The sequence below is a fragment of the Arachis ipaensis genome, chromosome B7 (assembly GCF_059453495.1).
Source record: "Arachis ipaensis isolate K30076 ecotype BB chromosome B7, ASM5945349v1, whole genome shotgun sequence".
NCBI lineage: Eukaryota > Viridiplantae > Streptophyta > Magnoliopsida > Fabales > Fabaceae > Arachis > Arachis ipaensis.
In genome coordinates, this window is record NC_142442.1 from 40,735,769 (window position 1) to 40,807,857 (window position 72,089).

The window sequence follows — 72,089 nt, forward strand, 5'->3', positions numbered from 1 at the left end:
CCAAAGATGGTTTTTGAGTTTTTAAAGCCAAATCCCATACTTCTAAGCCTCCAATCTCATCCCTTAGATATTAAATCATTATGATATGCCTAGCAATGAGGAAGGAACTAGGGGATGTGGTAACTTGCGAGTGAAGCAAGGGAAAAGGTTATGATCAATGATGATTAGATATGATTATACGAGATATGGAGGGTGACGGTGGAAGTACCGTGTAAGCCATGAGCCGAAAGGCTATAATTATTGATAAATGGCCGGTTCTTGATTGAACCATGGGCCGGATGGCTGAGTTATTGCCGGGTTACGGCAAGGCCATTATTGTTTATGGCTGAGTATAAATGCCTATATGATTAATAAATGAATGTGTTACATGGATAACAATGAAAAAGGTTGAAATGTGATGTGTGACCCCGGGTAGTAGGCAGTGGCGTTGTCCACTTGCTCCGGGTATGAGACGGGAAAGGATGTTTATGATAAATGAGTTTAATTATGGAGTTTTTAACACATGTGTATTTGTGATACCTGGGTAGTAGTAAGGTGGTGGTTCGTCCCGCTTGCTCCAGGTTAATGTTTGAGATTTGATAACAGTGATGATTGCTTCTAAACTAAACGAATGTATGTTTTGAGATCCTGGGTAGTAGCAAGGGTTGTGGTTCGTCCCACTTGCTCCAGGTCAGAGATTGTGACGCCTGGGTAGTAGCGGCAGTAGTGGTGAATCCACTCGCTCCAGGTTGAGCTTGTAAACACCCGCCTGGGTAGTAGCCGCAGTAATGGTTATTCCACTGGCTCTGGGTTGAGCGGGTAGTAGCAAGGGGGTTGTAGCTCAAACCTATTTGCTCCGCAATGGGTGTTTCTGTCCAATGGTTAGCTACCAGGACATGTCGGGTTGGCTATATAACCGACAGATGATATCATCAGCCATAGGGCAGGCATTCATCATTTGCATATGTTTGAATTGTTTGGGTTTGCCATTTGTTTTGGATTTCTACATCATATATGCCATGTTACCTGACTATATGCTACTTGTTCTACTTGTACCATATTTGTGTATTACTTGCCTGTATTGCTTGTGTTTGTACAACTGAGAGGCCCCTCATGCTGGTGTCGGTGGGTGTGAGGGCTGTTCTTGATGGGATGAATTGATGATGTGATTGCATGATGATGATTATTATTGAATGAGATAACTGGAGCTCCCTGGGTAGACGCAGTGATGTGGTTTCACTAGCTCCAGGCGAGTGTATGATGTATTGATATAGAATTGCTGAGGCAGAACAACTGGTGATGGTTTTGCTTATAATTCTGAGTCTGATTCGTGGAAGAGTCAGCGAGTTGGGAAACATGTGAAACATGAATTGAATTTAGCACTCCCTTATGACAGTTGCCTATTCATGGATTAGCGAGAACCTAGGATGAATAATTGGTGAAGAAGTTTAGGATGCTTAGTGAGTTTTTATTGCAGTACATTGAATTTATTTGACACTTTTACCATACTGGGAACCCATGGGCCCGGGGTTCTCATTCCGTATATATCTCTTGTTTTTCAGATACAGGTCCAGGTGCTCAGAAGTGAGCTGTGGTTCGTCTGAGAGACGGCGAAGATATTTATTTTCTCTACTTTGTGTTTTGCTTAGAATCTCTCCACCTTTGTTTTGAAAAGATTATATTATGTATTGAACTCTTTTGGAACTTGCCTATAGAGGCTCTTATGTTTCCTTTGGGAGAGATTAGGATATACTGTTGTCATCTACTTTCATACTGTACCCTAGCCGGCCTAAACTTCGTGGGTTGCGACTAGTGGCTATTTACTTATGTTATAAATATCTATCTGTTATCTATCTCTTAATCTCCTTTATGCCTTGTCCATATATCGCGTTCGGCTTAGCAGTTTAACTTTTCGTTGTCGAAACGCTCTGATACGTCTTCGCGATTTTATTTCTACTCTTTTCAGGCTTCTTGATTAATACTCCTTTCGAAAATTACCTATATTTATATATTAAAAATCCACCTGAGAGTCGTACCACCGTAATATCATTGACTTATGACTCGAGCATAAGGATTTGAATATTAGGGTGTTACACATTGCTCAACTTAAGGGTGGATACATCAAAGGTGATAGAACAAAGCATATTTCTCCCAAATTCTTCTTCACTCATGATCTTCAAAATCAAAGAACAATTGATGTCCAACATATCCACTCAAGTGACAATCTGGCAGATTTGTTTACAAAGTCACTACCAAAATCCTCCTTTGAAAGATTGGTACATCAGATTGGGATGTACCGATTTCGAAACATTAAATAATATCGATAAGAGGGGGAGACTATACTCTTTTTTCCTTGGTCAAGTTTTTTCCCATTGGATTTTTCTTGACAAGATTTTTAATGAGGCAGTCCCCATCACAAATGATATTGTACTCTTTTTCCTTCACTAAAATTTTTTTCTGTTGGATTTTTCTTTAGTAAGGTTTTAACGAGGCATAATCCTAAATGGTCATCCAAAAGGGAGTGTTGTGATAAGTGTGAAGTGGATCTGAGGTGGATGACCATTTCTCTATGTTATTGAGAATATCAAGAGAGATTGTATAATTAATTAAATTTGAAAATGTGACCCTTATATGTATATAAATAGGAGTTTTGCTCTGAAGGAATATACACACATGAATAATAAACATCTCTCTCTTTTTACAAAAATTTTCCTACTGTCTCTTTTATACGTTTCTAATATATATAATAATAGTAAATATATAAGTTACTTCTATTATTACAGTGAGATAATTATATTAGTAAATATCAAAATTAGAGTTTTCTATTTATACCTTTATTTTATATTTTTTCGTATTTATTTATTCTACAACAGATTCAATTGGTATTAAGGTAGATAGAAGAAGAAAAAGTTGTCATCTTTCAAAAATTATGACTTTCAAGTTTCAACCAATATTTGTAAATTGTTTGGTATCTCAAAAGAAGGTAAATTTAGTTAACTATTAGTTTCTTAAAATGAAGGTACAAATTTTTCATTAAAATCTGTTGAAATTATTGTAAGAGATCAAGCAGACAGCTTTTAAATTATTTTGTCAGGTCCTCAAACTAATGAAAGTGAGAAATAAAAAAGAAATAAAAAGAAGCAAAGGTTGTGACTTAAAGTTTTCTTGCTTGATTTGTGTGTGATTCATAGTATTGAGTTTTTACTGAATTTTTCTACCTTTCATGTTATATTTAAAGCCTAATATTATTAGTGTTTTAAATTATTGTAGTTCAAACTAAGAATTAGTAATGTATTTTAATTTTTAAATACTTTTCAATTATATAATTTCAGATTTGTTCAGAGTTGAAATCAAGGCTCCGAGTTAAAACTAAATTATATTCATTATGAGGGCATTCATTATATTCATTATGAGGGCATTGTGTCTATATTAACGTAGCTGCCTTTTTATATCACAATTTGTGCATTATTCATTTAAAAAAAATTAAAATAATAATTCATCATCTTAATTATTCTCCTAAATTTTTATTCTTTTAAGTGGTAAGAAGATAATTAAGACTTTAAATCATTACCTATTATGTGTTCTATGATGCATGCTATTAATCGTACTTTTTTTATTAGTCGTTAGACATGACGATAACCTACATTATATGTTTCATGGTTGCAATAATATTTTCATGTCTAATAATTCTTTAGTTATTCATTCTATTTTTACAATTTAGTTTTATATTAGTAATTAATATGTAAGAAATGACTTCAGTTTATCACTCATGGGAGAATATTCTTATTATTATCGTTCATTAATCTTATTTTCATGGCCATATTCTTAATAATAGTAGGATTATTTCAACTATCTGTATATGTTAATTTACGTGCATATTATGTTACATTATACATACATAATATAATTTTTAATTCCCGTGCTTAGCACGAGTTTATTTACTAGCAGTGGCAGAATCACATAGTAAGAAAGGGACAATAGTCTCTTTTAGTTTTAATTTTTTACATGTAAACTATATGTAAATTTTAGTTTAGTCTCCTCTAAAATTTTATTTTAATTTTAATTTATTATGTAAATATTTTTTATCTTCTTTTAATATTTCATCTAACTCCGCTCTTATTTACTAATTTATGAAAAAAAGAGGGTGTAGTAATAATAACTAATTAAAAAAGGGTTGGAATTTTTTTTTTCTAAAAATTAGGTAATTTTTTTTTTTTAGTAAACTGCAGTTACAGTAGTATCTTCTGACTTAATCAAGTGAAATTTTAAATTTAAAATTAGAATAAAATTTTAAGTACGTATTTATAAAGGAAATATAAGGAGTTTGGTGTCTAAATTATTCTTTCTATTTTAATTTTATCAATAAACAGTCATTAACACAACTATTATTTTAAACACTAATAAAAAAATATAATTATAAGTTAATTTTTTTATTTATATTGAGATTACTTTTTTATTTATATCTAATTTTCACGTACATTATCTTTTTTTTAATGCACATTTTCTTTTTTAAGATCTTCATCTATTTTTATTATATTCTTTTTTTTAATATTTTATCAATTATAACAGACCACAAATACAAATAGTACTTTCTTTATTTTTCTCACTTATTAAATTAATTATATATTAAAATATATATTTAGTTTTAGGACAAATCATTCAAATAAACTAATGACACTCAAAAATTACGTAGATCACCAAAAAAAAAAAAACGTTACGTGCATATCCCGAATCGACATCTCTATATAAATCGACACAGGTATACTCGATTTAGCTCTGCACATACTAAATCAAATCAGCATTAATCGAATTAGTATAAACATATATAAATCGAAGGAGGCTGATTTGATTTATCTTGAATGCTAAAAATCCTTGTAAAACGATGGAGGTAATTTCGATTTACTCGTTCCTACAATAATAATGTAAATGGACTAAGGGTTTCGATTTACATGGAGGGAAGCCGGTGAATAAATCTACACAATCCAATTCAATTTACTATGGTGCTTCATATATAAACGTATATAAATAGTTGTCGAATGTGAATGCTTCATCATAGTGAACCTCACAATGGCTAGTGATGAGAGTTTCTTAATTTTGGTGCACTATAGAGCGTCGATTAAGAAAAAAACGTGTTCCGGAATTAAGTTTATTAATAAGGAACCGCTTAGTATTTTTCTCAAACCTTCAATAATTTCACTGAGTTTCAGAATACTATAATCCGAAGACTGGGGCTGCAAGGCATGAAACGGGTGGAGAAGTTATTCTACAGAATTTTGATTTTCGTGTTGCGAGATGATGTGAAGTACGATTCCTTCATTATAGGCAGCGACGAAGATTTGCAAGTTTTGTTCCATTGTCGTCGGTAATTTTCCGAGGTGAGGACCCCTGAATTATTGGCCAAGTTTGTGGATGTGGTCTTTAGTTCAGGAGGTTCTAACTGGAATAATCAGCCTTCAGCCATGGCAACCTAATCTAGTTCGAGGCTTGTTGGAGCCTCTTTATCTCTGTCCGTGATTGAGCCTGAGGCAGTTTTAGTTGCCTCGCCGTCCTTCGCTGCTGATCTAAACTGCACTCGTGACAGAAAAGTGGGTGACATTGGACCCTTCGGTGATGTTGCGATTGCGATGGCCGACATTCCTGATGTGGTATCGAAATCCTGACAAGGTGGAGCACAGATGATGTAGAAGATGTATTTCAGGATGAAGATGATGGTGATGTGGAGCCTGCCATGATTGCCGATGATAGTGATAATGAGGATGCGAGGAGTACTCCAGCTGGGGGTGGGGGAGCGGCTAGTTCAGGAACTCCACAATACCCCCATATTTTTCAACTTTAGACTTGGATGCCATGAGACAGCAAGAGGAACCTACCATGCCTCAAGGCTTTGGGGCCAGAGACACACATGATACAGGAGAACTAGTTGAGTTCCAAGTTGGTCAGCAGTTTCAGGATAAAGAGAAAGCCGAGCTAAGCGTAAAGACTTACAGCATCCGACGTGGGGTTAAGTATAAAGTGTTGGAATCCGATTATTGCAACTACCATGGGAAGTGTAACGAATTCGGTAACGGGTGCACATGGTTGATTCGTATTAGTCTCTGCTAGCGCAGGGGTATTTGGGAGGTAAAACGGTATAATGGACTGCATACTTGTCTGTCCACTTCGATTTTCAGTGATCACAAAAAGCTTAATTACCATGTGATCTCGGCTTTCATACTGCCTATGATCAGAGTCAATGCTGTTGTGTCGATCAAGGTACTGCAGAATGTGATAGAGGCCCATTTTGGTTTTAGACTGACTTACAGGATAATTTTAATCGAAAAATACTTTAACCAGAATCCTTATCCGACATGCATTTGTGATTTGAATACTCTAATACACTACTATCCTTATATCAATACTCTAACCACTATTCGAGATTTACAGATTCTAACAATTATAATATTCAAGTTCTAAACGATTTAATATCATTAAACAGCTTCTAATACACTACTACCCCTAAATTAAAACTATAACTACTATTTGAAATTTAGACATTCTAATTATTCTAATAATCAAGTTCTAAGCGATTTAATATCACTAAATCATAGTTTATTTCTTACAGAAAATAAAAAAAAATAAATTTTATTTACTAACCTCTTCATGCACGCTACCAGCAATATGCGTGACTTCATCCAACCGATAGATTCGATTATTGGGTCGTCTTCCATTTTTGCGGTATCAAACTTGTAGCACAGCCTTTTTTTTTTTTTAATTTTCGAATGTGGTGGGGTAGGAAAGTGAAATGTAATTCGAATGAACTAAATTCGAATTCTATATATTGTGGGAATAAGAGTAAATCGAATTAGGAGACATAGATTTACATTGAAACCACCTTATATGTAAATCGAAAATCATTACCTAAATCGACACCACCTGTATCGATTTACTATGGATGAGCTCAAAACCATTTGCTCTCCTAGTAAATTGAAGCTCCCTGTTTTGAATTACACTCTTACATGCCAATTTAACATGTACTTATTCGATTTACTATTGTTACTTATAATTCGGCAAAGTCTCATTCAATTTACATAGTTACATACATTAGTGACATGTATGTAATGTATTTTAATTTGGGTAATTGCTGTAATTTTCTCATGCCTTTGGTTTATATATATAGGTGATTTGCCTTTAATTTCACGGCTTTACTCCATATATCATATATGTAAAGTTCTAAACTTCAAATTTAATTATGTATATTTGCTTTTTTTTTTTTTTCCTTTTTGCAATGACATATGATTAGACATGCAAAAGGATCGCAAATTATCATCAACAACTCTATTTTTATGTCAAAATATTACCCAGTACTAATAAAATTCTTCATCATCATATGACAGAAAAAAAAACACAAATAAAAAATCTATTATATACATATTTATATTTTTTTAAAAAAACATATTATGAGAGGATAAATTAAATTATCTTTTATAATATTATTTATTTGATATATATCATTAAGAATTTGTTTGGCAATTATTTCTCATAAAAAAGTTTAATTAGCTTTTTACAATCTTTTATTGTTTTCTTTATAAAGAAAAGAGATATATTAAAAAAAGAACTAAAATTTTGATTGCAATTACAACATTTATCCTTTACACTTGATTTTTTTTTTACTTTAACTCGTTTTCTATCTCTTCTCGCTACAATTTTATTTTTAAATATTAGTGTCATAATCTTATGATGAAAAACAATTGCATTTAAGAATTTAACAAAATGTATAACAATTTTAAAATTAACAGAACAAATCAAATTCAATTACAGAAAAAAATTAATTAAAAAAATACAAAGTAAAAATTACATTATCACCTTTTATTTTTATTTTATTTTTATTCTTTGAGAACCACTTTATCATACCACATGAGCAGTGCTAGAGATTTTGACTTTTAATAAATTCATTATGAGAATTTCATAAACTATGGTGCTTCTTAAGTGGTTACAATAAGAAGAAAATAATCGTACGTTGATTATAAACAGTAACAAAACTGTTTTTGTAATTGGTGGGTTACCGATTATTTTTTAAAAAATATTATTATCATTTTGTTCATATTTGTGAAGGTAAATATATTTAAAAAATGACATTACACACTAAAATCATGATTAGTTTTGATATTAATTTTTTATATTGTGTTACGGCCCAATCCAGCTGGCACCCTACCTAATCCGACCTGGTGTATAGGACTATCCAACCCGAGCGGCCGGTTTAATGGGTGTCGCGTGCCCGGACCACGACCCAGACACCTATCTTCCAGCAGCCAGCTACCTGACAGTTGGGAAAGGAAACTTCCAGGAAAGGCACCAATCCTGTGGGACCTGCCCTACTGACAGGGTTTATAGGGGAGGGCCCTACCCCTCCCCCACGGTACGTCATTATTTTACTACCCTCATAGCCATTTGTACCATCTCTGACTTGGGCGTCAGAGTGTCATTGCAGGTGGCGCCCCCCTCACGCCGCAGCAGCTCGGGAGGTCGCGAAGCCTCCGCTCTCATCCTGTAGAGCCAGACCAAGGCTGGTTCTTACCATCGTAACTTTAGAGCTCCACCGACCCGTCCGGAACCCGACGAATCGAACATTAGCGCTGTCTGTGGGGACTGGCTAGAATTGACATTTTGCTGGGTCCTGTGGAGGCAGACGACGGAGGCGAACCACGTGGGGAGGAAATGATCCCCCGAATCGGCAGGGTGGCCTCTGTGGCTTCCTCTCGCGAACGCACAAGGTCCCCCCTGCGCCAACCTGAGCTACCCTCGCGCCCAGGAGAGGTGTCCCTTTGGAGGGACAGGAAGCGACAGCGCCAGAATAATACAAGAGCTACGCCACAAGGTGCAGAACCTGGAGCGGGAAGTAGCGAGCAGAGAACGCCACCGACAAGATCTGGGGCAAGATTGTTCCCGGTCTCCCCGAGGGACGGAAGCCAGAGGGAGACGCCCTCGAAGGGACCACTCCAGACGCACCCCAACCCCCCGATCAGAATCAGGAAGCCAAGGAGAGAGCAGGGAGTTGCTGAGAAGAAGGCGAGATCCCATTATTTACACCCGACCTCCAACAAGGCATACCGTGGAGGAAAACCGAAAAGACAACAGAGAAAGACCAAGGAAAAGGTGACACCCCATAATCATGGGGGCAACCCCCTTCCATCACTCCATCCTCGAAGTACGGCTACCGAAGCACTTCGACAAGCCAACGGATATGAGGTATGATGGGACCCAAGACCCCCAAGAACATCTAACAGCCTTCGAGGCCAGGATGAACCTGGAAGGGGGTGGGTGATGAAGAAGGGTGTCGCGCCTTCCCCGTGACCTTAGCGGGACCGGCAATTTGCTGGTTTAATGCTCTCCCCCAGGACTCCGTAACAACCTTTGCGGACATAACCCACACTTTCCTGGCACAGTTCACCACGCGCATCGCCAAAGCGAAGCACCCGATCAACTTGCTAGGGGTGATGCAGAGAAGCGGGGAACCGACCAGAAGGTATCTGGATAGGTTCAATGATGAGTACTTGGAGATTGACGGCCTGCCCGACTCGGTGGCCAGTTTATGCTTGACGAACGAGTTGCTAAACGAGGACCTCAAGAAGTACCTCACCACCAAGCCCGTGTGGATGATGCAAGAAATCCAAAATGTGGCTAGGGAGTATATCAATGACGAAGAGGTTAGCCAAGTCGTGGCAGCCAACAAGCAGCAGCCCGCCTATAACCCTGCTCGTCATCCCGGTAACGGGGAAAAGGCTAAGGAGCACTCTAAGGACGGAGGGCCAGCTAAAGCTTTCAAGCCGTTCCCCCGGGTAGGGAAGTTTACAAACTACACTCCCTTGACAGCCCCGATCGTCGAGGTCTACCAGCAAATAGCCGACAAAGGCATCCTATCGAAGCCCTGACAACTCAAGGATAGAACTGGAGGGAACAAAAACCTCTATTGATACTACCACAAGGGCTTTGGCCACAAGACCCAAGATTGTTTCAATTTGAAGGATGCTCTGGAGCAGGCGATTCGGGAAGGTAAGCTAGCAGAGTTCTCTCACCTTATAAGAGAACCCAGGAGGCGGGATCATGACCGATCTGGCGATGACAGGAGCCCCGTAGCGAAACCAAGGCAAGACCCCGAGGAGGACAATGAGCACGGCCTCACCATTGTGAACGTTGTGGTCGGAAGAGACGTTGCCCCGAGGTCAAAGTCGGCATGTAGGAAGGATGCCAAAGTCTTGGCCGTGTCATCGTCTGGTCTTGCGCCCTACTCCAAGAGAGCCCCGTCAATATCATTTGGACCAGAGGACCAATGGTTTGACGACTTTCCGGAAAGCCCTCCTATGGTGATTACAGCAAGGGTGGGAACTGGCCTGGTCAGGCGAATCCTCGTAGACATCGGAGCCGACTCGAACATCATGTTCTGTAACGTGTTCGATGCTCTAGGCCTTCGAGATGTCGACTTGAGAACCCACCAACACGGTGTGGTCAGCTTAGGCGATAACTTCATCAAGCCTGATGGAATAGTCTCCCTCCCAGTCTCCATAGGAGGAGGTCGAGGGAAGAGGTTGGTCATGGCGGAGTTCGTTGTTCTGAGGGACTCCACGGCCTATAACCTCATCTTGGGAAGAAAAACCATAAATGTGTTTGGAGCAGTGATTTTTACCAAGCTACTGTTGATGAAGTTCGTTGCAGATGATAGGTCGGTTGGATCCATCAGGGGAGATTTGGAAATGGCAGTCGCATGTGACAACGCCAGTCTCTCCCTAAGAAAGAAGTCGAAAGAGGCATCCAGGGTCTTCCTAGCTGATCTAGATGTCAGGGTCGACGACAGGCCCAAGCCAGAACTTGAAGGAGACCTCGAGAAGTTCAGGGTCGGCGACTCAGAAGAAAAGTTCACCTTTGTGAACAGAAACCTCCCTCATGACCTGAAAAAACCATTGGTGGAAATGATTCGAGCAAACGGCGATCTGTTTGCCTCGACACCAGCCGATATGCCAGGAATTGACCTCCAGTTCATGTCGCACCACCTTGCCGTGAAGGCGAAAGCTAAGCCAGTGGCATAGAGGAGGAGGAAAATGTCCCAGGAAAGGGCCGATGAGGTGGCCAGGCAAACGGCCAGCTTGCTAGAAGTGGGGTTCATCCGAGAACTGGACTACCCAACTTGGCTATCAAACGTAGTCTTGGTCAAGAAAGCCAATGGAAAATAGAGAATGTGCATGGACTACTCCGATCTCAATAAGGCATGCCCCAAGGATTCCTTCCCCCTCCCTAATATTGATGCTCTTGTAGATGCGGCCGCAGGGTATCGGTTTCTCAGTTTGATGAACGCATACTCTGGCTACAACCAGATACCGATGCACCGGCCAGACGAGAAAAAAACGGCGTTCATAACACCTGGGGATACATACTGCTATAAGGTGATGCCTTTCGGACTCAAGAACGCAGGAGTTACGTATCAAAGGCTGATGAACAAGGTTTTAAGCAGTCTTATCGGCAAGACGGTAGAAGTATACGTAGACGACACCTTGGTGAAGACCAGCCAAGCTGACGACCTCATCAGCGATTTAGAGACCGTGTTTGCATCTCTTCGGCAGCACAACATGAGGCTTAACGCTCTAAAGTGCGCCTTCGCCATGGAAGCCGGGAAGTTCTTGGGTTTCATGATAACCCAAAGTGGAGTAGAAGCCAACCCAGAGAAATGTGAAGAAATCTTGAGGATGACGATTCCAGGATGTGTTAAGGACGTGCAGAGACTGGCGGGAAGACTCACGGCGCTATCCCGGTTCCTAGGCGCGTCGGCTACCAAAGCCCTTCCGTTCTTCAACCTGATGAAAAAAGGGATAGTGTTCGAATGGACCCCGCCATGCGAGGAAGCCTTCAATCACTTCAAGGCCATAATCTCAGCACCCCCTATCCTCGGTAAACCCAGGAATGGAGAAATGCTATACTTGTACTTGGCAGTGACTGATGAAGCTTTGGCAACTGTCCTGGTACGGGAAGAAGGGAAGATGCAGCAACCAGTCTACTTTGTGAGCAAGGCGTTGCAGGGTGCTGAGCTGAGGTACAGTAAGCTGGAAAAATTGGCGTACGCGCTCCTGACCTCCTCCCGTAGGTTGCGGCAGTATTTCCAGGGACATCAGATAGTCATCAGAACGGACCAAGCGATCCGCCAAGTGCTGCAAAAACCTGACTTGGCAGGCAGAATGATGACCTGGACAATCGAACTGTCTCAATATGACCTGCAGTACAAACCCAGGCATGCAATCAAGGCCCAAGAAATGGCCGATTTCCTGGTCGAAATAACGGGAAACTCCCCCTTGACACCAAGCACACGGTGGAAGCTCCATGTGGACGGAGCCTCCAACCAAACGTTCGGAGGAGTAGGGATCATCCTGGAAATCCCAACTGGAGTTGTGTGTGAGCAATCAATCAAATTTGAGTTCCCGGTGTCCAACAATCAGGCAGAGTACGAGGCCCTGCTTGGCGGTCTACATTTGGCAAAGGAGGTAGGGGCCACCAGAGTTGATGTATGCAGTGACTCGCAGGTCGTCACATCACAAATTAATGGGATGTATCAAGCTAGGGAATCTTTATTGCAAAATACTTGGAGAGGGTAAAAAAACCGAGTGAGGAATTCGACGAGGTCACGGTACAGCATGTCCCGAGAGAAAGGAACACACGAGCTGACCTCCTATCAAAACTAGCGAGCACAAAGCCAGGGACGGGGAACCGATCTCTCATTCAAGGTTTGGTAAAAGAACCAACAGTGACCTTGCATATAACCCGGGCAGACCCCTCGTGGATGGACCCGATCACCAATTTCCTGGAAAGCGGTAAACTCCCCGATGATGAAAAGAAGGCAAAAGCGCTGAGGAGAGAAGCGGCCAAGTATACAATAATACAAAGCCCACGAGGGGTGCTGCAGCCACCACATCAGAGGAAAGGCCTTAGCCCGAAAACTCGTTAAGGCCGGCTACTATTGGCCCTCAATGATGGCAGATTCCAAAGAATTCGTAAAGAAATGCAAGAGGTGCCAGGAAAATGCCAACTTTCACAAAGTGCTGGCAACTGAGCTGAGCCTACTAATGGCCTCCTGACCATTCTCCCAATGGAGTGTCGACCTGTTAGGACCTTTTCCGGTCGGCCCTGGGCAGGTCAAGTACCTGATTGTCGCCATCGACTACTACACTAAGTGGGTAGAGGCTGAACCATTGGCCAGCATTTCCTCGGCAAATTGCCGAAAGTTCATGTGGAGACAAGTAATAGCCAGATTTGGAATCCCAGAGGTCGTTATCTCAGACAACGGGACACAGTTTGCCGATAAGAAATTCGAGGAATTTATCGCCAGCTTAGGGATAAAACAGAAGTTCTCATCCGTTGAGCACCCCCAACCAACGGCCAAGTCGAGGCAGCGTACAAGGTCATCTTGCAAGGTCTTAAAAAGCGACTTGACCAGAAGAAGGGTGCCTGGGCAGACGAGTTAGCATCGGTCCTATGGTCTTATCACACAACGCAACAATCCTCCACCGGGGAGACCCCCTTCCGGCTCACCTATGGGGTTGACGCGATAATACTCGTAGAGATCGGGGAGCCGAGTCCACGACTACTTTTGGGGGGAGTTGAAGAGGCTATAGAAAAGGACTTACTGAACGAGACTAGAGAGATAGCCCACTTGTCGGAGACGGCATTGAAACAAAGGATGGTCCTGCGTTACAACGCCAAAGTACTAAAAGGAGATTTTGAGCCAAGCGACCTGGTCTTACAATGCAACGACGTCAGACTCCCGGCACCAGGAGAAGGAAAGTTGGCGGCCAATTGGGAAGTCTCATACAGGGTAAAAGAAGTAGTCGGTAACGGGGCCTATAAGCTGGAACGACTAGACGGTTGGGAAGTCCTGAGAACATGGAATGCAAGGAACCTAAGAAGGTTCTACTCCTAGAAGCCCGAGCACACCCGACGGGCATGCAATGTACCGGTTTAGTAAGACGTTTCATTTCATATTACATTACAAGATACCCTAATCGTCTCTTTTCTTGTTTCATTTCATGTTCACATTTGCATTTCATCATGATATAGTTGTGTACAGGCTGCTCTAATCATCTCTTTTCTCATTTCGTATTTCAATATTATTCAAATTATTCAAATCACTTTGCCAAGTAAAGCTAACCAATTCCATAACGGCAAGGCATCGCGGGACTGATCACCCTGGGAACCACTGAAGTCCTAAACGCTACAGCAAGCGGCTATTAAATAAGGCCAAGTATCAGGCACTCAAACGAAAAAGCCACGACCGGGCTCCGTTAATTACCAACGAAACGGCAAACAAGCACAAGCAAATAGCTAATTACCAATAAAACGGTAAGCAAACACGGTAATCAAGTTGTTAACTACCAATCAAAACGGTGAACAAGCAATTTGTTATCTACTGACCAAACGGTAAACGAGTTCGCTAAAACTACTCAAGTCTTCAAAGATCTACACCAATTACAAAAATCCAAACAAGGTACAACAAGTGAGATTACATCACTTCTTCGGTGTATCAACAATCTTGCCATCCTTGATGGTCTTGAAGACGTTGACGACTAAGGTGTCAAAGTTGGGAGCCAGCAACTTCACTTGAGCCTTGATAGCCTCCTCAGTCGCCAAGATGGCATTCTTACCATGCTTCATGGTCTCTTTATACTTTTTTCTTTAGCTCAGAAGTTTCAGCCTTGGCCACGGTCGCCGACGAGAGGGCCTCATCACGCTCCTTCTCCAGTTCTTTCAACCGACCTTGAGCGGCATTGAGTTGGCTCTCCAAAGTGAGCTCTCGCTTGGAAAGTCGCGCGACCGTCGCGTCGAAAGTCTTAACTTTCTCTTTGGAGGAAGCTAGCTGTGTCTGAAGCGACTTCACCTCAACCTTATACTTCTCATTAGCCTTGACTAAAGATTGAAGCTTGTTCTCCGACGCCCGCGCCCCAGCCCAGACGGGTTCCGCTTTCCTCGTTATGGTGGCTGCCCGGAGCAAGGTGCGATACACCCATTTGGCTTGAGAAGCAAGATCCCCACCATGGAAGAAGTCCTCCGTGTCGGACAGGAGTTGGGAATCAATAAAAGTCCCGGCATCGAAATTCTTTTCCATCACCGTGAGGACCCCCTTAGGGTGGGAGGACGGTTTCCTTTTCCTCGGGTTATCGACAACGATAACCTCAGGACCTTCACCCTGCACTTCTGCGGCCGGTTGGGGACTTGGGCCGGCGCTGGTCCCGGCCACCTCCCCTTGGGTAGGCTAGGACTGGGCCTCGGCCTCGGCAGCAGAAGAATGAGGCACCTCATTAGCATGGGTGGTAGAGTCATCATCGCTATTTTCAAGAAGAAATGTGTTGAACAAAGCATCAAGTCCAACTTGATCGCAGGCCATTGATACTACAACAACAGACGAAAGCTCGTTAGTTGGTAAAACGGTTAATCAAGTAAACAAGTAATACGAGCAAAAGACCAAGCAACCACACACCTATATAACCCCTAGCCACATCTTGATCACCCACAAGGAGGTGGAGGTTAACATGGTTCTTCCCGAAGATAGCCAACAGAACGTTGACAACCTTCTTATTCTCGAGAGATAACCCCTTGTATGTCACCTTTGTAAAGGCATTAGCCCCCGCCCCGAAACTCCAGTAGGTCGGGATGCGACGTTCCCCCTCCAACGTCAACCAAAAGGGATGCCGACCTTCGGTGGGGCGAACCTTAAAGTATTTATCTTTAAACCCGTGATAGGAATCTTCAAACAGGCTAAAGATCCTGCGACCTTGGGCCAATCGGAAAGACATGAAGCCTTTTTTGGCCCTCCCCTCTTTAGAAGGGTTTGTCAAGGTAAAAAGAAATAAGAACACCTCAACGGAGGCCTGCAGCTCTAAGTATTCACAAACCATCTCGAAACAGCGGATAGAAGCCCAACTGTTCTGGTGCAATTGAGACGACGCCACGTCACATCGGTTAAGCAGCACCATTTGAAAGGGGGAGAAGGGGATGCGGACCCCCAAGTGGGTGAACATTGCCTTGTACATCCAGATCCAATCAGGGACCCGGGGAGAGTGTAGGTTTAGTTGGAATATCCGTTCTTGGCTGGCAGGAACAAAAAGCTTATAATTAGCCTCGTCGGGACCTCCCCCGCAGAGATACTCGGCTTGTCAAAACTCCGTAAGTTCCTCCAGAGACATCTGGTTGGGGGCGTCCTTCACTTCCGAGGTCAACCAGGCATATCGGTCGTAGGGTGCTCTCGCAACGGGACCCCTCGCGACGGGACGTTGGGCCATACCTATAGTGGGGGCACCACCCAGAGTCAATCTGTGAGGTCGGGAGACCGAAACTAAAACCAGAAACTCCAGTTTGCCTATGCAGTATCTATAGTCAAGCAAGGGCTAAATCTACAGTTAAAACGAAGCCTAAAATCCAAAAACCTGGAATGGTTACCCTCCTAATATCTACCTAATATTGAAGCTAATCAAACATGCAACCCAGAAAGCGCATAGTACAGACACAGAGCCAAAACAGAAGACAAGCGGCATAATTGCAAGGTAAAACTAAAAGAACAAGGGGCGAAAAGGCAGCTTACTAGCAAGATGATGACTAAAACTGTAGCTGGGAAATCTTAGAGAGATTCGAACGAGTGGGTGATTTGCGATGAAGAATTTTGGAGGAGATGAAAGGAAGCAGAATAGATGCAGTGATAATAGGGAATTGAAAACTGAAAGGAAAACTGCCTCCTAGAAGCGTGAAAGATAGGGGCAAAGTAGTCTTTTCACGCAGGGTTCAAATCACCCATTAAGAGCATTAAATGCTCGGTGCGAAGAACGAGGCGACAAAAGGCATTCCTTCGAAGTGACGAGCCTCACTCGCGCGTTGGGGACACGCCCCTACTACAACCGACGACTAACTGATCAAGCGACGAAGCTACCAGAAGCTAGGGAACGCACCACCCAAGTTGTTCTCAACATTAGCTAGTGCGTTGGGGGTACTGTTACGCCCCAACCCAGCTGGCAGCCTGCCTAATCCGACCCGGTATATAGGACTACCCGACCCGAGCGGCCGGTTTAATGGGTGTCGCGTGCCCGGACCACGACCCGGACACGTACCCTCCAGCAGTCAGTTACCTGACAGCTGGGAAAGGAAACTTCCAGGAAAGGCACCAATCCTGTGGGACCCGCCCTACTGACAAGGTATATATGGGGAGGGCCCTACCCCTCCCCCACGATACGTCACTATCTTGCTACCTTCATAGTCATCTGTACCATCTCTGACTTGGGCGTCGGAGTGTCATTGCACGTGGCGCCCCCCTCACACCGCCGCAGCTCAGGAGGTCGTGAAGCCTCCGCTCTCATCCTCTAGATCCAGACCAAGGCTGGTTCTTACCATCGCAACTTTAGAGCTCCACCGACCCGTCCGGAACCCGAAGAATCGAACATATTGTGAAACAAAATTCAAAAATTAAGAGAGAGTTGTTTTCGCTCTTTGAATTAAAATTATAGTACAAGACTTAAAAATAGTTATTTTGTTGTCAATAGAACCAAAAATTGAATAAAAATAATGTTTTATTAATATTCTCCAATTAAGTGTTTATTCCATATTTTTTCTTCTCTTTATAACTTTATTCCCTCTAGAATCCAATAAAATTAAAGATATTATGAAAGAATAGTTGATTAATAGAAATAAAAACATTATAATAAATAACTAGTACTAATTGCTAAATAATATAATTGAATAGAAAAAGCAAACATACATGTATCCAAATTTAAAATTAAGTAGTTTACAAAAATGATATATAAAAGCAAAATGTGAAACTAATATTTATCTCGAAAAATAATTGCCAGACAAATTCCTCATGATATATATCAAATAAATAATAGTATAAAGGCCAGGACGATTTAATTTATCCTTTTACCAACCGCAACTTTCTTGTTTTTATTTTTTCCGTGAGTTGAGAACAATCCTTAGTATAACATCATTTTTCAAAAGAAGCAAAAGGTTTGCTTCATCCTAGTATTGATTCATCCATCATCAATAAGCCTTGGAAATCGCGGGAAAAGGAGGATAAGGGAAAGAAGAAGAAAAAGGGAAGGGAAGATTAAACTCTTAATTAGGGTATTTATGGTCGGGTGAAATTAAGTTTATTTTGATTTAAATTTGATTTTAAATATATATTGAATTTATTTTTTAGACTCTAATCTAATTTTAAATTTGATAAAATCTAAATATTTTTAGATCACAATTATATCGAGTTTAAATCGGATAAAAATTGGATTTTTAAAATTTTAACAATAATTTATAAAGAAAAAATTTGTTACCAAATAGTAGTTGATATTTATATTTAAATTTAAATTTTTTCATAAATTTAAATTTGATACTTTTTGGATCTACTTTTTAATTCAACAAGTGTGATTAAAAATAAAATAATAAACTTATAATTAATATAACATAATATTAAAATTAATTTAAAATATATATATCTTTTTTAGTTCTTTTAGGATATATATTGGTCAGGTGAAGTCGAATTCGTCTTAACCCAATCTTAACCCAAAATAATAATTGGATTTATTTTTGAGACTATTATTTAATTTTAAATTTGGTGAAATTATACCAAATTAACCCTTACAATATTTGAGATGGGATTCAATCTTCGAATCGGATCAGCACACCCCTCCTCTTAATTATTAAGATAAAATAGAAGCATTTTAATTTAAAAAGTAGTTATTTTGCGAAAATGAAAGTCATTTACTTTCCTTGTGCAAATGGAAAACTAGGAGTAGATAGCCATGCCAAATGTGTCTTTGATCTAATCCAACACGTACATATCGACATATCGTTGATGTTAAGACTTCAACTCCCACAAAATGGGATAACTACAAATCCACTACATGGCACGTGTAAATGTAACGAGTGGATAAGTCTTTGTTATTAATTTGCATCAATCCTCCATTCCTCCCAATAATTCTCATTGCATAGCCACGTCACGAGAATCTTGTCATCATCCCCACTTGCCAAGAAACAAATATAAATAATACTTTTCTCTAGTAATTTAATCGTGAACGAATATTAATGACTAGATCAATCATTAAATTTTTATTTCGTTCGATAAATTAACTTTTACATTAAATTGTTAGTCTATATAAATTAGATAGATTGATATAAATTTTTTTAAAAATTATAGAGACACTTATATATTTTTATTAAATAACAACAAAAATTAATTTATCAAGTTTTTTACTAACATTTAATATGAAATTATTATATCTAATAAAATAAAAGATCAAAAACGAATTTGATGATCAAAATTTTAAAAAATTAAATTATTTACGACAAATTTTTTAAGAACTAATTTAGGATGTTACTAAATATAAATTCACAACTATAAAATATGCTCCATTAAAAATTAAAATAGCTGATAAACTAATATTTTTAGTTTTTCTTTTTTAAATACGATGCATAATAATTTAATTAAAACTATGAATAATCAATAAAGATAAGGATAAATTTAATAATTAGAATCGATAAATATGGTATATGGCACAACATGGGAAGGATACTTAGTAGGAAGAGATGGCGTGGTCAATTAGTGAGTACTGAGTACCATTATAGTAGTATTGTTATTCCCGCAATGTTTGTTTGCTATTGTAATTCAACTATTAAACAATTTAGTTAAATGAATACTGCTTGATGAATCGTTACAGGGTCCAGAGTTAGTTCACTTCTCCGATCAGAAGTACGTGTTGTGGGTTCATTATTCCATTGGGACACTTGTTGGAGGACAGTACCCTTTTCTGTTCCAACCAATTCCTCTTCTGCGATTTCCTCAAGAACAAGGCCATGGCCAAAATTTGTGAGTTTCTTAAACTGTTTTGGTTTTCCTATGTTAAGCTTCTAATCAAAGTAATTTCTCTTTGATTCTTTGGTTCTCATATTTTGTTGAGTGAAATTATTTTCAGATGAATTGGGCAAGAATGGATTCTTGCTATGCAGCAGCATCGTTCAAGTAAGTACTGCAATGAATTTTGTGGTTCAGAAATTTTCATATTCTGTTCTTTGCTTGGGATTTTTCATATTGTTTCATACATTTCTTTGCTATTTAGTGCTGGATGCTTGAAGATAAAATATGGGTTTTAGTCCTCTTTTGCTCCTACATGATAGAAAGGAGGCAATGCCTAGTTTGGTCTCTGAAATTCTCACCGTTCATCAAAATAATCCCTAACTTTTAGAAGTGACTAAATTGGTCTCTGATTTTACAAGAATCTGATCTAATTAGTTAAATGGACTCATTTTGGTTAATTGCTTTTATATTGGTGTAAAAATTAAAATGAGTTTAATTAACCAATTTGGAACCCTGATATGATCATACTGAAGTCTTAGCCAAGCTACCTTACTGAGCATGTTATGCTGGCACTGTAACACTCCATGTTAGTACTGTGTTAGCGACTTAGTGGCAATTGAATTAGGGACGAATGTAGATTCATGATTTGTAAATTCGGAGACCAATTTGGTCATTTATGAAAGTCAAGGATTATTTTGATGAGGGTTTGAAATTTCAGGGACCAAATTGAATATTATCTCTGATAGAAAGTGAAGCCACGTTAACTTCGTACTATGAAATAGTAATGGTTCTTTTTTAAGTTATCTCTAATAAAGGAACCAATCTTGATTCCTATCGCAACCCTGCAAATTTAACTAATACACTATTATTTTGTTATTAATTTAAAAAATACATAGACATCTACTTTTTACTTTCCAACACTATTAATCCCTTCCGTTGGACAAAAAATTGGAAAAAGTTGAACAATGAACTCTGTCGTTGGAGATGCTCTAACAAAAAAGTTGGGAGTTCAAATCCAGCATAGAAAGTTATGACTAGCCGTTTGCCCTTAAGTGGATGATCTCCAACGGAAGAGTTAGTCACTATGTTTGGAGGTGGATACTCTGAAGAATAATGTGTGTTTCATTGATTGTAGGGAGAAACAATCAGAAAACAAGGATACTGATGTGTGGAATATGGCTGAAGCTGGTGGTGACCATGAGTTATTTGGGTTGATGAAACAAAGGTTTCTGAGTTTCAAGAACCACAAATACATGTAAGAGTTTTCTTGCATATTTTTCTCCTTCTCAGTTTTGCCAAACAGAAATGTTTAGTTTCCTTTTGGTAGTCTTGTGGTGCCTTATAAGCTATATTTCTTTTAGACAGGAAAGAGTTGGAGCATTTCCAAGCATTGTCTAAAGCTCAATATCCAAAGGTAATAGCAAAGTATGCATTTAGATTTATTTTATTAAAACGCTTAGTTAGTTTGTTGATCTCTACAATTTCACTAAATTTTTAATTAAGTCTTATAATTTTAAAGTTTGTAATTGAGTTCTTAGATAAAAAGTTTCAATTAGGTCCCCTCAAGCTTTTTTCTGTTAAAAAATACAAAATATTTTTGGAATATTTGTTTTTGTGTTTGATATGGAATGAATTTTTAAAATATTCTAGAATTTTCGATTATGTATTTTTTGCGGAAAAATAATAACTAGTGAGGATCTAATTATAATTTTTTGTCTTGTACAAGGACCTAATTACAAATTTTAAAGTATAAGGACTTAATTAAAAATTTGATAAAATTATATAGGCTAACAAGGTAATTAAACCTTATTAAAAAGAACTTGCCATTAGAAAAGCAAAATTTATCACTTTTTCCCTTCAAGCTAGTTATAGTCAGTTTCTAAAAAAATGCACTATCTGGGAGTTTTTTTAATAATTAAAAGCACATTTTAAGTTGTCTATCCAAATACAAAATTACTTTTCTTAAAAAAAAAATTCTTTGAAAAATAAGTATAAACGTTACTTCCTTTTTGAAGTAAATCCAAATGCAACATATAATAGATTTGTTACTTAATTATCCTTCTTTTCCATGAATATTCTCAGCATCACATTTTAACATTGACTTTGGATAACGCTATGTTGTACTACATTTTTTAGTTCAAAATAAACTGAGAGATTGGTCTTAAAACTGATAAGTTCCAATTTTAGTTTATGGTGATTGCTTGTGCAGACTCTAGGGTATGTCCTTCAAATATATTAGGATTCCAACCTGGAGAAGCCTTTATGATACGCAACATTGCAAATCTTGTACCTCTAATGAAGGTATCTGCATAATTGCTTCAGATTAGTTTTGCCTATACATGTTAGTTGTTAGTTATTCATCTTAATTTCGTTCCTTCTATCGGTTTATGATGGCAGAATGGACCATCAGAGTGTAATGCTGCTCTTGAGTTTGCAGTTACTACTCTAGAGGTACATTCTTATTTCATAAAGTTCTTGCTCTATATTTAAACCTTAGGATATGTACATCCTGGTTTTTATAAGTACTTAGTGTCATGTTACCACTTCTCCCAAAACCTTAAGCTAATTCGAGAAGGCACATAAATGGTTATATTTCTAACATACTCTCTCAAGTAAGAGTTTCCTTTTGAGTTTGCTTGAATTTTTGTATAGGCTTTCTTTCTCTTTTAATTTGAACTCTAGACCTTTCAATCATAGAAGCTCTGATACCATGTCATAATACCACTTCTCCTAAAAGTTTAAACTAATAGGAGGAGACAACATGAACGGTTATATTTCTACACTTAGCAACCCTCACTTCTTAAGCTAATATTTTGAGTTGAGTTAGACCGGCTCAATTTTAATATGACATGTGCTTATCCTATGGTTGTTACCTATTCATAGACCACTCTATATTTTTATTCCTACAAGTTTAATGTTTTATATATCAAGGGGTAGCTTTTGCGGTTGAATTAGGATACACAAATTGATTCTGTAAAACTCAATGGAAAAAAAATAATATTGGTTTCTCTGTATATGTTCCTGTGCAAAAGCATTAGCAAAGAATTTTGCTATTACGCAAACAAATGTCTAGAATGAGAATGATAATACTATTGAAGAAATGAGTGTTTCCCTTTCTTTTTTATTTGGCTTGTGTGTGCTATATGCATATAAATGCTAGTAGATCATATACCCTGTTGACAGATGCATATTTCAAATTGGTTCATGAAATTTTTAGGTAGAGAATATATTAGTCATTGGTCATAGTAGCTGTGCAGGAATTGAAAACCTGATGAAAATTCAAGAAGATGTAGAATCAAGGTATGTTATGTCTTGCTAACTATACAGCTCTAAGTAACTTTATTTCACCATTGAAATCTTTGCTTGGTATGGCTATAAAACTTATTAGGAGTTCATTCTTGTTCTTCTAAAAGCTTCATAAACAAGTGGGTGACCAATGGGAATGTTGCAAAATTGAGGACAAAAGCAGCCACAGCTCATCTTAGCTTCGCTCAGCAATGCAGATTCTGTGAGAAGGTATCCATCATAATTATTTGTTAAGAATATATCAGATTAAGTGATATCTATATAATTACCTATGCTTATAGTGGTATTCAATTTTAAAAACATTGCTAAAATTGAATCTTACTATTTAACAACACTTTTTAATTTAAAAAATAAAAATAAAAAGTGTTGCGTCGAAAATATAAAAGAATGTGACTTTAATTTTAACACCACTTCGTACATATTGCTAAAATTGTTTAACAATCATAACCACCATAACTATAGGCACTATAGACTCCACCTACAAATTATAATGTTTGAACTTAAATTATCATTGGTCAAGTAGTAAACAAACACATCAATTTCTTAATGGTGTTAAATTTGAGCTCTAAAAATGATATTTAAATAGACACCCCCGCTAGACTAATGAAATCTTAATAATTATTGAGAAATGTTAGGAGATAATCAGAATTTATTGTTTTTGGCTATCACTTAGCCATCAACTCAATTTATTTAGTCTAATTCCTTTAGTCTAGTAATCTAACAACATAGTTTATCCCATACTTTTAAACATTAATGATTAACTGATGGCCCAAAATAATAAATTCTAATGGTCTTCAATTACTAAAGATAGACAAAATAGTACTGCTCAAATATAAGAAAATGTATTAGAAATATTTATGCAGACTCTTTTGATCCAATAATATCTGTCGCATTAATAAAACTGATACATCCAATATTTAACGTATGTATAAATACATTCATTTTTTGGTGTATCAATTCATTCAATTGTCAATGTGACACTTATTATTATTAGACGATGGCATAATAATAATAATAATAATAATAATAATAATAATAATAATAATAATAATAATAATAATAAAGTATTCAAGAATAAATTGTAGAACTACTATAGTTTTCCAAGGCAATTGATGAAGTAATAATGTTCATTAAATTTTTTGACAGGAATCTATAAACCAGTCGTTGTTGAACATGCTCAGTTATCCATGGATAGAAGATAAAGTGAGAAGTGGGTTACTTTCTCTTCATGGAGGGTACTATAATTTCTCGAGTTGCACGTTTGAGAAGTGGACCCTTGATTTTAATGGATGCACTGTCAATGAAGAAAGCAGTAGTTATGCTATCAAAGAACAAGAATTCTGGTCCTGACTGTGCTGCGCTTTATTTCATAGACGTGCAGGACTGGCACCTCTATACACACTATACTATTACCAATGGGGGCCTTAAAAGGATGGGGGGTTATATAATTAATGTGAGAATAAATCAATAAAATTTCGGTAGAATGCTAGTATATACATGCAAATTTGCAAACAAATTAAATGAATGATTTTTACACTTGGTGTCGGCTTTTTTAAGAATTTACTATAGTAAACTAGTAAAAGTTCTCAAATGAAATTTTAATCTATGATGAAGTAATATTTGGTCTATCCGAATGAGAAGTACAACAACAACAATGAAATCTTGTCCTATTAGGTGGGGTTCGTTACATGGATCAAACGATGTCATTAAGTTTTATCATGTATGATATTTATAGAGAGACCGTTCCTTATCCACCTTTCATCTCATCCATCCTCGTGACTGAGTGATCTGTCGGTCTTTTTCTTGTAAGAACCATAATTAATTAACCGCTTAATTAAAATAATTTAATAGTCCAAAATATATTCAAAAATTTAGAATATTAATTAGAAAATTTAAATATGATATTTGGACTCAGTAGATTTTTTTGAGTTGGAAAATGTAATTTTTTGTGAAAAATTGCATAAAAACACGTACTGGTAAATTAGCCGGTAGTACCGGCTTAAATCTGTTCGGTATTGCGTGAGAATAATAAAAAAAATTGTAGAAAAACTTAGAAAAATAACTATAGTTGAAAATCGGACGTTAATTCTAAAGGTTTGGCCCAATTTCAAGCCAAACGGGCCGAAAACGATAATGGGTTGGACTGGGCCACCCAAGTTGGGCCCAAACCCAACATATATAAACACTCAAAGGCACCAATTTCAGCTCATTAAACACTTGTATGAGAGTGAGAGCGGCTGAAGTGAGAAGAGATGTGAGGGTTTCCAAAACACTATTTATCTCCAACTTCATTCAACCATAACTCGAGTTACGGTGCTCCGATTCGCAAATGGTTTGTGGCGACACGAAGCTCTCGCCGAGCCCATTATTTTTATCTAACTTTTGTTGGTAAGATTTCGAAACTCTCTCCCCATTCTGCAGCTCTATAAATTTCGAAAATTAAAGTTGGGGTTTTGAGTAGATTTTTGTATTTTGGTTGTTTAGGTGCTAACTATTAGTGAGAAATTGTAGGGTTTCATCTCCAATTTCTATGGATAAGATAAGATTTCTCGAAAATCCTTGTAGTTTGGTATATTGTGAATATTAGGTATTGATTTTTATGAAATATATGATGTTAGTTTGAGCATTAGTGCTTGTTGGAGTTGTCTTAGCTATTTGGAAGCATTTGGATTGGAGTTGGTGGCTTGATTGTGATTGGAAGCTTGTAGGATCCAAATTTTGGTGTATTGTGCATATTGAGAATTGGCTAAGGTATCGTTTCGGTTTTCTCTATATAATATGTAGTGTTTTTGGGCACTTAGGCTAGTGGACCATAGGATAGGATTGAATTGAATATATGGATGCTTAAATTGTGACTGTGTTATATGCATGTTGATGGAAGTTGAATAAATGGTATGGTTGAGATATGGTTGTGGTGGAATGTTAATATGATGATGATAAATGATAAATCATGATTGCATGTATGGAATATTATTGATAAATAAGGTTGTTAAGATTTGATTGAGGAATTGATAAATTGAATGGTAAATTAGGTGTGAAAATGATAGAAAAAATGGAATGGTAAGTGATGAAATATATGGATGTGATTGTGGGTGTGAATGGTAAGTTTTGATGTGAATTAGAATGTTTGTGAATTGGTTTTGCTTGTGGAGTTTTGAAATTTAGAGAACCTTGTTGATTTTTGTAAAATTTGGTTTTTGACGAATTTTGGCGGATTATAACTTGAGCCTCGGTTTTTAAAATTGATTGGATTTTATTTTAAACTAAAGACGGTTTAAAGAGCTTTAAAATGATATAAAGTTTGAGAAAAATAAAGTTTTGTAGAGAAAGTTATGTTAAAATTTTGACCCTTGCGTACATGAGTTTTAACACGCGACGCGAGCATTCCATTCTATTTTGGATATTCACACACGCGAACAGGTGCTGCGTATGCGGATACCCAGATTTCAACCCATGCGTGTGCGGGATAGGGCTTGCATACGCGGAACCCTGTTTTGCTGAAAAATTATTTTTCTTCATTTTTAAAGGTTCTCTAACTTTCTAATCTTCTTTAAGTACCGTTTAAGGATACTATCTAGTAATTAGGTCCTAATATTACTAAAGATGAGTTAGTGACTTAATTTAGTGAATTTCTGTATGAATTTAGAAGACAGAGACTTAGGTTTCTGGGGTATTGAGGATGGATTAGTTGAGTGAGATGGCGGAGTACTGTAATGATGATTAATGTGATGAATTATGGAATTACGGATTGATGATGGTTGAGACGAGTCTAGGACTCGAGGTTAAATGATGACTTTACTAACCGCTGAAAATGATTTTTGAAAACCATTGATATGTTGTTTTATATTGAGAATGTTGAGACGCTATGCGCCTGGCAAGGACGGTTGGTTAATCCCGCTTGTCGAGGTCACGGCGGCGACATAAGGGCAGTGGTTAGTCCCGCTTACGTTGAGATGTGAGGTTTGTGGCTGAGAATTCCGCTCGCATCCTTTCGAAATCACAAGAGTGTGCTCGAGCACTATATCCCTGGACCATGTGCGGGGAACGATATCCCTGGGGGTTCCCATTTTATTTGTGACCGAAAGGCGACATTCCTATGGGAATGTGTTGGGTTGGCAGTTGAACCGATAATGTGATATCACAGCCAATAGGACAGACATTCATCATATGCATTTACTATGTGTTTGTTTGCTTTGTTTACTTGCATACTATGCTTAATTGTATAACATGCTTAAATTCTTCTTGATTTACTTACTATACATGATAATTACTTGTGCTTTACTTGTATGAGTTACTTGTGTTTTCTACTGGGATTGAGGAGGTTCGGTAGGCGGTGGCAATGGGACAGCGGTGAAATTATTAGATTAGAAATCCCCTAAGTTAGATAACCTGTTTAAGGATTTATTTAATTGTTTTATAAGTTTGGATCCATGCTTGATGGGAAGTTCTAGGATTTCCTCTGGCGTCCCGGAACCTTATATCTTACATTACTGGATACTGTTACCATATTGAGAACCTCTGGTTCTCATACCATTTTTTGTTGTTATTTTTCAGATGCAGGTCGTAACCCACCACGGTGAGTTGCGTGATGGTGACAGAGCGGAGGATCTTTATCATCTTTTGGATATTTTGTTGTAGTTCTCTCTATCTTTTGTATCTTTATTACTTTTTTCCTTAGAGGCTTACTTGAGAGACAAGTTGTATATGCTGTTTTAACTCAAAACTCTGTTATGTCTGTATATAACAAGTCGGCTTAAACTCCGCAGATTGCGGCTAGTACTCTATGACTATTGTGCTTATATCTCTACATATGCTTTGTTATCTTGTACCTGTATCTTATCCTTTACGCTTTTAGTTTCGTGTGAATGCTTCGCGCTTTTGTATCTCTATTTTTGAGCTGTAATCCTTCATCGGGCTTCTTGTACTATTATTCCTTTCTCTCTCTATATATATATATATAGAGAGAGAGAGAGAGAGAGAGAGAGAGAGAGAAGTATATGTATGTATGTATATTATCGTATGAGCCTTAGAACTGTCGTGGCACTTAGTTATCCTTTGCTTTACGATATGAGGTAAGGCTTAGAGTAATTAGGGTGTTACACTTCTCAGATGTCCAAACTACATGAGATGCGATTCTACCATCTTTTTCACAATAGATGCTACTCCAACTCTCTCTCTTACATCTTCGTTCCTTATTCTATCCAATCGCGTATGACCACTCATTCATCTCAACATCTTCATCTCTGCCATACTTAACTTATGTTCGTGCTTTCTTTTAGCCGTCCAACACTCTGTACCATAAAGCATAGTCGGTCTGATAGCAGTATGATAAAATTTACCTTTAAGTTTTAAAGGCATTTTTTTTGTCACATATTAAACCAGACGCACTCCGCCATTTTGACCAACCTGCTCGGATCATATGATTTACATCCTGTTCAATCTCTCCATTATTCTGTATGATGCACCTATGATACTTAAAACTTTTAACTTTTTGTAGGGTGTTTTCTTCAATCTTCACTTCTGTATTAGGGTTTTCCCTTTGACGGCTAAACTTACATTTCATATATTCCGTCTTGCTACGACTTATGCGCAAACCATACAATTTTGGAGATTCTCTCCATAAATCTAACTTTTTATTTAGGTCTTTAGTGCTCAAAAATTAAACTCGCACAACTTCACCGGCAAGTGCACCGGGTCATCCAAGTAATACCTCAGGTGAGTGAGGGTCGATCCTACGAGGATTGTTGGATTGAGCAAGTAATAGTTATCTTGCTGGACTTATTCAGGTGAAAAGTAGAGAGAGTATTTGTTGAAAGCGCATAAAACAAGATAATAAACAAAATAAAGAAAGCAATTAAAGGGTTGGTGAAGAGATAATATATGGAAGCAGTTAAGGTCTCGGAGATGTTTATCTTTCCAGATTAATACTTCTTGCTAACTATTTTAACAATGAATGATTCATTCTATGGCAAACTGTAAGTGATTAAACCTTAATTCCTTAGCAATTTAATCTCCTCTGATTCTCATCAAACGCCAGGGTCAGTGGTCATTCAAATTGAACGAGGGTGAAGCTCATCATTCTAGTTTATACCACAAAGACCCTAATCACCCCAGATCCTGATGGAGCAGATGTTTCCATGTCCCCAACGAGTTGTGGATTAGCCGTCTAGGAGATGTATTCTCAAGCTGTAGTTCAATGCTATCCCATCAAGGCCTCGCAAGAACTCATGTAGAAAAAGGATCATACTTCCATTCCACCCAGTTTCATTTAGATTGAAGAACGAAAATATATCTTAGAATTGAATCAAACATATATTAAAATAGAAAAGTAATAATATTAATTCATAGAATTAAACAGAGCTCCTAATCTTAACCAGGAGGTTTAGTTGCTCATGACTTACAGAGAAAACAGTTTTTAAAAGTAAAGAAGATCATCATGAATGTATGTCCTCTAATCCTAAGTGATCTCCACTTTAAATAGTAAATGCTAAACCTAAAAGATGTTATTTTAAATTCAAAATTACAAAGGTAAGATAAGCTAAGGAGTGCTAAAATCCACTTTGGGGCCCACTTTGGTGATTGCTTCAGTTCTTCCTGGCGTTCAGCGCTAATCTGGGCATTGAACACCCATAGGGGAGGAGTGCATTCTGTCCCTTGCTCCATGGCTGGCATTGAATGCCAGTTTTGGGCGTTCAGCGCTGGGAGTTTGCTCTTTCTTGGGCGCTAAACACCAAGCCTAGCATTTAGCGCCTGATTTGGCAATGATTTCAGAAGAAAAGTATATATTATTATATATTGTTGGAAAGCTCTGGAAGGTAGCTTTCGAACGCCGTTGAGATCATGTCAATTGGACCTCTGTAGCTAACGTTATTGCTTGTTGGAATGCTCGGAGGTCAGGGTTGACAGCATCCGCTATCTTTTCTTTGTCTTTACCCAAGACTCTGCCAATTTTGCTCGAAATTCATCTAAAATCATAAAAACAACACAAAACTCAAAGTAGCATCCAAAGATGAATTTTGCACTAAAACATTATAAAAATTAATAAAATCTAACTAAAAACAACATAAAAACAACTAGAAAAAGAGTATAAGATGCTCACGCATCATAACACCAAACTTAAACTGTTGCTTGTCCTCAAGCAACCAAAAATAAGATAGAACCAAATGAAAGAGAAAAATACATCAAGTTTTAGAGTTGTCATTCAAGCTCAGTTCTAATTACTGTATGGAGCTATTAACACTCTAATTCTGAATAGCTTTGGCATCTCACTTTTCTTTGAGGCTCAGAAATACTGGCATCCTTTAAAATGGAATTAGAATTTGGATAACATTATTGATTCCCTTCTTTAAGTTCTTCTTGATTCTTGAACACAGCCTTTGTTTTCTTTTGGTGCTTTGCACCTTTGAGCCTAGCTGTGACTTTAAGCGTTTTGTTTTCAAACTTAACTTGATACATAAACACCACAAGCACTTAACTAGGGAAACCCTTTGGATTCGGCTTTTGCTTTGCTTTTATTCCTAGACAGTGGTGCTCAAAGCCTTAAGCATACTCTTTATATCATTGAGTCACGACTTTAAGTGCTCAGTCTCAAGGATTACTTGAAACTTTGACACCACAAGCATATAGTTAGGGAGAACAACTCTTTTGAGCATTTTAGGCTAATATTGACTCTCCTAACCATTGATGCTCAAAGCCTTGGACCTTTTTCTTTTGATTTTTCTTTTTATTTTCTTTTTCTTTTCTTTTTGCTATTTCTTTTGCTTCAAAAATCAATCTTTTTAATATTTCAAAAAATCAATAATGCTTCTCTAAATTCCTGTTCTTCATGAACCAATATGCCCAACCCCAACATCAAGTATGCTCAGTTAATTCATACATTCAGAAAATAAAGATAGGGCCACCACATCAAAGTAAATAGAACAATTTATAATATAACTCAAGATCTCATGTATTTTATTATTTCTCTCTTTCTGAACTGATGCTGAGTAAGTTCCCTAGTGTACTCCATGCTCTTCTTTGTGATTGGGCTGTCCACTGTAATAAATATGTCTCTGTCAATCTGGACTTTGGTTTTCTCACACAAGCGATGGATGTGATGAGGAAAAGCAAGCCTAGAGAGGGTTGAGGTCTTTGCTGCGATCTTATACATCTCTAGAGGGATCAACTGATGAACTTCTACTTCATTGCCCAGCATAATATAGTGGATCATCACAGCTCGCCTCACAGTGACCTCAGAGCAGTTGCTAGTGGGGATAACGGAGCGTTGAACGAACTCCAGCCATCCTCTAACAACTAGCTTAAGATCATTCCTCCTCAATTGGACTGGTTGCCCTCTAGCGTCTTTCTTCCATTATACTCCAGAAAGGCATCTGTCCTAGAGGACTTGATCTAGCCTCGGATCAGCTTGTACTCTCCTATTAAAAGAGTTAGGGTCATCCTTTAATGGGGGTAGCTTGAAGATTTCCCTCACTTTTTTCATTCCAAACTGTAGAGTCCTCCCTCGGACCATGGTACGCCATAAATTGAACTTGAGGCGCTCTTTCTTTTGTTTGTCCGTCATCCATAGATTGGCATAAAATTCTCAGACCTTTAGAGCTCCTACTTCAGTTATGGGGTTGGCCAGAACTTTCCAACCCCTAATTCGAATTTGCTCTTGAATTTCCAGATACTCATCATCCTTCAATTCGAATTTCACTTATGGGATTACCATTTTCTTGCTTACTACATTGTAGTAATGTTCCTCATGAAGCTTGGTGTAAAACCGGTGAGGCTCGTAAGCGACTGTTGAAAGGGGTCTTTCTTTTCTCTTTCTTGAGGTTGATCCACTACCCTTTGGTGCCATGGGAGGTGAAAAAGTGATGAAGCAGAGCATCCTCAATACCAAACTTAAGAATTTTGCTCGTCCTTGAGCACAGTAGTGTAAAGAAAGCTAAGAGAGAGTATGGCGAGAAGAAGGAAGAAGAAGAAGTAAGGGGTGTGGGAAGAGTGAGGGGAGGGGGTGTATACATAGGGGAAGGGAGTAGTCAATTTTGTTTTGGGAGGGGGTGTGGAGAATGTGTGGTCAAGATTTGATTTATGAAGAGGGTAGGTGGAAAGATATGGATAGGAAAAGGATATGAAGAGATATGAATGAAATAAAAAAGATATGATGTGGAAAGATATAAAATAAAAAAGATATGATATGAGAAGATAGGAAGTCAAAAAGATATGATATGAAAAGATATGAAATCAAATAGATATGATATGGTTGACTGGTCAAATTATTGTTGAATCCATCCCTCTCTCAGCGTTGAACGCTAGTTTCGGCATTGAACGCTGAGACTCCCTGTTTTTTTTTTGTAGTGGCGTTCAACGCCCACTACTGGCGTTGAACGTCCTGAGGGGACAACAAAATGAATCGTGGTTGCCTCCCTATGGACGTTAAACGTCCAACCTTCTCCCCCCTTCTGGCACTGAGCGCCCAAACTGGCGTTCAACGCTAGTAACGGGTCTCCTCCAGGGTGTTCGTCCCGCTGTGCTTTTCTGTTTTTATTCCAACTGTTATACATGATTAAAAATGTTAGAAAAAGGAGGGAAACTATGAAAATAATCAGAAGATACCTACATATGAAATTGAACTCGAATAACTAAAACAAAGCAAAAGAAAAGAGAATGTAAACTATAGGATACATATGGCTGGGTTGCCTCCCAGCAGGCACTTCTTTATTGTCATTAGCTTGACATCCACTGTTGTCATGTCAGTAAGACGGTATAGTTCCCTTGTTTAATCTCATCTCCTAGGTAGTGCTTTATTCTCTGGCCATTGAATATGAATCTGTTGTCCGGATATCTGTTCTGAAGCTCCACATGACCATAGGGTGACACTCCCGTGACCACAAAGGGTCTTGTCCATCGTGACTTGAGCTTCCCAGGGAAGAGCTTGAGTCTAGAATTGAAAAGTAAAACCTTTTGGCCAGGTTCAAAAACTTTGGAAGCTATCTTCCTATCATGCCATTTCTTTGTCCTTTCCTTGTAAACCTTGGCGTTCTCATAGGTAGTACATCAGAATTCATCTAGTTCATTCAATTGAAGCAATCTTTTTTCTCCTGCTGCCTTGGCATTGAAGTTTAGGAATCTCGCTGCCCAGTATACTCTATGCTCCAACTCCACTGGCAGATGAGATGCTTTACCATAGACCAGTTGATAGGGAGACATTCCTATGGGGTCCTGAAAGCTGTCCTGTACGCCCAGAGAGCATCATCTAGCTTCTTTGCCCAATCTCTCCTGGAGGTGCTCAGTGTCTTCTCTAGAATCCTTTTGAGTTCCCTATTTAAAACCTCAGCTTGCCCACTGGTCTGTGGGTGATAAGGGGTAGCTACCTTATGACGAATTCCGTACCTTTGTAAAATTGAGTCTAGTTGTTTGTTGCAGAAGTGGCTGCCCCATCACTAATCAGTGTCCTTGACACATCAAACCTGCTGAAAATGTATTTCTTTAGGAACTTCAGCATAACTCGGGTGTCATTGGTGGATGACGCCATCGCCTCAACCCATTTAGATACATAGTCCACTGCCACAAGGATGTATGTAGTTGAGTATGAGGGGGGAAAAGGTCCCATGAAGTCTATCCCCCATACATCAAACATCTCAATATTTAGGATTTCTTGCTGTGGTATTTCATGATTATGAGGAAGGTTTATGCTCTCTGGCACTTATCACAGTTTCTTACAAACTCCCGGGCGTCTCGGAAGAGGGTTGGCCAGTAGAACCCGCTTTGAAGGACCTTGGTGGCTGTCCTCTCTCCTCCAAAATGTCCTCCATATTCTGAACTGTGACAATGCCAGAGAATTTGCTGGGCTTCTTCCTCGGAGACACACCGCCTGATCATCCCATCTGAGCATCTCTTCAAGGGGTAAAGTTCATCCCATAAGTAGTACTTTGCATCATGCAAAAGTTTTCTGACTTGCTGTTTAGTGTACTCTTTGGGGATGAACGGCATGGCCTTATAGTTTGTAATGTCTACAAACCATGACGCTCTTGGGATTGCAAAAAGTTGCTCATCCGGGAAGGTCTCCGATACACCAGTGGTAGGGGGTGGCATTCCTTCTTCGGGATCGATCCTGGACAGATGATCAGCCACCTGGTTTTCTGATCCCTTTCTGTCCCTGATCTCAATGTCGAATTCTTGAAGGAGTAGCACCCATCTGATTAACCTTGGTTTAGAATCCTGCTTGGTCAGAAGGTACTTAAGAGTAGCATGATCAGTATAAACAATAACCTTTGAACCAATTAAATAGGATCTAAACTTATCAATGGCATAAATAACCGCCAGTAGTTCCTTCTTGGTGGTGGTGTAGTTCCTTTCAGCATTATTCAAAACATAGCTGGCATAATAAATGACATGCATAAGCTTGTCTTGTCTCTGGCCCAAAACTGCTCCAATGCATAATCACTGGCATCACACATCAATTCGAATGGTAGGGCCCAATTGGGTGCAGAAATGATAGGTGCAGAGACAAGCTTTGCTTTCAAAGTTTCGAAGGCATGCATGCATTTTTTGTCAAAAACAAAGGGAGTGTCAGTAACTAGAAGATTGCACAGGGGTTTTGCAATTTTTGAAAAGTCTTTTATAAACCTCCTGTAGAATCCTGCATGTTGCAAGAAACTTCTGATTGCCTTAACATTAGTAGGTGGTGGTAATGCTTTAATTACTTCCACCTTAGCTTGATCAACCTCTATTCCCTTGTTTGAAATCCGATGACCAAGAACAATCCCCTCAGTTACCATGAAATGACTTTTTTTTTCCAATTTAAAACCAGATTTGTTTCTTGGCATCGTTTCAGAACTAAGGCTAGATGATTAAGGCATGAGTTAAAGGAATCACCAAAATAGAGAAGTCATCCATAAATACTTCAATGAATTTTTCAACCATATCTGAGAAGATGGAAAGCATACAACTTTGAAAAGTTGAAGGGACATTACAGAGGCCAAATGACATCCTCCTGTAGGCGAATACTCCATACGGGCATGTAAACGCCATTTTTTCTTGGTCTTGAGGATCTACTGCAATTTGATTGTAGCCTGAGTAGCCATCCAAAAAGCAATAGAACGCATGGCTAGCTAGTCTCTCTAGCATCTGGTCTATGAAAGGTAGGGAAAAGTGATCCTTTCTTGTGGCAATATTGAGTCTCCTATAGTCAATGAACATGCTCCATCCTGTGACAGTTCTTGTAGGGATCAGCTCATTCTTTTCATTGTGGATCACTGTCATCCCCCCTTTCTTAGACACCACTTGCACAGGGCTTACCCACGGACTATTTGAAATAGGATATATGATTCCAGCTTCCCAAAGTTTTGTAACTTCCTTTTGGACCACCTCTTTCATAGTTGGGTTCAGCCGCCTCTGGGGTTGCACAACTGGTTTAGCATCATCTTCAAGTAGAATCTTGTGCATACACCTAGTTGGACTGATCCCCTTTAGGTCACTTATGGTCCAACCGAGAGTTGTTTTGTGGGTTTTGAGTACTTGAATCAGTGCTTCTTCTTCTTGCTACTTCAGGGAGGAGCTTATAATCACTGGATAGGTGTCGCCTATCCTAGGAACATGTATTTCAAGGATGGTGGTAAAGGCTTGAGCTCGAGTTTAGGAGGTCCATCTTCCACCCTAGGTGTGCTTAGCGTCTCCTTTTGAGGTTCCGACTCCTCCAGTTCCAGTAGAATATCTTCAAGAATAGTTTTTAGTTCCTCTCCAAGTCGTTCAGCCTCAAGCACTTCTTCAACCAGGGGCTCTATGACATCTATCCTCTTGCATTCCCAAGGGAGATTTGTGTGTTACATAACCTTGACTGCATTCAGCACAAACTCATCTTGATCAACACACAGTGTGACTTCCCCCTTTTGGACCTCAATGATAGTTCGTCCCGTGGCTAGAAAGGTCTTTCTAGAATGATAGATGCATTCTTATCTTCCTCCATATCTAATATCAAAAAGTCTGCAGGAAAGACAAAGGGTCCCACTCTCACAATCATGCCTTCAATCACTCCTATTGGAAACTTGATTGAGCGGTCAACAAGTTGGAGGTAAATACGGCTAGGTTTGATTTCTTGGATGTGGAGTTTCTTTACCAATGATAATGGCATTAGGTTGATACTTGCTCCAAGATTACATAAGGCTGTCTTTATGCAGGTGTCTGCAATGGTGCAGGGGATTACAAAGCTTCCAGGATCTTGCAGTTTCTCAGGTAACGTCCTCTAAATAACTGCACTGCATTTCTTGGTGAGTAGAAATGTTTTTGCCTCTCTCCAATCCCTTTTGCTACTCAATATGTCTTTCATAAACTTAACATAGGAAGGTATTTGTTCCAGAGCCTTTGCAAAGGGGATTTTGATTTCAAGCTTCTTGAAAACTTCTAAGAATTTAGAAAATTGTTTATCTTTTTCTGCCTTTTTGAGCTTCTGAGGATATGGTAACTTGTCCTTGTACTCAGAGGCTTTGAGTGGTGCAGGGTGAGTATCCAGAGTGGTTGGAAAAGGATTATCAGGGTGTCTGGGGGGAGCTTCTTCTGAATTGGTGTTTAAAGCTCCTCTCCTTTTTGGGTGTTGAACGCCCGTTCTGCCCCTTTCTGGGCATTCAGCGCCCTTGATGGCGCTCTATTTTCGTTTTATGGTGTGTCTTCTTCATCATGTGTTCTATTATTCTGAAGTTGGGTGTCCAGGGTCCTTCTACTCCTCAATTGAATAGCTTGGCACTCCTCTCTTATCTGTTCAGATAGCTATCGTTTGGCCAGGCTCAATTGCAGTTCCATATTCTTACGGGAAGCTCAGGTCTCCTGTAATACTTCTGCCAACATGGAAGCCAGGTTGGGTACAATGTTAGGTTGTGGGGGCTGAAAAAGAGTGTTGTTGACTAAACCTTGCAAGCTTAGCACTTGTTGTGTGAGAAAGTTCAGTTGTTGGGCTAAAGACTCATCCTGGTCAGGAATGGCGGGTTTAGTGGATGCTTCCTTGACTTCCCTTTTTATTGAGGTCTCACTGGGTGAGTATAAGTGCTGATTATTAGTGACCATCTCAATGAGTTCATCAGCTTCTTCAGGTGTCTTCCTCATGTGTATTGAGCCACCAACAGAATTATCCAGGGACATCTTGGCTATGTCTGAGCATCAGCTTGTACCTTCTCCAAGTATCGTGGAGGAACTCGCTCTCTTCTTGCTTAAAGTTCTGAATATCCATCCTCAACCTTGTCAATTTCCTAGGAGGAAAATATTCATTCAAAAAATTGTTTACTACTTTACTCCATGTGTTCAAGCTTTCTCTGGGCTGGGCATTGATGACATGTCAACATGTCATGTTTTTCTATGCTTTTTCATATAAGAAATTGATGATTAGTGCTTAAATATTGAATACTTTTGTACTTAAATGGTATATTTCTTTGATCTTTTGATTTTATAAACTTTGTAGGAAATAAGTGAAAAAAGAAGAAAAAAAGCACAAAATAAGCTAAAAAGGAGAAAAGAGAAATTCTGGGGCACATTTTGGAGTCTTAGCACGCTTTGGAGCCTTAGGCCACGCTTTTAAAAGTGTGGCCCATGATTTAAACAAGGAGCCCTCTTGGCGCGAAAACGTCACTACACGCACGCGTACAAGACACCGACGTGTGGGGCAAGGATTTTTGAAGACCCACGCGTACGCATGCATGACGCGTATGCGTGGAAGTGATTGGCGTTCATTTGCAAAGAGAATGTTACGTTGCATAAGTGAACATTTTTGAGCAAAACCAAATTTGGAATGGAAGTTTAGCCATCGACGCGTACACGTGTATCACGCGTACGCGTGGATGTGACTTACCTGAAAATGGACGTGCAAGCATGGGTTGAGCAGCAGCGTAGCAGTAGCATGTTTGAAGACCCACGCGTACACGTAGGTGATGCGTACGCGTAGGTGACGCGTACGTGTAGGTGATGCGTACGCGTGGTGTAGCGCTCAATTGAAGAACGCTACGCTCGTTTGGTGAATGCTGCAAGGGACGCACATGCATACATGATGCGCACACGTCAATGTGCCAGATTGCCAAAGCACGCGTAAGCGTGAGGGACGCGCACGCATCAATGGGCAAAAACGCAAAAGCATGCACAAGCGTGCAGGACGCGTACGCGTGGGTGTAAAAGCATTCCGCTCACTTAATGAACACTACGCTCTCCTGGAAGTGCAACTTTGGCTCAATTAATATGATTCAAAGCCCATTGAAAATTCAAAGCAAGCAGAGCCCATTGACATCACTCAAAGGCACAAGACACAGTTAGAATAGAAATTTCATTTCATTTGTAATTTGTTTGTAATTTCATTTTCATTTTGTAAAGCCTATATAAAGGCATCAGTTTTCATTTCATGAGAGGAGATCTGTTAGGCTGCATTAGTAGTAGGCAGCAGTAGGAGTAGGAGTAGGAATAGAATAGAAGGCTCTCTGATACACTTTTTCCTTTTCTGCAAGTTTATATTGAATTCAGTTTACCTCGATTGCAATTTTAATTTCCTGCATCTCTACTGCAATTTTCATTTCTGTCAATTTTACCTTTTTGTTCCTATTGCTTTCAATTTAATTTTCCTGTAATTTTAATCTTCTGCAATTGTTCTGAGTTCTGATATATTGCTTTTTTAATTTTCCAGCACATTTACTGCAATTTACTTTTCTTGCTCTTTAAGCTTCTGCTGATTTACATTCTGCAATTCTCTGCAATTTACTTTTTGTTGCTCTAATTTTCACTCAATTCATCACTGTCTGCTTGACTAAACTGATCACTCACTAAAGTTACTTGATCCGTCAATCCCTGTGGGATCGACCTCACTCTTGTGAGTTATTACTACTTGATGCGACCCAGTACACTTGCCGGTGAGTTTGTGTGGAATTGTTTTTCCCTCATCAAGTTTTTGGCGCCATTGCCGAGGATTGATATAGATCGAAAATGATTAAGTGGGTGAGAATCCTAGATTAAGAATTTTTCTTTGTTTTTGTTCTTTTAATTTTCTGTTTTCTGCTGAAACCAAGGTGTTTGTGTTATTGCCTCACTAAGAAATTCTTCTCTGTAACATGAATTTCAATTTTCATTGGTGATGTGTTTTCCAAAATTCAAATAGAGTTCAACTCATCTTGTGATCAAACAAATTTTATGGGATATTACCCACCATCACCAATTGACTATTTTAATGGTGGTTGGGAATATCACCAAGAAATCACAGATTCTGAGCACTCAAATCAATGGAGATATGCTTCAGAGCCACAAGATGAGCAAGAGAATCATATGGGATATTGCTCACCACCACAAAATGATTCAAGTCATTATCCTAATGGTGTTTGGGAGTATCACCAAGAATTAATAGATTCTGAGCAACCCAATCAATGGGGATATGCTCCAGAGTCACAAATTGATTAAGCAAATCACATGAGATATTGTCCAGAACCACAAAATGATTTATGTCATTATCCTCATGGTGTCTGGGCATATCAACAAGAATGTGAACAATCAAGTGAAATGAATTTCCTCCCAGAACCACAAAGTGACTCATACTGTTATGACACTGACACAAACTATGGCTGGGAAGGGAATTTCAATACTGCATATTCTAATCATTCAAAGACATTATCACTTGATTATGCTATCGATACATACATGGAAGATTGCTCCCTAGAGCCACAAAATGATCAATTCTACAATGATTCACATTGTGGATGGGAGGATCAAAACCAGAGAGCATTTGACAGTTCATACTCCACTTATCAAGAGCCATCATCACTTGAGCAAACCTTCAATTCATTCATGCAAAATTGTCCAACCTCACCTCCCAGTTTCTCATGAGAAAATTCTTCATCACTCGATGATACTTCAACACAAATTTTCCTCCAAGATCCATACCAACCACAAAATTCACTCCACAATTCACAAAATTCATTTCATGCCCCTCAAAACATCACCACAACACATCCATGCCCACAAATTACTCTCAACCTTCATCCATTGAGCTAGCATTTGAACAATACCTACAAACATCCATAGACTCTTAGAAAGAACAAGAAACCCTCTGCAATAAGATGGATGGATATTTAGAGCAAGAAAGAAGAAACAAAGAATTGCTAAGCAAGGAAGATGAAGACCAATTGGTGGATGTAAAGGAGGTGGAGAAACAAGATGAATAGGTCCCTGTGTCAAGCAAAATTTCAACGGAGGAGGAGGTGGTGGAGGTATTTGAACCTGAAACTGCATATCCACAGAAGCCACTTGAGATGACAAAGGAACATGAAAACTCACAACCTCGACAAACCTCCCTGAACCAAAAACTGTCAACACTTGAATCTATGATTAAAAGATATGAAGAGGAGATAAAGAAATCTTGGGAAGAACAACAAACCTCCTCCATGAAAGTACTATTAAATCAAATGTTGAGTGTAAAGGAGGAAGTGAAAGAACAAGAAAGTGAGGAAGTCAATCAAGAGAATTCACACTCAAGTGAAGTAGAGAAGTACATAGAGGAAGAGCTCATGGAACCATCAATTCAAAAGGCTTTTAATGAAGATAATGCTCCAACCATCACACAACCACCAAGTATTGATATCCAAGAAGTGAAGGCAACTAACAAGAGCACCGAGAAGGGGATTGTGACCAAGATACCAAGGACAACATTCAAGAAAAGGTCAACTGCAAACAATCCTACCCCTGATCCAGCAAGCAAGTTCAATTTAGCTAATAACAAAAGGAAGCTTGCTAAGGAGAGACCAAGACAGGGAACAATAGCTGAATCTTCTCCCCCTTGAGGTCATTCCTCTTAACAAACTGGAAGAAGAGGAAGAAAGTGAAGAACAACATGTCAAGCTAATGACACTAAAAGAGCACTTGTTGGGAGGTAACCCAACCTTATGTAACATTTTATTCCTTTGCTTTGTTTATTTTCTCTGTCTTCTTTGTTTAATTTCAATAAATTGGCATATGATTACATTCTAAGTTTGGTGTTGCCCTGCAACAATCTGTTTTCAATCTTTTCGGATGAGTGCATCAAATCTAAAATGAAAGTGTCACACTAAGATTCTAAGTTTGGTGTGGCACTTATTTTTCTATGCAATTCATCCAGCAACACCACTTGTCTGCATAATCATAATGCCTTTACAGTGTTATCTTTCTTTTGGTTTGACATTTTTTCTTTCTCTCTTTGTTTTAGTCATTTCTTAGCTTTTAATGCTTTTTTTTCCTTTGCTCTTTAACTGTTTTGTTAATACCTCACCAAGAAATCATTATTCATGACAGATTCTTCGCTTGGTAATTGTATTTAACATATAACAGTTTCATGTGCATAGTTTATTTCAAATAAATTGACATGTGATTGCATTCTAAGTTTGGTGTTGCTATGCAACAAAATTTGGTTCCAATCTTTACTAGATACTTGTATTAATTCCAAGTGAAAGTGTCACACTATGTTTGGTGTGCCACTTATCTTTTATGCAATGTATCATGCACACCCTCTTATTTTTGCAATCACAATGTCTCTGTTTCCTGTTCCTTCATTGTTATTTTCATCTTGCTTGCTTAAACACATGTGCTACTGACATTTCATATTGTAAGACACTCATGATCCATTTTAGGTCCATCACTACTGTTCCAATTGTTGCTTAAGGATGAGCAAACAACCTAAGTTGGTATGGGAAGGGGAAGAATGAGAGGAAAAGGACAACAACAGTGAAGATGAACTAAAAGGTGGTAACGTTCCTTTTCCTCATACTTATTTCCAGTACTTTAAATTGCATAATTGTCTTTATCTTCTCTGTATGCATGTGTGCTATGAATAAGCATAGTTTGATTGATAATTTGTAACATCTTGCTGTGACATTATGACTACCATCTTGAATTTTGTGAGTTCAAAAGTAATAAAGTATCATGATCATAAACAAACAAGGAATTAACGAAGAGCTGAGCCTGTGCATACAAGTATTGGAAGGCCAGTATGATTAATTGATTGCTCAATTGCATTAGATTTTATTTAATTGAAATTTTCATCTAGGACATTTTATGAAATTTTTGAAATCATGAAAACCTTGAAGAAGCAAATGCAGTTAAAGCAAGTAAAGAAAAAGGGAAAGAATGAGAAAGCTGAAGGCTCTGAGTACCAATGACAATTCAATTGTTAAGTACTTATGGTGTTTATGTATCAGGCAAAAATCTTGAAAACAAAACACTTAGAGTCAAGGTTAGGCTCAAGTGCAAAAGCACTCCCTCAAAGCTCAAGGCTCTAAGCATCGATAATTAGAGAGTAAAGAAAAGAAACAAATGAGCTTAAAGAAGTCCTCTAATTAAATGCTTGTGGTGCTTATGTATCAAGTGGTAATATGATGAGCGGATAATTTATACGCTTTTTGGCACTGTTTTTAGTATGTTTTTAGTAGAATCTGGTTACTTTTAGGGATGTTTTCATTAGTTTTTATGTTAAATTCACATTTCTGGACTTTACTATGAGTTTGTGTATTATTCTGTGATTTCAGGTATTTTCTGGCTGAAATTGAGGGACTTGAGCAAAAATCAGATTCAGAGGTTGAAGAAGGACTGCTGATGCTGTTGGATTCTGACCTCCCTGAACTCAAAGTGGATTTTCTGGAGCTACAGAACTCAAAATGGCGCGCTTCCAATTGCGTTAGAAAGTAGACATCCAGGGCTTTCCAGAAATGTATAATAGTCCATACTTTGAACGAGTTTAGATGACGTAAAAGGGCGTTGAACACCAGTTCTACGCTGCTGTCTGGAGTTAAACGCCAGAAACAAGTCACAAACCAGAGTTGAATGCCAGAAATACGTTACAACCTGGCGTTCAACTTCAGAAAGAGCCTCTGCACGTGTAACATTCAAGCTCAGCCCAAGCACACACCAAGTGGGCCCCGAAAGTGGATTTATGCATCAATTACTTACTTCTCTAAACCCTAGTAGCTAGTTTATTATAAATAGGACTTTTTACTATTGTATTAGACATCTTTAGATCATCTTTGGACGCCTAGTTCTTAGATCATGGGGGCTGGCCATTCGGCCATGCCTGGACCTTTCACTTATGTATTTTCAACGGTAGAGTTTCTGCACTCCATAGATTAAGGTGTGGAGCTCTGCTGTTCCTCAAAGATTAATGCAAAGTACTACTATTTTCTATTCAATTCAACTTATTCTGCTTCTAAGATATTCATTCGCACTTCAACCTGAATGTGATGAACGTGACAATCATCATCATTCCCTATGAACGCGTGCCTGATAACCACTTCCGTTCTACCCTAGATTGAATGAGTATCTCTTGGATCTCTTAATCAGAATCTTCGTGGTATAAGCTAGATTAATGGCGGCATTCATGAGAGTCCGAAAAGTCTAAACCTTGTCTGTGGTATTCCGAGTAGGACTCTAGGATTGAATGACTGTGACGAACTTCAAACTCGCGAGTGCTGGGTGTAGTGACAGATGCAAAAGGAGGGTGAATCCTATTCCAGTATGATCGAGAACCTCAGATGATTAGCCGTGCTGTGACAGAGCATTTGAACCATTTTCACAAGAGGATGGGATGCAGCTATTGACAAGGGTGATGCCTCCAGACAATTAGCCATGCAGTGACAGCGCATCGGACCATTTTCTAGAGAGGATAAAAAGTAGCCATTGACAACGGTGATGTCCTTACATAAAGCCAGCCATGGAAAGGAGTAAGACTGATTGGATGAAGACAGCAGGAAAGCAGAGGTTCAGAGGAACGAATGCATCTCTATACGCTTATATGAAATTCTAACCAATGAATTACATAAGTATTTCTATCCTTATTTTCTATCTATTTATTATTTATGTTCGAAAACTCCATAACTATTTTATATCCGCCTGACTGAGATTTACATGGTGACCATAGCTTGCTTCATACCAACAATCTCCGTGGGATCGACCCTTACTTATGTAAGGTTTATTACTTGGATGACCCAGTGCACTTGCTGGTTAGTTGTATCGAAGTTGTGAATGAAAAATAATTTATTAAGACGTGCGTACATAGTTTCTGGCGCCGTTGCCTGAGATCACAATTTCGTGCACCATAATACTTGAAAACAAAGCATTTAGAGTCGTAGCTTTGTTATCAGCTCATGGCGCAAAGCACCCAAAAGGAGAAGCTAATAAGAGAATATAAAAGCTTGTTTAAAGGAAGAAATATAAGGAAAAGATTTCATAAAATGAGTTAGATAGAAGCATCAATCATTTACATTTCTTTTGTGATTGTGGCATGCATAGAAAACTAGCCAACCATGAACATCAACTTGCTATTCTTCTCACCTTGGTTTGTCAAAATTTACTGCATGATTCTTTTCTTGCTTGGGGACAAGCAAGGTTTAAGTTTGGTGTTGTGATGACATGTCATCATGTCATGTTTTTCTATGCTTTTTCATACAAGAAATTGATGATTAGTGCTTAAATATTGAATGCTTTTGTGCTTAAAAGGCATATTTCTTTGATCTTTTGATTTTACAAACTTTGTAGGAAATAAGTGGAAAAAGAAGCAAAAAAACACAAAATAAGCTAAAAAGGAGAAAAGAGAAATTCTGGGGCACATTTTGGAGTTTTGGCACGCTCTGGAGCCTTAGGCCACGCTTTTAAAAGCGTGGCCCAAGATTTAAACAAGGAGCGCTCTTGGCGTGAAAACGTCACAACGTGCATACATACAAGACGCTGACGTGTGGGGCAAGGATTTTTGAAGACCCACGCGTACGCGTGCATGACGCGTACGCATGGAAGTGATTGGCGTTCATTTGTAAAGAGAATGCTACGTTGCATAAGTGAACATTTTCGAGCAAAACCAAATTTGGAATGGAAGTTTAGCCATCAACGCGTACGTGGTGCACGAAATTGTGATCATTAATGGTGCCAACATCATGGTACGCACAATTGTAATCTCAAATCTTTGTCACAACTCCGCACAACTAACCAGCAAGTGCAATGGGTCGTCCAAGTAATAAACCTTACGTGAGTAAGGGTCGATCCCACGGATACTGTCGGCTTGAAGCAAGCTATGGTTATCTTGTAAATCTTAGTCAGGCAGATTCAAATGGTTATGGAGGATTGATAATTAAAAGATGAATAAAACATAAAATAAAGATAGAGATACTTATGTAATTCATTGGTAGGAATTTCAGATAAGCGTATGAAGATGCTTTGTTCCTTCTGAACCTCTGCTTTCCTATTGCCTTCTTCCAATCTTTCATACTCCTTTCCATGGCAAGCTATATGTTGGGCGTCACCGTTGTCAATGGCTACTTCCCGTCCTCTCAGTGAAAATGGTCCAAATGCGCTGTCACCGCACGGCTAATCATCTGTCGGTTCTCGATGATGTTGGAATAGGATCCATTGATCCTTTTGCGTCTGTCACACACCCAACACTCGCGAGTTTGAAGCTCGTCACAGTCATCCCTTCCCAGATCCTACTCGGAATACCACAGACAAGGTTTAGACTTTTCGGATCTCAGGAATGGCCACCAATAATTCTAGCCTATACCACAAAGGTTTTAATCTTAGATTAGAAACCCAAGAGATACACATTCAAGCTTGATTGCATGTAGAACGGAAGTGGTTGTCAGGCACGCGTTAATAGGTGAGAATGATGATGAGTGTCACGGATCATCACATTCATCAAATTGAAGAATGAGTGTATATCATAGAGAAGAAGTAGGCGTGAATTGAATAGAAAAACAGTAGTACTTTGCATTAATTCATGAAGAACAGCAGAGCTCCACACCTTAATCTATGGTGTGTAGAAATTCTACCGTTGAAAATACATAAGAACAAAAGGTCTAGGCATGGCCAAATGGCCAACCTTCCAAAGCGTGAGCATACAAGTTCCAAGATGAAAAGTATGATCCAGTGTAAAAGTCTAATAGCAAAAGGTCCTATTTATAGAAAACTAGTAGCCTAGGGTTTACAGAAATGAGTAAATGATGCAGAAATCCACTTTCGGGCCCACTTGGTATGTGCTTGGGCTGAGTATTGAAGCTTTCATGTGTAGATACTTTTCTTGGAGTTAAACACCAGCTTTTGTGCCAGTTTGGGCGTTTAACTCTAGCTTTTATGCCAGTTCTGGCGTTTTGACGCCAGAATTTCTATGCTAACTTTGAACGCCGGTTTGGGCCATCAAATCTTGGGCAAAGTATAAACTATTATATATTTCTGGAAAGCCCAGGATGTCTACTTTCCAACGCAATTGAGAGCTCGCCAATTGGGCTTCTGTAGCTCCAGAAAATCTATTTCGAGTGCAGGGAGGTCAGAATCTAACAGCATCTGCAGTCCTTTTTCAGCCTCTGGATAAGATTTTTGCTCAGGTCTCTCAATTTCAGCCAGAAAATACCTGAAATCACAGAAAAACACACAAACTCATAGTAAATTCCAGAAATGTAATTTTTATTTAAAAACTAATAAAAATATAATAAAAACTAACTAAAATATACTAAAAACATACTAAAAACAATGCCAAAAAGCGTATAAATTATCCGCTCATCACAACACCAAACTTAAATTGTTGCTTGTCTCCAAACAACTGAAAATCAAATAGGATAAAAAGAATAGAATATATAATGAATTCCAAAAACATCTATGAAGATCAGTTTTAATTAGATGAGCAGGGCTATTTAGCTTTTTGCTTCTGAACAGTTTTGGCATCTTACTTTATCCTTTGAAGTTCAGAATGATTGGCATCTATAGGAACTCAGAATTCAGATAGTGCTATTGATTCTCCTAGTTCAGTATGTTGATTCTTGAACACAGCTACTTTATAAGTCTTGGCCGTGACCCAAAGCATTTTGTTTTCCAGTATTACCACCGGATACATAAATGCCACAGACACATAACTGGGTGAACCTTTTCAGATTGTGACTCAGCTTTGCTAGAGTCCTCAATTAGAGGTGTCCAGAGCTCTTAAGCACACTCTTTTTTGCTTTGGACCACGACTTTAACCGCTCAGTCTCAAGCTTTCACTTGACACCTTCACGCTACAAGCACATGGTTAGGGACAGCTTGGTTTAGCCGCTTAGGCCAGGATTTTATTCCTGTGGGCCCTCTTATCCACTGATGCTCAAAGCCTTGGATCCTTTTTATTTTACCCTTGCCTTTTGGTTTAAAGGGCTATTGGCTTTTTCTGCTTGCTTTTTCTTTTTCTTCTCTTTTTTTTCGCATATATTTTTTTCTGCAAGCTTTTCACTGCTTTTTCTTGCTTTAAGAATCATTTTTATGATTTTTCAGATTATCAATAACATTTCTCCTTTTCCATTATTCTTTCAAGAGCCAACATTTTAACATTCATGAACAACAAATTCAAAAAAATATGCACTGTTCAAGCATTCATTCAGAAAGACAAAAGTATTGCCACCACATCAAAATAACTAAACTGTTTTAAAATTTGAAATTCATGTATTTCTTTTTCTTTTTCAATTAAAAACATTTTTCATTTAAGAAAGGTGATGGACTCATTTTCATAGCTTTAAGGCATAGACACTTAGACACTAGTGATCATGTAATAAAGACACAAACATAAATAAACATAAGGCATAAAAATTCGAAAAATAGAAAATAAAGAACAAGGAAATTAAAGAACGGGTCCACCTTAGTGATGGCGGCTTGTTCTTCCTCTTGAAGATCTTATGGAGTGCTTGAGTTCCTCAATATCTCTTCCTTGCCTTTTTTGCTCCTCTCTCATAACTCTTTGGTCTTCTCTAATTTCATGGAGGAGGATAGAATGCTCTTGGTGCTCCACCCTTAGTTGTCCCATGTTGGAACTTAATTCTCCTAGGGAGGTGTTGATTTGCTCCCAATAGTTTTGTAGAGGAAAATGCATCCCTTGAGGCATCTCAGGGATTTTATGATGAGGAATTTCCTCATGCTCTTGTCCATGAGTGGGATCTCTTGTTTGCTCCATCCTTTTCTTAGTGATGGGCTTGTCCTCATCAATGAGGATGTCTTCATCTATGTCAATTCCAGCTGAATTGCAAAGGTGACAAATAAGATGAGGGAAGACTAACATTGACAAAGTAGAGGACTTGTCCGCCACCTTGTAGAGTTCTAGGGATATAAACTCATGAACTTCTACTTCCTCTCCAATCATGATGCTATGGATCATGATAGCCCGGTCTATAGTAACTTCAGACCGGTTGCTAGTGGGAATGATTGAGCGTTGGATGAACTCCAACCATCCCCTAGCCACTGGCTTGAGGTCATGCCTCTTTAGTTGAACTGGCTTTCCTCTTGAATCTCTCTTTCATTGAGCACCCTCTTCACAAATGTCTATGAGGAATTGGTCCAACCTTTGATCAAAGTTGACCCTTCTAGTGTAGGGGTGTGCATCTCCTTGCATCATTGGCAAGTTGAATGCCAACCTTACATTTTCCAGACTGAAATCTAAGTATTTCTCCCGAACCATTGTAAGCCAATTCCTTGGGTCCAGGTTTACACTTTGATCATGGTTCTTGGTGATCCATGCATTAGCATAGAACTCTTGAACCATTAAGATTCTGACTTGTTGAATGGGGTTGGTGAGAATTTCCCAACCTCTTCTTCGAATCTCATGTCGGATCTCTGGATACTCACCCTTTTTGAGCTTGAAAGGGACCTTGGGGATCACTTTCTTCTTGGCCACAACTTCATAGAAGTGGTCTTGATGCACCTTTGAGATGAATCTCTCCATCTCCCATGACACGGAGGTGGAAGCTTTTGCCTTCCCTTTCCTCTTTCTAGAGGTTTTTCTGGCCTTTGGTGCCATAAATGGTTATGGAAAAACAAAAAGCTTTAGCTTTTACCACACCAAACTTAGAAGGTTTGCTCGTCCTCGAGCAAAAGAAGAATAAAGAGAATAGAGGGAGAAGAAATAGAGGAGATGGAAGGGGGTAGTGTTTCGGCCAAGGGGGTGAAGTAGTGTTGAAGATGTGGGAAAATGAAGGAGTGAAGATGGGTTTATATAGGAGTGGATGGAGGGTTTGGGTTCGGCCATTTATGGGTGGGTTTGGGAGGAAAAGTGTTTTGAATTTGAATGGTGAGGTAGGTGGGGTTTATGATGGGTGGATGTAGATTGGTGAAGGGTTTATGGAGAAGAGGGTAAGATTTGATAGGTGAGGGGTTTTTGGGGAAGAGGTATTGAGTTGATTGGTGAAGGGTATTTGGGGAAGAGTATTATGAAAAGGTGTGAAGAAGAGAGAGAGTGAGTTGAGGTTGGTGGGGATCCTGTGGGGTTCACAGATCCTGAGGTGTCAAGGATTTCTCATCCCTGCACCAATTAGGCGTGCAAAACGCCCTCTGCTGCCAATCCTGGTGTTAAACGCCAGGTTGCTGCCCATTTCTGGCATTTAACACCAGCTTCTTACCCTTTTCTGGCGTTAAACGCCAGTCTGGTGCCTATTTCTGGCGTTAAACGCCCAGAATGGTGCCAGACTGGGCGTTTAACGCCCATTCTACTGCCCTTACTGGCGTTTAGATGCCAGTAGCCTTCTCCTCCAAGGTGTGCTATTTTTCATTCTGTTTTTCAGTTTGTTTTTGCTTTTTCAATTGTTTTTGTGACTTCACATGATCATCATCCTACAGAAAACATAAAATAACAATAAAAAATAGAAATTTAACATAGATAAGTAAAATTGGGTTGCCTCCCAACAAGCGCTTCTTTAATGTCAGTAGCTTGACAGTGGGCTCTCATGGAGCCTCACAGGTACTCAGAGCATGATGATGGCCTCTCAACACCAAACATAGAGTTTGGTTGTGGCCTCCCAACACCAAACTTAGAGTTTAAATGTGGGGATTTTGTTTGACTCTGCATTGAGAGAAGCTTTTTATGCTTCCTCTCCATGGTTACAGAGGGAGATCCTTGAGCTTTAAACACAAGGGAGTTCTCATTCACTTGAAGGATCAATTCTCCTCTGTCAACATCAATCGCAGCTCTTGCTGTGGCTAGGAAGGGTCTGCCAAGGATGATGGATTCATCCATACACTTCCCAGTATCTAGGATTATGAAATCAGCAGGGATGTAGTGGCCTTCAACCTTTACCAAGACATCCTCTAAAAGTCCATAAGCCTGTTTTCTTGAATTGTCTGCCATCTCTAGTGAGATTCTTGCGGCTTGTACCTCAAGGATTCCTAGCTTCTCCATTACAGAGAGAGGCATGAGGTTTATGCTTGACCCTAGGTCACACAGAGCCTTCTCAAAGGTCATGATGCCTATGGTACAAGGTATTGAGAACTTTCCAGGATCTTGTCTCTTCAGAGGTAATTTCTGCCTAGTCAAGTCATCCAGTTCTTTGGTGAGCAAGGGGGGTTCATCCTCCCAAGTCTCATTACCAAATAGCTTGGCATTTAGCTTCATGATTGCTCCAAGGTACTTAGCAACTTGTTCTTCAGTAACTTTTTCATCCTCTTCAGAGGAAGAATACTCATTAGAGCTCATGAATGGCAAAAGTAGATTCAATGGAATCTCTATGGTCTCGATATGACCCTCAGATTCCCATGGTTCCTCATTAGGGAACTCCTTGGAGGCCAGTGGACGTCCATGGAGGACTTCCTCAGTGGAGATCACTGCCTCTTCCTCCTCTCCAGGTTCGGCCGTGTGGGTTATGTTGATGGCCTTGCACTCTCCTTTTGGATTCTCTTTTGTATTGCTTGGGAGAGTACTAGGAGGGAGTTCAGTAACTTTCTTGCTCAGCTGACCCACTTGTGCCTCCAAATTTCTAATGGAGGACCTTGTTTCAGTCATGAAACTTTGAGTGGTTTTAATTAAATCAGAGACTACAGTTGCTAAGTCAGAATGGCTCTACTTAGAATTCTCTATTTGTTGCTGAGAAGATGATAAAAAAGGTTTGCCATTGCTAAACCTATTTCTTCCACCATTATTGTTGTTGAAGCCTTGTTGAGGCCTCTGTTGATCCTTCCATGAGAGGTTTGGATGATTTCTCCATGAAGGATTATAGGTGTTTCTATAGGATTCTCCCATGTAATTCACCTCTTCCATTGCTGGGTTCTTAGGATCATAAGCTTCTTCTTCAGATGAAGCTTCTTTGGTACTGCCTGTTGCTGCTTGCATTCTAGACAGACTTTGAGAAATCATATTGACTTGTTGAGTCAATATTTTGTTCTGAGCCAATATGGCATTTAGAGTATCAATTTCAAGAACTCATTTCTTCTGATTTGTCCCATTATTCACAGGATTCTTTTCAGAAGTGTACATGAATTGGTTATTTACAACCATTTCAATGAGTTCTTGAGCTTCTGCATGCGTCTTCTTCAGATGAAGAGATCCTCCAGCAGAGCTGTCCAATGACATCTTGGACAGTTCAGACAGACCATCATAGAAGATACCTATAATGCTCCATTCTGAAAGCATGTCAGAAGGACACCTTCTGATCAATTGTTTGTATCTTTCCCAAGCTTCATAGAGGGATTCACCTTCCTTCTGTCTGAAGGTTTGGACTTCCACTCTAAGCTTGCTCAATTTTTGAAGTGGAAAGAACTTTGCCAGGAAGGCATTGACTAGCTTTTCCCAAGAGTTCAGGCTTTCTTTAGGTTTTGAATCCAACCATGTTCTAGCTCTGTCTTTTACAGCAAAAGGGAAGAGCATCAGTCTGTAGACCTCAGGGTCAACCCCATTGGTCTTGACAGTGTCACAGATTTGCAAGAATTTAGCTAAGAACTGATGAGGATCTTCCAATGGAAGTCCATGAAACTTACAATTATGTTGCATCAGAGAAACTAATTGAGGCTTAAGCTCAAAGTTGTTTGCTCCAATGGCAGGGATTGAGATGCTTCTCCCATAGAAGTCGGGTGTAGGTGTAGTAAAGTCACCAAGCACCTTCCTTGCATTGTTGGCATTGTTGTTGTTTTCGGCTGCCATGGCTTCTTCTTGTTTGAAAATTTCTATTAGGTCCTCTACAGAGAGTTGTACTTTAGCTTCTCTTAGCTTTCTCTTCAAGGTCCTTTCAGGTCCAGGATCAGCTTCAACAAGAATGTCTTTATCCTCTATGTCATAGTATAGAGATTCCTTGAGGTGTCAGAGGAAAATAAAAATAGAAGAATGAGGTAGAGAAGAGAGAATTCGAACTTATCAAGAGGGACAGAGTTTGAATTGGTGATAATGGAGAAGTTTTAGTCCTTTAAATAGAAGGATTTGGGAAGAGGGAAAGAATTTTCGAAATTTAAGTAAAAGATTTTGAAATAATTAAAAGCAATTTTGAAAATTTGGTAAATGATTTTCGAAAACTAAGATTGGGAAAGAAACTAAGTGATTTTTGAAAAAGATTTTGAAATTAGGAATAAAAAAGATATGATTGAAACTTAATTTTGAAAAAGATGTGATTGAAAAGATATGATGAGAAGATATGATTGAGAATCAAATTTAAAAGAAGAAAGTTTTTTTAAAATTAAAGTTGATTACTTGACCAACAAGAAATTAAAAGATATGATTCTAGAATTAAAACTTTTGATCCTTTCTTAATAGGCAAGTAACATCTTAAAAATTTTCAATTAAATCATTAAATGTAGCAAGGATTTTCGAAAATAATGATAAATAAAAAATGGAAAGAAATTGATTTTGAAAGGATATGATTGAAAAGATATGATTTGAAAAAGATTTGATTTTGAAAAATTATGAAAATTTGGAAAAGATTTGAATTAAAAACTAAATCTTCCCTCTAGTGTCCTCCTGGCGTTAAACGCCCAGAATGGCATCCATTCTGGCGTTTAACACCCAAAATGCTACCTTTTTGGGCGTTTAACACCCAGCCAGGCACCTTGGCTGGCGTTTAAATGCCAGTTTTCCTTCTTCACTGGGCGTTCTGAATGCCCAGCTTTTTCTGTGTGATTCCTCTGCTGAATGTTCTGAATCTTCAATTCTCTGTGTTATTGACTTGAAAAGACACAATTTTGAAATTTTTTTTTGAATTTTTAATGATGAGAAACAATAATAAAAAGGATGCAACTAAGATCAAATAAGTAATACATGCAAGACACCAAACTTAGAAGTTTGTATACTAAGGACCATAACAAATTGAAAATGCATATGAGAAACAACAAAAGACACAAAATAAGAGAAATTAAAGATCAGAGCTATGGAATCATCAAGAACAGCTTGAAGATTAATGAAGAACATATTACATATATTCGAAAAAATGCAAGAAGAAGAAAGACATGCAATTGACACCAAACTTAAAAATTGACCCTAGACTCAAACAAGAAACATAAAATATTTTTGATTTTAAGATTTTATAAATTTTTTTTTTGTGATTTTTCGAAAATTATATGGAAAGGAAAATAAAGGGATTCAAAATTTTTAATGAGAATTCCAGGAATAATTGCAATGTTAGTCTAAAACTCCGGTCCAGGAATTAGACATGGCTTACTAGCCAGCCAAGCTTTCAGTGAAAGCTTCGGTCCAAAACACTAGACATGGCCAATGGCCAGCCAAGCTTTAGCAGATCATTACTTTCAACAGCAAATTTGATAGAAACCATCAAGCTCTTGTGATGATAAGTTGAAACCTTGGTCCAAAAGATTAGACATGGCTTCACAGCCAGCCAGACTTCAACAAATCATCATGAAACTCTAGAATTCATTCTTAAAAACTCTGAAGAACAGAATAGAAAATTTTTTTGTATTTTTGAAAAAAAAATTTCGAAAATAGAAAGTAAAAAGCTTAAACATAAAATAAAATTACCTAATCTAAGCAACCAGATGAACCGTCAGTTGTCCAAACTCGAACAATCCCCGGCAACGGTGCCAAAAACTTGGTGTTGTTGTCGGACCAAACTTGGCACTGTTGTTGCCGGAAACAAATGCAAAATTGTTGTTCGTTCCCTCCTCGGCAACGGCGCCAAAAACTTGGTGCACGAAATTGTGATCATCAATGGCGCCAACATCATGGTACGCATAATTGTAATCTCAACTCTTTGTCACAACTCCGTACAACTAACCAGCAAGTGCATTGGGTCGTCCAAGTAATAAACCTTACGTGAGTAAGGGTCGATCCCACAGAGACTGTCGGCTTGAAGCAAGCTATGGTCATCTTGTAAATCTCAGTCAGGTAGATTCAAATGGTTATGGAGGATTGATAATTAAAAGATGAATAAAACATAAAATAAAGATAGAGATACTTATGTAATTCATTGGTAGGAATTTCAGATAAGCGTATGAAGATGCTTTGTTCCTTCTGAACCTCTGCTTTCCTATTGCCTTCTTCCAATCTTTCATACTCCTTTCCATGGCAAGCTGTATGTTGGGTATCACCGTTGTCAATGGCTACTTCCCGTCCTCTCAGTGAAAATGGTCCAAATGCGCTGTCACTGCACGGCTAATCATCTGTCGGTTCTCGATCATGTTGGAATAGGATCCATTGATCCTTTTGCGTCTGTCACACGCCCAACACTCGCGAGTTTGAAGCTCATCACAGTCATCCCTTCCCAGATCCTACTCGGAATACCACAGACAAGGTTTAGACTTTTCGGATCTCAGGAATGGCCGCCAATAATTCTAGCTTATACCACGAAGGTTTTAATCTTAGATTAGAAACCCAAGAGATCTACATTCAAGCTTGATTGCATGTAGAACGGAAGTGGTTGTCAAGCACGCGTTCATAGGTGAGAATGATGATGAGTGTCACGGATCATCACATTCATCAAATTGAAGAACGAGTGTATATCTTAGAGAAGAAGTAGGCGTGAATTGAATAGAAAAACAGTAGTACTTTGCATTAATTCATGAAGAATAGCAGAGCTCCACACCTTAATCTATGGTGTGTAGAAACTCTACCGTTAAAAATACATAAGAACTAAAGGTTTAGGCATGGTCGAATGGCCATCCTCCCAAAGCGTGAACATACAAGTTCCAAGATGAAAAGTATGATCCAGTGTAAAAGTCTAATAGCAAAAGGTCCTATTTATAGAAAACTAGTAGCCTAGGGTTTACAAAAATGAGTAAATGATGCAGAAATCCACTTCCGGGCCCACTTGGTGTGTGCTTGGGCTGAGTATTGAAGCTTTCATGTGTAGAGACTTTTCTTGGAGTTAAACGCCAGCTTTTGTGCCAGTTTGGGCGTTTAACTCCATACGCTTTTGACGCCAGAATTTCTATGCTGACTTTGAACGCCAGTTTGGGCCATCAAATCTTGGGCAAAGTATAGACTATTATATATTGCTGGAAAGACCAGGATGTCTACTTTCTAACGCAATTGAGAGCACGCTAATTGGGCTTCTGTAGCTCTAGAAAATCCACTTTGAGTGCAGGGAGGTCAGAATCCAACAGCATCTGCAGTGCTTTTTCAGCCTCTGAATCAAATTTTTGCTCAGGTCCCTCAATTTCAGCCAGAAAATATCTGAAATCACAGAAAAACACACAAACTCATAGTAAAGTCCAGAAATGTGATTTTTATTTAAAAAATTAATAAAAATATAATAAAAACTAACTAAAATATACTAAAAACATACTAAAAACAATGCCAAAAAGTGTATAAATTATCCGCTCATTAGTACGCGTGCATCACGTGTACGTGTGGATGTGACTTACCAGAAGAAGGATGCGCAAGCGTGGGTTGAGCGGCAGCGTGGCAATAGCATGTTTGGAGACCCACGCGTATGCGTAGGTGACGCGTACGCGTGATGTAGCGCTCAATTGAAGAACGCTACGCTCTTTTGGTGAACGCTGCAGGGGACGCGCACGCATACATGACTTGCACGCGTCAATGTGCCAAATTGCCAAAGCACGCGTAAGCGTGAGGGACGCGCACGCGTCGATGGGCAAAAACGCAAAAGCACGCACAAGCGTGCAGGACGCGTACGCGTGGGTGTAAAAGCGTTCCGCCTCACTTAATGAACGCTACGCTCTCCTGGAAGTACAACTTTGGCTCAATTAATCTGATTCAAATCCCATTGAAAATTCAAAGCAAGCAGAATCCATTGACATCACTCAAAGGCACAAGACACAGTTAGAATAGGAATTTCATTTCATTTGTAATTTGTTTGTAATTTCATTTTCATTTTGTAAAGCCTATATAAAGGCATCAATTTTCATTTCATGAGAGGATATCTATTAGGCTGCATTAGTAGTAAGCAGCAGTAGGAGTAGGAGTAGGAGTAGAATAGAAGGCTCTCTGATACGCTTTTTCCTTTTCTACAAGTTTATATTGAATTCAGTTTACCTCGATTGCAATTTCAATTTCCTGCATCTCTACTGCAATTTTCATTTCTATCAATTTTACCTTTCTGTTCCTATTGCTTTCAATTTAATTTTCCTGCAATTTTAATCTTCTGCAATTGTTCTGAGCTCTGATCTATTGCTTTCTTTAATTTCCCAGCACATTTACTGCAATTTACTTTTCTTGCTCTTTAAGCTTCTGTTGATTTACATTCTGCAATTTATAATTCTCTGCAATTTACTTTCTGTTGCTCTAATTTTCACTCAATTCATCATTGTCTGCTTGACTAAACTGATCACTCACTAAAGTTGCTTGATCCATCAATCCCTGTGGGATCGACCTCACTCTTGTGAGTTATTACTACTTGATGCGACCCGGTACACTTGTCGGTGAGTTTGTGTGGAATCATTTTTCCCGCATCAGGCATTCAACAATCTCTTTGCTTGATCTTTTAGAGCAAATGGAAAGAGTAGCAGTCTGTAGACGTCAGGGTCTACTCCGTCGGTCATAGTGTCACAAATCTGCAGGAAATCAGTGATGAATTCATTGGGTTCCTCCTATGGAAGTCCACAGAACTGGCAAGTCTGCTGTGCTAGAGTGACCAATTGTAGATTGAGCTCGAAATTGTATGCTCTAATAGGAGGCACACTTATACTCCTGCCATAGAAGTCAGGAGTTGGAGTTATGTAGAATCCTAAAGTTTTTCTGGGTTGTACACTCTCATTTGGATCCATAGTGATTTTGCTGTTCCTGTATTCACAACTAAGAGACGAGAAAAATGGGAGTCTCTATGTCAAAGTTTAGAGAACTCCTAGTGAGATATCCAGAAAATAACGAATAAAATAAATGAAAGCACATAATCAACTAGAAATTTGAAAATAAAAAATGAAAAATTTACCCTAAAATTTTTGAAATTTAGAAGGAGAAGGACTTAACAAATTTCGAAACTCCAAAAAGAAAGAAAAAAAAGAAAAACTGAAGAAACACCAAACTTAAAATTTGAAATTAAATAATAAACTACGGATGCAAGAATTAACCAAAATTTTTTGATAATTATGAAGAAAGAGTCTTTAAAGGTTTTCAAAATAAAAAAAATAAAAACACTAAAGGGACACCAAACTAAAAAATTTGAAAATAAGAGAAAATTAATAAGGGAGATTTCGAAAATATAGAGAGATAGGTAAATCTTAAAATTCAAAATGCAAAAGGAAATAAACGGTCAAAAACTGATAAATATACCTAATCTAAGCAACAAGACAACTAGTAGTTGTCAATCACAAGCAATGCACAGCAACGGTGCCAAAAACTTGGTACGCGAAAATTAAACTCGCACAACTTCACTGGCAAATACATCGGGTCGTCCAAGTAATACCTCAGGTGAGTGAGGGTCGATCCCACGAGCAAGGAATGGTTATCTTGCTGGACTTAGTCAGGTGAAAAGTAGAGAGAGTAGTTGTTGAAAGCGCATAAAACAAGATAATAAAGAAAATAAAGAAAGCAATTAAAGGGTTGGTGAAGAGACAATATATGGAAGTAGTTAAAGTCCGGGAGATGTTTATATACTTCTTGCTAAATATTCTAACAATGAATGATTCATTCTATGACAAATTGTAAGTGATTAAATCCTAATTCCTTAGTAATTTAATCTCCTCTGATTCTCATGAAACGCCAGGGTCAGTGGTCATTCAAATTGAATGAGGTTGAAGCTCACCATTCTAGTTAATACCACAAAGTCTCTAATCACCCCAGATCCCGGCTGAACAGATGTTCCCATGTCCCCAACGAGTTGTGGATTAGCCGTCTAGGAGATGTATTCTCAAATTGTAGTTCAATGCTATCCCGTCAAGGACTTGCAAGAACTTATGTAGAAAAGGGATCATACTTCCGTTCTACCCAGTTTCATTTAGATTGAAGAATAAAAATCCATCTTAGAATTAAATCAAACATATATTAAAATAAAAAAGTAATAATATTAATTCATAGAAATAAACAGAGCTCCTAACCTTAACCAGGAGGTTTAGTTGCTCATGACTTACAGAGAAAACAATTTTTAAAAGTAAAGAAGATCTTCATGAATGTATGTCCTCTAATCCTAAGTGATCTCCTCTTTAAATAGTAAATGCTAAACCTAAAAGATGTTATTTTAAATTCAAAATTACGAAGGTAAGATAAGATAAGCTAAGGAGTGCTAAAATCCACTTTGGGGCCCACTTTGGTGATTGCTTCGGTTTTTCCTGGTGTTTAGTGCTAATCTGGGCGTTGAACTCCCATAGGGGAGGAGTGAATTCTGTCCCTTACTCCATGGCTGGCGTTGAACGCCAGTTTTGGGCATTCAGCACTAGGAGTTTTCTCCTTCTTGGGCGCTAAATGCCAAGCTTGGCGTTTTGGCGTTTAGCGCCTGATTTGGTAGTGATTTCAGTAGAAAAGTATAAGTTATTATATATTGTTGAAATGCTCTGAAAATTAGCTTTCTAACACCATTGAGACCGCATCAATTGGACCTCTGTAGCTCAAGTTATGCTCGTTGGAATGCTCAGAGGTCAGGGTTGACAGCATCTGCTATCTTTTCTTTTTCTTTACCCAAGACTCTGCCAATTTTGCCTGAAATTCACAAAAAATCATAAAAAACAACACAAATACTCAAAGTAGCATCCAAAGATGAATTTTGCACTAAAACATTATAAAAGTTAATAAGATCTAACTAAAAACAACATAAAAACAACTAGAAAAAGGGTATAAGATGCTCACGCATCAGTCTTTCCTTGACCCTCCCATAAGGACAATATCATCGGCAAAAAGCATGCACCATGGCAAAGGCTCTTGGATATGCTCTGTGAGTACTTCCAAGATTAATATAAAAAGGTATGGGCTGAGGGATGATCCCTAGTGTAATCATATACCAATAGAAAATTTCTCTGTCACACTACCTTGAGTCTTCACACTAGTTGTAGCCCCATTATACATGTCTTTAATTGCACGAATATATGCGATCTTTACTCTCTTCCTTTCCAAAACCTTCCATAAGACCTCCCTTGGCACCCTATTGTACGTTTTTTCCAAATCAATAAACACCATATGTGGACTCCTTTCATTATTACGATACCTCTCTATCATCCTTCTTAATAGGTATGTACCTTCAGTGGTAGATCTGCCTGGCATAAAACCGAATTAGTTCTCTGTTACTTTTATCTCCTGTCTCAGCCTCCGTTCTATCACCCTTTCCCATAACTTCATGGTATTGCTTATGAGTTTGATCTCTATAGTTTTTGTAACTCTGTATATCCCCTTTATTTTTGTAGATAGGTACCATGGTGCTCTTTCTCCACCCATTTGGCATCTTCTTTGACCTTAAAATATCATTAAAAAGCTTGGTTAACTGGTGCACGAATCCCCACACTTTCGTACAGCTGTATCAGCAAGTGCACTGGGTCGTCAGAGTAATACCTGAGCAAGTCAGGGTCGATCCCACGAGGATTGTTGGTTTAAAGCAAGCTATGGTTATCTTACAGGTCTTAGTCAGGCGAAATCAGAAGGTTGTTAGATTACGGAGTTTAGGATTATTATAATAGGGTGCTAATACTTTAAGGATATAGTTTAGGATTGGAGTTGCTTTGCCTCTCTGAATTAATTCTGGTATTACTGTCTTCTCTGCTTGTGAATGATTTCTTCCATGGCAGGCTGTATGTGATTAACACCATGGGCCATGGTCATTGATCTTCTCTACTGCAGATTGAATGCCATTGGCCGTGGTCATCCAATCTGACGAAGGGTGAAGCTCTAGCAGTTCATTCTCCTAGCGATCTTACTCAAAACGCCACAGACAAGGTCAAATCTTTTGGATCAGAGAATGCTACTTCTTTGGATTCTAGCCTATACCACGGAGACCTTAATCTTCCCAAAAATCGACTGAACTGGTGTCACGAGAAGTCCCTAACGAAGTTGTGGATTAACCTTTTGAGAGATGTATAAACATAGCTGTTGGCTCGTGCTTTCTAGTCACGTATTCACACGAACCCAAGTAGACGCGAGTGTTTGTCAGGCACGTTCGTCTTAGTATGATGAACAGAGCTGATTGTCTGATCATCCTATTCACCATGTTGAAGAGTGAGTATACATCTTAGAAATAAATCAAACACAGATCGGAGAAGAAACAATAATACTTTTATTAATTCATAGGACTCAGCAGGGCTCCTCCCCTCAACCTAGGAGGTTTAGAAACTCATATTGAAAGGAAAATACAATGTAAAACATGTAAAGTGGTAAAAGAGGATAAAAAGTTGTTCGAATAACATGAATCTAATCCCTTAAATTCTAAACAAATGACTATAAGGGTAAAACAGTCTTTTTAGTGCTAAAATCCATTTCTGGGGCCCACTTGGTGAGTGTTTGGGCTGAGCTTTGATGAGATTCACGTGCTATGAGGCTCCTAGGATGTTGAGCGCTGGCTAGGGGATCCTCTTTGGGCGTTTGGATGCTAGACTCTGCTCTTTGGGCGCTGGACACCAGGAAGGGGGCAGGTAGCTAGCGTTGGACGCCAGTTTTGGGCCTTCTAATCCAAAGAAAAGTATGAACTATTATACATTTCTGGAAAGCTCTAGAAGTCAGCTTTCCATAGCCGTTGAGAACTCTCTATTTGGACTTCTGTAACTCTAGAAAGCTCTTCCGAGTGCAATGAGGTCAGATCCGGACATCATCTGCAGTGCTTTCTCTGTCACTGAATCAGACTTTTGCTCCAGCTCCTCAATTTCAGTCAGAAAATACCAAAAATTGTCCAAAAATCCAAAAACTCATAGTAGAATCCAAAAATGTGAATTTAACACTAAAACCTATAAAAACTTAATAAAAACTAAACAAAACATACTAAAAACTATATGAAAATGATGCCAAAAAGCGTATAAAATATCCGCTCATCATTAACCAACTGATTTCTTTCTCTCCAAGGCCTTTTCAAACTTCTATCAGAATATTATCGGGTCCTACTACCCTGCCATTTTCATCCGCTTTAGAGCCTCTTTTACCTCGAAGTCTCGAATCTTTTGATAGTAGACGAAATTTTGATCTTCTTCCCTCGTGCATAACCGACCAAGGCTCGGAAGAGTCTTCTGTCCTTCATTAAATAATTTGTAGAAGTAGCTCTTCCACATTTTATTGATCTTCTCATCTTGAGTCAAAACCTCTCCATCTTTATCCTTTATGCACTTAACCTTATCCAAGTCTCTCGTTTTTCTTTCACAGCTTTTTGCGATTCTATATATACTTTTTTCTCCTTCCTTCGTGCCTAAAAACTCGTAGAGACCTTCATATGCTCTTGTTATTGCTTCACTTACAACCACTTTTGTCTCTTTCTTAGCCGCCTTGTATTTTTCTCAATTATCTGCACCGCGACACAAAGACCACTCTTTGAAGCAATCTCTTTTGCCTTTATCTTTTCTTATACACTCGCATTCTACTACCAGGATTCCTTGTCTCTTGGTCCTATCGCTCTAGATTCACCAAAACTTTATTTTGTTATTTTTCTAATAACTTTTTCCATCTCCCTCCACATCTCCTTTGCGCTTCCATCCCCTTCCCACTTTGCTTCTTCTCCTACCTGTCTTAGGAAGCTTCTTTGTTCCTTGCCTTTCATCCACCACCACCTCATCTTTGGATTCTTCCTATGATGTCTTTTTCTCAATTTTTTCTCAATGCAAAAATCCATGACAAGCATCCTATGTTGTGTTGTTAAACTCTCTCCCAAAATAATTTTACAATTGATGCAAAATTTTTGGTCGACTCTCCTCAACAAGAAGAAGTTGATTTGAGAGCTTGTCATGCCACTCCTATAGGTTATAAGATATTCATCTCTCTTTTTAAAACATATATTTGCGATAAGAAGGTCAAAGGTTGAGAAAAAGTCCAAAATAGTTTTACCCTCGGTATTGACTACTCCGAAACCATAGCCTCCGTGAATACTTCTATACCTAGTCACTTCTCTTCCAACATGGCCATTTAAATCTACTCCTATGAAAATCTTATCTCCTGAAAGTATTTCTTGAACCAAAGTCAATCCTCCCAAAATCTTATCTTGTGCTGCTCGTCCGAACCCACTTGCGGTGCATAAGCGCTAATCACATGAAAAGTACCTCCTTCCACCACAAGTTTGATAGAGATGATCCGAGTACCCACTCTCTTGACATCCACTATGTTCTTCTTTCACTGCTTATCCACGATAATACCTACCCCATTTCTATTCTTCACTTTTCCTGTATACCAAAGTTTGAACCCGGATGTATCCAACTCCCTAACTTTCGTGCCGACCCATTCTGTTTCTTGTAGGCACATGATGTTAATCTTCCTCCTTGTCATGGTATCCACCACCTCCATGTATTTTTCTATTAGAGTGCCTATGTTTCTTGTCTTAAATCTCAACCTCTTGTTGCTCTAACCTTTACATATACAATTTTCTTTGTGAACTAGCTTATTTTTCCTCGTCCATTCACAAAAACGTGGGAATCCTTACTCATTTAACATTACACCCGGGCATCAATGCAGTGGATCTTGCTCATTTGACATTGTACGTGAGTCATACAGTGCGTTACTTCCGGGCAACGACCTAGCTTTAGCGCAATAATATCTTTGATCTATGTCATGAAAATTTGACTAAGTTTTTATGTTGGCTGTCAAAGACCTAACACAACCATCCTCTTTTATCCGATCTTGGGACTGGCTATGTACCGCAGGTGTAGCATAGGCGGAGTTGTCTATCAGGATGAGAAGTACTTTGAAAAAAAAGGGATAATAGTGAAGGAAGATAGTGATAAACAATTATTTTCTCCTAATAATATAGGTCTCTTTGATAAAATTTATATATTAAAAAATTAATATATGTATACATAAATAATCTGTATTTTGAATAAGAAAGTGTTGTGAGATGGATGTCCATTAAATCTTTTATAATATGAGTGGCTCAATTTTTCAATGTTAGGAGGCTCAGGTTATAAAGCATCCCAAAAGGATAAAGCTAAAGGCATGATCTTCCTTCGTCGTCATCTTGACAAAGGATTGAAAAATGAATATCTCACACTAAAAGATCCTGTAGATCTGTGTAAGAACCTTGAATGAACGTATAATCATAAAAAGATAGTGATACTTCCTCAATCTCGATATGAGTAGACACACTTGTGTCTATAGGATTTTAAATCCATAAATGAATACAATTCATCAATGTTCCGAATTAACTCACGAATGAAATTATGTGGAAAAAAGATAATTGATAATGACATGTTAGAGAAGACTTTCTCGACCTTCCATGCCTCGAATGTGCTCCTGCATCAGTAGTATCGAGAGAAAGAATTTAAAAAATATTCTGAGCTAATGCGCCGCCCCATTGTTGTTGAACGTAACAATGAATTGCTTTTAAGAAATCATGAAATGTGCCCAGTTAGCGCTGCCCTATTTTCTAAAGCCAATGCGGCAAATTATAACCCCATAAGAGGTAAATGACAAGGCTTTGGTAACAAGAAAAATCATGAAAGAAAGAAAAGTTATTTTCACAAGAAAGGATCTCATTAGAAGTGGGATAAAGAAAGAAATAATGGGTAAAATAAATCAATAGAGGATAAATATTTTCATTGTGGTGAAAAGGGCCATTGGTCACGTATCTGTCGTACCCCAAGGCATTTAGTTGATCTTTATCAAGCAACTTTGAAAAAAATTGATAAAGAAAATGAGACAAATTTTGTTTCAAAGGATGTTGTTGAAAATTATACCATTCATTATGAAGTATCTGATTTCTTTGAGGATCCTAAAAGAAATATTGGCCATTTAATCAATGATAGAAAAGTTTAATATTTGGATTCGTTAAGTTTTTATGTCAATAAATAATGTAAGAAACCTCTTATTAAGTTTTATCTCCTAGGTATTTGAATTCAAGTATGATGTATGTAAATAATGTTTAATAAAATATTAAAGTTTATGTTTAAGGATTTCAAAATCACTAAATATGTCGAGTTACATAATAATAATAATAATAATAATAATAATAATAATAATAATAATAATAACAAAATTTCTAGTATATGATACTATTCTTTTGTACAATGCTACTTAGATAAACAATTTTAATAAGAAATGCAATTTTACTGCACATATTTTATTATTATTATTATTATTATTTGTCTTTGAAAAAAATGGCAATGACATATAATGAAGATATTTGCCTTGCGGATAGTGCAAGTTTGCATACTATTCTCAAAAGTAATATATATTTTACTCATTGATGAGCGGATAATTTATACGCTTTTTGGCATTGTTTTTATATAGTTTTCAGTATGATTTAGTTAGTTTTTAGTATATTTTTATTAGTTTTTAAATAAAATTTATATTTCTGGACTTTACTATGAGTTTGTGTATTTTTCTGTGATTTCAGATATTTTCTGGCCGAAATTGAGGGACTTGAGCAAAAATCAGATTCAGAGGTTGAAGAAGGACTGCAGATGTTGCTGGATTCTGACCTCCTTGCACTCAAAGTAGATTTTATGGAGCTACAGAACTTCAAATGGAGCACTCTCAATTGCGTTGGAAAATAGACATCCAGGGCTTTCCAGCAATATATAATAGTCCATACTTTGCCCGAGTTTAGATGACGCAAACTGGCATTCAACGCCAGTTCCATGTTGCATTCTGGACTTAAACGCCAGAAACAGGTTGCAAAGTGGAGTTAAACGGCTGAAACAGGTTACAAACTGGTGTTCAACTCCAAGAGAAGTCTCTACACGTGTAAAGCTCAATGCTCAGTCCAAGCACACACCAAGTGGGCCCTGGAAGTAGATTTCTGCATCATTTACTCATTTCTGTAAACCCTAGTAACTAGTTTAGTAGAAATAGGACTTTTTACTGTTGTATTTACATCTTTGGATTGTCTTTTGATCTTTTGATCAGGTTTTGGGGGCTGGTCTCTTGGCCATGCCTGGACCATTATCACTTATGTATTTTCAACGGTAGAGTTTCTACACATCATAGATTAAGGTGTGGAGCTCTGCTGTTCCTCATGAATTAATACAAAGTACTATTATTTTTCTATTCAATTCAAGCTTATTCCGATTCTAAGATATTCATTCGCACCTCAATATGAATGTGATGATCGTGATAGTCATCATCATTCCCAACCTATGAATGCGTGCCTGACAACCACTTCCGTTCTACCTTAGATTGAATGAATATCTCTGGGATTCCTTAATCAGAATCTTCGTGGTATAAGTTAGAATCCATGGACGGCCATTCTTGAGATCCGGAAAGTCTAAACATTGTCTGTGGTATTCCGAGTAGGATCTGGGAAGGGATGGCTGCGACAAGCTTCAAACTCGCGAGTGCTGGGCGTAGTGATAGACGAAAAAGGAGCAATGGATCCTATTCCAGTATGATCGAGAACCGACAGATGATTAGCCATACAGTGACAGCGCATTAGACCATTTTCACTGAGAGGACAGGATGTAGCCATTGACGACGGTGATGCCTAACATAAAGCTTTCCATAGAAAGGAGTATGAATGATTGGATGAAGATAATAGGGAAGCAGAGATTCAGGAGGAACAAAAGCATCTCTATACGCTTATCTGAAATTTTCACCAATGAATTACATAAGTATCTCTATCTTTAAATTTACGTTTTATTTATCTTTTAATTATTAAATCTCCATAATCAATTGAATCCGCCTGACTGAGATTTACAAGGTGACCATAGCTTGCTTCAAGCCGACAATCTCCGTGGGATCAACCCTTACTCACGTAAGGTTTATTACTTGGACGACCCAGTACACTTGCTGGTTAGTTGTGCGAAGTTGTGACAAAGAACTAAGATTATGAACGTGCGTATTGAGTTTTTAGCGCCATTACCAAGGAATGGAACCGTCACGATTTCTGCGCACCAAGTTTTTGGCGCCGTTGCCGGGGATTGTTCGAGTTTGGACAACTGACGGTTCATCTTGTTGCTCAGATCAGGTAATTTTATTTTAATTTTAAGCTTTTTGTTTTTATTATTCTTATTTTCGAAAAAAAAAATTTCATTCTATGTTCTTCAGAATTTTTAAGAATGTATTCTAGAGTTTCATGAAGCATGTTGAAGCCTGGTTAGCTGTAAAGCCATGTCTAATTCATTTGGACTGGGGCTTCCACCTATCAGCATAGAATGAAGTTGGATGAAGTATCAGCTGTTGTATGCCTGATTTGTATGCTAAAGTGATGAGCGGATAATTTATACGCTTTTTGACATTGTTTTTAGTATGTTTTTAGTAGGATCTAGTTACTTTTAGGGATGTTTTCATTAGTTTTTATGTTAAATTCACATTTCTGGACTTTACTATGAGTTTGTGTGTTTTTCTGTGATTTCAGGTATTTTCTGGCTGAAATTGAGGGACTTGAGCAGAAATCAGATTCAGAGGTTGAAGAAGGACTGCTGATGCTGTTGGATTCTGACCTCCCTGCACTCAACGTGGATTTTGTGGAGCTACAGAACTCAAAATGGCACGCTTCCAATTGCGTTGGAAAGTAGACATCCAGGGCTTTCCAGCAATATATAATAGTCCATACTTTGGCCAAGAATAGATGACGTAAACTGGCGTTCAACGCCAGCCTTCTACCCAAACCTGGCGTCCAGCGCCAGAAAAGGAGCCAAAACCAGAGTTGAACGCCCAAACTGGCACAAAAGCTGGCGTTCAACTCTAAGAAGGACCTCTACACGTGCAACACTCAGGCTCAGCCCAAACACACACCAAGTGGGCCCAGGAAGTGGGTTTATACATCAATTACTTACTCATGTAAACCCTAGTAGCTAGTTTATTATAAATAGGACCTTTTACTATTGTATTAGGCATCCTGGGATTACCTTATGATCCTTTGATCACGTTTTGGGGGCTGGCCATCTCGGCCATGCCTGGACCTTTGATCACGTTTTAGGTAATTTTCTTTTCGTTTTGTTTTCAAAAATCTTTCAAAAATATTTTCAAAAATCTCTCATCTGTTTTCGAAAAAAAATAAAAATAAAAATAAAAATGTTTTCAAAAATTTTATTCAAGATTTTTAAGAATGAATTCTAGTGTTTCATGAAGCATGTGAAGCCTGGCTGGCTGTAAAACTATGTCTAAATTCTTTTGGACTGAGGCTTCCAAACCATCAGAGGTAAGTTACATACTTGATAAATGATGAGCAGCAATTTGTTATCAAGAGCAATATACTCTGGTGTTACATGCTAAAGCTTGGCTGGCCATTGGCCATGTCTAGTGTTTTGGACTGGAGCTTTCATTGAAAGCTTGGCTGGCTAGTGAGCCATGTCTAATTCCTGGACTGAAGCTTTAGACTAAGAATGCAAGATTCCTGGAATTCATATTAAAAATTTTGGAATCCTTATTTTTTCTTTTTCAATTAATTTTCGAAAAAAAAATACAAAAAAATTAGAAAATCATAAAAATCAAAAATATTTTTTGTGTTTCTTGTTTGAGTCTTGAGTCATATCATAAGTTTGGTGTCACTTGCATATGCATCTTGCATTTTTTCGAAAATATCATGCATTCATAGTGTTCTTCATGATCTTCAAGTTGTTCTTGGTAAGTCTTCTTGTTTGATCTTGATGATTTTTTTTTTTGTGTCTTTTCATGTTTATCATATGCATTCTTGAATTCTTAGTGTCTAAGCATTAAAGAATTCTAAGTTTGGTGTCTTACATGTTTTATTTGCATTAAAAATTTTTCAAAAATATGTGTCTATGATGTTTATCTTGACATTCAAAGTGTTCTTGGTGTTCATCTTGACATTCATAGCATTCTTGCATGCATCACATGTTTTGATCTAAAAATTTCATGCATTGCATCTTTTTAGTGTTTTTCTCTTGCATCATAAAAATTCAAAAATAAAAAAAATATCTTTCCCTTTTTCTCTCATCAAATTCGAAAATTTGGATTGACCTTTTCGAAAATTTTTAAAATCAAATTGTTTCTCATGAGTCAAATCAAATTTTCAATTTGAAAATCTTATCTTTTTCAAAATCTTTTTCAAAAATCAAATCTTTTTCAAAATTCTTAGTTATTTTCGAAAATTCCAAAAATATTTTTCAAAAATCTTTTTCTTATTTTATATCAAATTTTCGAAAATAACATAATCAATTAATGTTTTGATTCAAAAAATTTGAAGTTTGTTACTTGTTAAGAAAGATTCAAACTTTAAGTTCTAGAATCATATCTTGTGATTTCTTATGAATCAAGTCATTAATTGAGATTTTAAAAATCAAATCTTTTTCAAAACTAATTTCTAAAATATCTACTTATCTTATCTTTTTCAAAAATTTGATTTCAAAATATCTTTTCTAACCTCCTAACTTCTTATCTTTTCAAAATTTGTTTCAACTAACTAACTAACTTTTTGTTTGTTTCTTAACTTTTTCAAAACTACCTAACTAACTCTCTCTCTCTAATTTTCGAAAATATCTTCCCTCTTTTTCAAAAATTTCTTTTTAATTAACTAATTATTCTTATTTTTTATTTTTGATAAAAAAAATTCGAAAAAAATACTAACAATTTTCAAAAACCATTTTCGAAAATCACTAACTCTTTTTCAAAATAATTTTCGAAAATTATCCCTCCCCCATCTTATTCTATTTATTCATTCATATCCTAACATCTCATCTCACATCTCTGCTATCCTCACAGTTGTGTTTCTTCCATTATATTACATTCTTTGTCACCCCCTCTTCTTCCACTCACACAGGGACCCCTATACTGTGGTATAAAGAATCTCCATTATTATTATTATTTTTCTGTGCCTTCTTCTTTGTCATATGAGCAGGAGCAAGGATAAGAACATTCTTGTGGAATCAGATCCAGAACCTGAAAGGACTCTGAAGAGAAAATTAAGAGAAGCTAAATTACAACAATCCAGAGAAAACCTTTCAGAAATTTTCGAACAGGAAGAGGAGATGGCAGCCGAAAATAATAATAATGTAAGGAAGATGCTTGGTGACTTTACTGCACCTAATTCCAATTTACATGGAAGAAGCATCTCCATTCCTGCCATTGGAGCAAACAATTTTGAGCTGAAACCTCAATTAGTTTCTCTGATGCAGCAGAACTGCAAGTTTCATGGACTTCCATCTGAAGATCCTTTTCAGTTCTTAACTGAATTCTTGCAGATATGTGATACTGTTAAGACTAATGGAGTAGATCCTGAAGTCTACAGGCTCATGCTTTTCCCTTTTGCTGTAAGAGACAGAGCTAGATTATGGTTGGAGTCTCAACCCAAAGACAGCCTGAACTCTTGGGATAAGCTGGTCACGGCTTTCTTAGCCAAGTACTTTCCTCCTCAAAAGCTGAGCAAGCTTAGAGCTGATGTTCAAACCTTCAGACAGAAAAAAGGTGAATCCCTCTATGAAGATTGGGAAAGATACAAACAGTTGACCAAAAAGTGTCCTTCTGACATGCTTTCAAAATGGACCATCCTGGATATATTCTATGATGGTTTATCTGAGCTATCAAAGATGTCACTGGACACTTCTGCAGGTGGATCCATTCACCTAAAGAAAACGCCTGCAGAAGCTCAAGAACTCATTGACATGGTTGCTAATAACCAGTTCATGTACACTTCTGAAAGGAATCCTGTGAGTAATGGGACGCCTATGAAGAAGGGAGTTCTTGAAGTTGATACTCTGAATGCCATATTGGCTCAGAATAAAATATTGATTCAGCAAGTCAATATGATTTCTCAGAGTCTGAATGGATTGCAAGTTGCATCCAACAGTACTCAAGAGGCTTCTCCTGAAGAAGAAGCTTATGATCCTGAGAACCATGCAATAGCAGAGGTGAATTACTTAGGTGAACCTTATGGAAACACCTATAACTCATCATGGAGAAATCATCCAAATTTCTCATGGAAGGATCAAAAGCCTCAACAAGGCTTTAATAATGGTGGAAGAAACAGGTTTAACAACAATAAACCTTTTCCATCATCCACTCAGCAACAGACAGAGAACTCTGAACAAAATGCTTCTAATTTGGCAAACTTAGTCTCTGATCTGTCTAAGGCCACTGTAAGTTTCATGAATGAAACAAGTTCTTCAATTAGAAATCTGGAAGCACAAGTGGGCCAGCTGAGTAAAAGGATCACTGAAATCCCTCCTAGTACTCTCCCAAGCAATACAGAAGAGAATCCAAAAGGAGAGTGCAAGGCCATTGACATAAGCACCATGGCCGAACCTGTGAGGAGAGGAGAGGACGTGAATCCCAAGGAGGAAGACCTCCTGGGACGTCCAGTGATCAATAAGGAGCTTCCCTCTGAGGAACCAAAGGACTCTGAGGCTCATCTAGAGACCATAGAGATTCCATTGAACCTCCTTATGCCCTTCATGAGCTCTGATGAGTATTCCTCTTCTGAAGAGAATGAGGATGTTACTGAAGAGAAAACTGTCAAGTTTCTTGGTGCAATCATGAAGCTGAATGCCAAATTATTTGGCATTGATACTTGGGAAGTTGAACCTCCCTTGTTCATCAATGAACTAAGTGATCTGGATCAACTGACATTGCCTCAGAAGAGACAGGATCCTGGAAAGTTCATAATACCCTGTACCATAGGCACCATGATCTTTAAGGCTCTATGTGACCTTGGTTCAGGAATAAACCTCATGCCCCTCTCTATAATAGAGAAACTGGGAATCTATGGGGTGCAAGCTGCTAAAATCTCACTAGAGATGGCAGACAGCTCAAGAAAACAGGCTTATGGACAAGTAGAAGATGTATTAGTAAAGGTTGAGGGCCTTTACATACCTACTGATTTCATAGTCCTGGATACTGGAAAGGAAGAGGATGAATCCATCATCTTAGGAAGACCTTTCCTGGCCACTGCAAGAGCTGTGATTGATGTTGACAGAGGTGAAATAGTCCTTCAATGGAATGAGGACTCTCTTGTGTTTAAAACCCAAGGATCTCCCTCTGCAACCATGGAGAGGAAGCAGAAAAAGCTTCTCTCAAAGCAGAGTCAGCCAGAGCCCCCACAGTCAAACTCTAAGTTTGGTGTTGGGAGGCCACAACTAAACTCTAAGTTTGGTGTTGAACTCCCATATCCAAACTCTAAGTTTGGTGTTGGAGAGTCTCAACAAAGCTCTGCACATCTGTGAGGCTCCATGAGAGCCCACTGTCAAGCTATTGACATTAAAGAAGCGCTTGTTGGGAGGCAACCCAATGTTTATCTAATTCTTATTTTTATTGTTTTTCATATTTTCTTAGGTTCATGATCATGTGGAGTCACAAAATAAATATAAAAATTGAAAACGGAATCAAAAACAGCAGAAGAAAAATCACACCCTGGAGGAGCATCTTTCTGGCGTTCAGCGCCAGAACAGAGCATGGTTCTGGCGCTGAACACCCAAAATGGGCAGTTTCTGGGCGCTGAACGCCAGAACAGGCATGGTTCTGGCATTCAACGCCAGAATTGGCACACAAATGGGCGTTGAACGCCCAAAATGGCTACCAACCTGGCGCTGAACGCCCAGAGTTGGGTACAAAGGCATTTTTACATGCCTAATGGGTGCAGGGATGTAAATCCTTTAACACCTCAGGATCTGTGGACCCCATAGGATTCACTCAGGATCTGTGGACCCCACAGGATCCCCACCTACCTCCACTCACTTCTTCTCACCACTCTCTTTCACACAACCCCATAAACACTCTTCCCCAAAAAAACCCTTCACCAATCACCTCAATCTCTCTTCCCTATCACCTCCTCACCACTCACATCCATCCACTCTTCCCCATAAACCTACCTCATAAACTCCACCTACCTTCAAAATTCAA

General features: G+C 38.4%; 2 protein-coding genes, 1 non-coding gene and 1 pseudogene across 4 annotated transcripts; 3 read left to right on the top strand and 1 right to left on the bottom strand.

Moving 5' to 3' along the window:
• The first annotated feature begins 5,040 nt into the window (after nt 1-5,040).
• Nucleotides 5,041-5,815, top strand: LOC148550932 (uncharacterized; annotated as a pseudogene).
• Nucleotides 5,816-19,412: 13,597 nt separating this feature from the next.
• On the top strand, nt 19,413-24,663 carry LOC107609182 (beta carbonic anhydrase 5, chloroplastic). Of its 2 annotated transcripts, XM_016311039.3 has the most exons (10): nt 19,413-19,567; nt 19,683-19,831; nt 19,938-19,984; nt 20,955-21,074; nt 21,185-21,233; nt 22,007-22,120; nt 22,217-22,270; nt 23,037-23,119; nt 23,233-23,335; nt 24,272-24,663. In XM_016311039.3, the coding sequence occupies exons 1-10, from the start codon at nt 19,552-19,554 to the stop codon at nt 24,473-24,475; spliced, it is 939 nt and encodes a 312-aa protein (XP_016166525.1). In that variant the 5' UTR covers nt 19,413-19,551; the 3' UTR covers nt 24,476-24,663. The 2 variants fall into 2 exon arrangements, with proteins under 2 accessions (XP_016166525.1, XP_020963379.1); XM_021107720.2 differs by lacking the exon at nt 22,217-22,270.
• Nucleotides 24,664-33,518: 8,855 nt separating this feature from the next.
• LOC107607077 (uncharacterized) lies at nt 33,519-35,557 on the bottom strand. The gene is made up of 3 exons (XM_016309065.1): nt 35,411-35,557; nt 33,934-34,330; nt 33,519-33,673 (listed from the first exon to the last, which is right to left on the bottom strand). The coding sequence occupies exons 1-3, from the start codon at nt 35,555-35,557 to the stop codon at nt 33,519-33,521; spliced, it is 699 nt and encodes a 232-aa protein (XP_016164551.1).
• A 15,922-nt stretch (nt 35,558-51,479) lies between these two features.
• Nucleotides 51,480-51,587, top strand: LOC148550933 (small nucleolar RNA R71). Its single transcript, XR_015893912.1, has one exon. It is a non-coding gene; the product is annotated as a small nucleolar RNA R71 (small nucleolar RNA).
• Nucleotides 51,588-72,089: the final 20,502 nt, after the last annotated feature.

Bases quoted from the DNA above. Each gene is read 5' to 3' on its own strand.
- LOC107609182 (XM_016311039.3), top strand. The intron at 21,234-22,006 runs GTAATAGCAAAG...TTCCAATTTTAG, and splicing joins CTAAAGCTCAATATCCAAAG to TTTATGGTGATTGCTTGTGC. The intron at 22,271-23,036 runs GTACATTCTTAT...TGAAATTTTTAG, and splicing joins TTGCAGTTACTACTCTAGAG to GTAGAGAATATATTAGTCAT.
- LOC107607077 (XM_016309065.1), bottom strand. From the start codon at position 35,557: ATGCACAAGATTCTACTTGAAGATGATGCTAAACCAGTTGTGCAACCC. The intron at 34,331-35,410 runs GTAAGCCCTGTG...CTGACCAAGCAG, and splicing joins CTATTTCAAATAGTCCGTGG to GATTCTAAACCAAGGTTAAT. The intron at 33,674-33,933 runs GTTCAGAATATG...TCCTTGTGGCAG, and splicing joins AATTCTCTGGCATTGTCACA to TGGACTATGTATCTAAATGG.